The sequence below is a fragment of the Lagenorhynchus albirostris genome, chromosome 3 (assembly GCF_949774975.1).
Source record: "Lagenorhynchus albirostris chromosome 3, mLagAlb1.1, whole genome shotgun sequence".
In the NCBI taxonomy this organism is placed as follows: domain Eukaryota; kingdom Metazoa; phylum Chordata; class Mammalia; order Artiodactyla; family Delphinidae; genus Lagenorhynchus; species Lagenorhynchus albirostris.
In genome coordinates this window covers 8,520,285-8,579,997 of record NC_083097.1, presented here as the reverse complement: position 1 = coordinate 8,579,997, position 59,713 = coordinate 8,520,285, and the positions used below count along the sequence as shown (strand labels likewise).

At 44.9% G+C, this 59,713-nt stretch overlaps 2 protein-coding genes across 3 annotated transcripts; one reads left to right on the top strand and one right to left on the bottom strand.

Annotated features, from left to right (window-relative positions):
• Window positions 1-2,148: 2,148 nt before the first annotated feature.
• On the bottom strand, window positions 2,149-19,057 carry CCT5 (chaperonin containing TCP1 subunit 5). 2 transcript variants are annotated; one of them, XM_060146863.1, is made up of 12 exons: window positions 18,899-19,057; window positions 16,113-16,173; window positions 15,466-15,630; window positions 14,149-14,347; window positions 12,192-12,384; window positions 11,959-12,108; window positions 9,386-9,505; window positions 8,549-8,734; window positions 7,674-7,811; window positions 7,085-7,265; window positions 5,661-5,815; window positions 2,149-2,453 (listed from the first exon to the last, which is right to left on the bottom strand). In XM_060146863.1, exons 1-11 carry the CDS (start codon window positions 19,001-19,003, stop codon window positions 5,688-5,690), a joined length of 1,626 nt encoding a protein of 541 aa, XP_060002846.1. In that variant the 5' UTR covers window positions 19,004-19,057; the 3' UTR covers window positions 2,149-2,453; window positions 5,661-5,687. The 2 variants fall into 2 exon arrangements, with proteins under 2 accessions (XP_060002846.1, XP_060002845.1); XM_060146862.1 differs by lacking the exon at window positions 2,149-2,453 and having other exon boundaries at window positions 5,617-5,815.
• A 235-nt stretch (window positions 19,058-19,292) lies between these two features.
• ATPSCKMT (ATP synthase c subunit lysine N-methyltransferase) lies at window positions 19,293-36,193 on the top strand. Its single transcript, XM_060145983.1, has 5 exons — window positions 19,293-19,445; window positions 25,309-25,598; window positions 27,140-27,277; window positions 28,752-28,802; window positions 35,829-36,193. Exons 1-5 carry the CDS (start codon window positions 19,433-19,435, stop codon window positions 35,997-35,999), a joined length of 663 nt encoding a protein of 220 aa, XP_060001966.1. The 5' UTR covers window positions 19,293-19,432; the 3' UTR covers window positions 36,000-36,193.
• The last annotated feature ends 23,520 nt before the right edge of the window (window positions 36,194-59,713 follow it).

The window sequence follows — 59,713 nt, the reverse complement described above, 5'->3', positions numbered from 1 at the left end:
CCATCATCCCCCTCGTGACGGCCCAGCGGTCGTCCTCCTCAGTCCCGGCCCAGAGGATCTCTCTACCTGGCCAAGTGCTCACGACTAGAGCACGTAGCCATCCTTCCCGCTGGCCTGCAGGCTCTGCAGGTGCTGAAGGGCTACCTTGTTCTCCACCGGGCCGGCCCTGCAGGAGGCTCTCACAAGTTGGGATTGCGGGGAGGGGGCCGGCTTGGGTCCTGGGTGGAGGGTGGGCTTTCAGCCTAATGTGCATGGCTGACTGGGGGCCGTTTCTTGTCAGGGATGGGGCTCCGGGAGGGAAATCGGGGAAATTTCTCGTCCGGAAGCCGGGGAGCAAGGAGGTCCCGGCAGCCTCAGGGAGCCGCCCCTCATCTTCCGTGGTCGCTGGGCCTGCAGAGGCCTCGGGAAGGGGTCTCCCGGGCTGGGCCAGAGGCCGGGCAGCTGTGGGTGGAGTGGAGAGGAGGTGAGGGCGTGGGGAACCAGGCTGGCTGTAGAGAAAATGAGAGGCGTGAGGGAAGAGCCCAGGACTCAGGACCCAGAGGGGCTTGACTTGTTCTGCTTTTTAAGGGGAGCCACTTGGTGGAAGGTGCGAGGGGGCTGAAGGTGCAGTGGAGAGGTTCTGTCAGGCACGGGGACCTCAGCTCAGGGTGAACCCGTCCAAGAGCCCTGACTCACCTCTGCTCCATGCCCACGGCTGCTGGAGGGGGCTCCCATCACTGTCCCTCCAGGGGCCAGGCTGGAGTGGCCGCCTGGAATAACGCGCCTGGCTGTGCTGAGAGGAGAGCACCCTGGAGGGCCCTGCATGGCTCGTCAACGCTCTGGCCTGGAAGTGATGCTTCTCTCCCCTCACTGGCCTGAGCTGCTCACGCGGCCCCGCTGGTCACAGAATCTGGAAGCGCGATCCCGTCGGGTGCCCAGAAAGGACCACGTGTTGGCGAGGCTCACTCGTGACTACCCGAGATGGGGAACTGAGGGAGCAAGCTTGAAGAGATGGAGTCTAGGGTAACACCCCCCCACACACACACACACGACAGGAGTGTATGAGTTTCATACTGCTGCTGTGACAGATGATCACAAACGTTGTGGCTTAAAGACAAATGTATTATTCCGTCAGCTCAGCTGTTTTTTCTGCTCTGGGTCTCACAAGGCCAAAGTCCAGCTGCTGGCTCCTTAGGCTCCCTTCAGGAGGTCTGGGAAGGATCCACTTCCAAATACAGCTGACCCTTGAACAACAGGCCTGGACTGCGTGCGTCCACTTGCAGGTGGGTATTTTCCAACAGTAAACACTGCAGAGCTACACGATGCGCGGCTGGTTGAATCCTTGGATGTGGGACTGAGTGTATGGAGGGCCACAGGGCCGGCTGTAAGTCACTCAGGGGTCTTCACCTGCACAGGTGGGCGGCGCCCCTAACCCGTGTTGTTCAAGGACCAAGTGTGCACCCCAGTTTTTGCCACAGCCGTCCCTTGCAGTTCGGGACCGAGGCCCCGTTTCCTTCTTCGGCCCCTTCAGGCCTGTCTTCAGGGCCTGCACACGGTCCCTGCATCTCAGGGCCAGCAGGGGGGCATCCAGTCCTTCGCGCCTGCACCTCCCTTCTGTGACCACGAAGGGCTCCTGTGATATCACGGGGCTCACCTGCATCACCTCCCTCTCTTAAGGTCAGCTGACTAGTACTTCATGCCGTCTGCAAAGTCCCTTCACGGCAGCACCTACATCAGCGTGATTGGATGACTGCGTAACCAGACTGAACCCTGGTTTGGAATCCTGCCTGCCACCGGGAGGGGGGTGGAGGGGCTGGCCAATGACCATGGGTGCGAGCACAGAGGCCGGAAGTTCACACTATCAGCTTCAACCGCCCTCGAAACGGGTCAGGATCATACAATAAGTCTTGGTAAGTGCAGATTTTCAGCGCTGTATAAACGAGTTTATTTCAACGAGTGAATGGTGCAAACTACGCAGCGTCTCTTGGCAATGACCGGCATTATCATGAGGATTTCAGGAGCTAATGCAGTAATTCTCAAACGTTTTGATCTCAAGATCCCTGTATGCGCTTAAAAACTTATTGAGGACCCTCCCCCCTCCTCCCAAGAGCTTATGTTTTTGTCAGTTACACCCGTTGGCATTTAGTGTTAGAAAATAAAACTAAAAAATTAAGGCAAATATTTATTTTAAAATAATGAACACATGTTAATATACACTTTTTGTAGTTTCCAAAACAAAAGAAGAAGAGTGGCGTTATTTTCCACTTCTGCAAATCTCCTCGATGTCCCTCTTAGCAGAGGACAGTGGGTTCTCACATCTGCTTCTAACAACACATTCAATTCAGTGCAGTGTAGAGTCTGGCCACATCGATATGTTCAGTTGTTGGAAAACAGTGCATATTCTGTTTTAGTCTCTTCCAAAACAGAACTAGTGGTAGTTTCAATCAACTTTTCATTCTGTTACGTTGGTCCACCTACACAAGAACGAGACCGTAATATACTGATGATTGGAAAACACTAGCTTACTGAGCCATGCACAAATACCATCAGTCGTTGCTGGCGGGGGTGGGGGGAGAAAGAGGGAGACTCCAGAGACCCTCCCGGAGCCACTGAGGACACGGTGAGCAGGTGGCTGCCGCCTACAAGCACTCTCACCAGACACCGGACCCGTTGGCACCTTGATCTTGGACCGCCAGCCTCCAGAACTGTGTTGTCTAAGCCACCCGGACTACGGTACTTTTGTTGTAGGTGTTCCACTGAAGTGACAGGGTCACAATTCATTTCTGAGCAGCCGTCTGTCACGCAGACGTGTGAGTAACCGGCTGTCAGTCACATTTAAATAAAGACGGTGTCCACAGGGAGGGGCCAGTCCAGCTGAGGCGGCTGCCATGCCCGTTACGTGAGGTGCTTCACACACTTGCTGTGTCGAGCGAGCACCGAGACGCCGTTGTACTCAGGGGCCGAAGTCTAATGACTCAGTGGCTGGCGCTGCTTCGAGGTCACCCTTCAGTGACAGCAGCTTTCTAAGCGGGTGGTGGTGAGGAATACAGCTTCTAGCACCACCACCCGATCCCTACTCACGAGTTTTACCCGTCACTGCTTCTGCACCATCAGTGCAACTGTCAACACGGTGAAAACGGCAAATCAGCTCTTAGAAACTACTGTTGACCTCACAGCCCCTTGAAAACCGCTGTTATCACCTACGTAAGACGTTACAACAGCATTCAGGACCCAGCATGTTCCAGGTGCCCTTGCTGCTGCCACTGCGTTCCCCCAACGCTCCCCAAGGAGCCACCTGTCTTTGGTGCCCTCCTTCCTGGCACTTCAGATGACCCGCGTCTGCCCGGCTACCCCCAAGAAGCACCTGAAATGCAGAAACACTTCTCCACGCCTAGTAGTACTTCAATTATTTGTTGCTTCGTTACTCCCATTCCCCCCCCCGCCCCCTTTAGTGGAGCTGTTTCACGACGAACAAAGAAAGGAAGGATTAAAGACATTAGGTCACATACAACCCACTAGCCTCTCAGCCCCTGCAGAAGCGTTTGTATTTCTGAGTGGTTGTTTATAATTAAAGACCAGGCCACCTAACAAACATTGAATAGGGAATTCCCTGGTGGCCCAGTGCTAGAGTTGGCGCCTTCACTGCTGGGGCCCGGGCTCGATCCCCGGTCGGGAACTAAGATCCCGTAAGCTGCACGGTGCAGCCAAAAAACAAAACAAACTAAAGGACAAACAAACGAACAAAAACACTGAATAAAGCCGCAAGTGCAGGAACTGGGAATCAACAGGACAATGCTGGGCCCTGCGTGGGAATCTGGCTTCAGGGTCAAGTGCCTTCACTGCTCTTGATACACACAGGATGAGGTGTGTGCTCTTGATACACACGGGGTCGGCTACAATACAAGGGATATAAACTCGACCAGCCATTTGAACTGGAAGATAGAAGGTAACATGGTGCCCTGAAGGGGTGCTTTTACCGGAAAAAATCAAAAGCTTGTGAAACAACATGTGTACGAGTTTGTTCATAGCCACATAGTTTCTCTCAACCAAAACCAGCAGAAGCATCTGTGAGGTCCACTCTTTGGAGGAGCGGTTTCGTAGCTCTTTTCATTCAACCACAAACCCCTTCTTGTGAGACTGGTCCAAAGCAAGTTGCTGTATGTTCTTTATAGGCTAGAATCCACCCTTGTAAATCAACTCACCTGAACTACTAGGTCAAGACATTTATCTAAGTGGGTCTAAGTCTGACATGATCCCAAACTTGACGCATTCTGATGCTGCACCCAGAAAGCAACAGTGTAAGTGATGATAGTGCCACTTCACAATCCATTTCATGATGAAATGTGTACCAGGTTGTATATTCATTAGGATGAATGATATTGGCGCTTACTACTACGCTGCCTAGCGAAACCACCAATGCATTAACGTAGAGAAAACACAACGACCCAATAGATAGGACTGGTCAGCACCCAGGTCCCCAGGAGAAGGAACCCTGGATCGTTTCCTAATTCTATGAAACCTGACTGGTCCAAATCCTCTCCCCCTGGTGGCACAAGAGTGAACTTTATCATCACGATTCTCTAAGAAACATCCTTTTAGAGAACCAAACACAAGCCAATGGGGAGAGGGGAACTCTCGAGTTAGACTGCCAGGGTTTGACTAAGCTCTACCATGTACTGGCCAGAAGAGGCTGGCAGATGATCAAAACTCACCTGTAGGATGGGAATAACAAGAAAACTGTCTCCTTTACAAGGTGGTGAGAACAGGTAAAGTTCTCAGAACACACCTTGGCCTTTGGTAAGGGCTATGTCACTGTTAGCCAGTATTATTTTAATAAGCAGAATTAATTCAATACTAATCTACTCATACATGGTCATTGCAAGGTATTTCCTCCCACTTAACCCATTTTTCTACATTTCACTCTAACCTCCACTTGTTCTGTTCCTCTGATAAGAAAACGCCAACAGGGTTCTGAATCGCCCTTCTAAGCACCTGCAGGTGGTGCAGGAGTCTGTGCCCACGCTGGCCTTCTCTGTACACATGCTGGCCTGCGCTTAGGGTGGAGCCAGGGCAGGATAACGCCAAGGGGACTACGTGAAGGTTACGCTGTTAACGCGGTCTCAGTGGCACAGTAATAACGCCCTAGCTCACGTCGGTGTAACCTAAAAGCACGTTAAGACATCCCACAATCGTTTCGTGGATACTCACCTCTGACGGGTCTCTACAGTCAAACATCCACCCATTTACACAGATGCAGCATTTAAATAAATAGGACCAAGCCCGTAATTCCTCAGTGTTAAAATAAATCTTGAGAACAAACGGAACATTTAAAGCCGTTAAATATAGGTCCTACGGCTTATTAAAAAAACAAGAAAAAAAAAAGAATAAAAAAATCAACTTAAACCCCTTCAGTTAAGGCATTTGATGAATGTTACAGTGAATGTTTCTTAACTTGAAGAGCAGAATATAAAGACTGTTTAAAGAGTTCCCTTTAATAGCAAATACAAAAAACCTGTGAGATCACATCTCTACAATTCCAGGTCTCTGAACAAGTCAAACTATAGCTACCAACCAGCTACTGTTGCTATAGCACCTACAGTGTCTAATGAAGGACATGGTAATAAATAACTGCAGATGCATCACGAGACACCCATTTATTTAATCACGGTAGCGGATCTTACTTCTACATTTTATTCTAAATTCTTTTTTTATTCTTCAGATTCTCCAGGCTTACGGATGTCATCAATCTTCAAAATCATTCTAACCACTTGTGTTGCAAGAGAGATCTGCTGCTTTTTGCCAATCAACGTCTCTATGACGTGTTGTTGCTTCATATCTGAAAAACACATATAAATTACTATAAAACAGCATACATATTTATTACTAATACCTTGCTCCAATTTATGGAATTAGAGTAAAACTTAAGAAACACAAATTTGGAAGCCACTAGTCCCGGTTATATTTTCAGAAGAATATACTTCCACTGCTTCCCAGGACATTCTGGAATGTGAACCTGGTTTCCAGAGAGCTGTGGGGACAGGGCCTCCTCAACCACAGGCTGCGTTTCTCAGTGACCTGCCGAAGGGGGAATCGCTCAGCAACACCTCATCCCACAGCACACCCAATGCCGTCACTTACTGATAGTAAGCCCGATGTGACCGTGCCTGAAACGAAAAGTGACTCCAACGAAGACCTGGGCATTCAAGTTAAAGGAACTGAAATATGTGTCTGACAAGGAGTTGCTGCTGTTACTCAACTCCTTGGGCTGTTAACCTAAAACCCAGAATATACCTACAGTTCTAAGTAAAAACAGAAGAAAACAAAACACAACACAACACCAAGGGCTTCCCTGGTGGCGCAGTGGTTGAGAGTCCGCCTGCCGATTCAGGGGATGCGGGTTCGTGCCCCGGTCCAGGAAGATCCCACATGCCGCGGAGCGGCTGGGCCCGTGAGCCATGGCTGCTGAGCCTGCGCGTCCGGAGCCTGTGCTCCGCAACGGGAGAGGCCACAACAGTGAGAGGCCCGCGTACCACAAAACAAACAAACAAAACCAAAACACCAACTGCTGGAGACTCTGTGGTGAGGACTAACTGCAGAACCCCAGAGACGGCCCCATCAGGAATCATTGGGAATCACCAGGACCACCGTTCCAACACGCTAAAGCTGCGCTACGTTTTCAGCAGATGAACTATGCGAGTGCTACAGAAGTTACAGTACCTCCCATTTATAAAACACCCTGGAATTTACGGGACACGACCATAGAATCAGCTGTAAACCGAAAGTCAATTTCAGAGCTGTCTTATAGGTCATACAGAACCCACACCGACAGACATTTGTGTAAAAAAGGTAAGATGGAAATTATTTTCTAAAATGGAAGTCACCTTTGGAATAAATACCGCACTGCAGCTTTTTGTTATTAAAATTAGTAGTAGGTTGCTAAGACCAGCAGTCTAACAATTCCCAAGGTAATTAAATCAAATGTTCTGAAATTCAGGACCTGAATACCTGAAGTGTGTTTAAGTATTTAAAAAGACAGGATAACACGCAGCACGTAATGTTTCAAGTTAAGTCGAACCGCAGCCCCAGAGCGGTGATGGTGCCTCACCGTTTGTTCCCCTGTGCATACAGTCAATCCCGAGGGCAGGGTTCATCTCCTTCACTTGTTTGGCTCGGACTTCGGTCATAGTCTGGATGGGATTCATGCCACTGTTTTCGGCAAGGGCCATGGGGATGACCTCCAGAGCGTCGGCGAAGGCTCTCATGGCGTACTGCTCCAAGGTCGGGCACTGGAAGGGCACACGGTTACGGTCAGCATACTTGGCCAATGCCCCCCGCCAGCAGCTATTTGGAAACATAATTAAATCGCGCACCTTGAAAAACTAACTCATAAAGAATTCTAAGGACAGACCGTCCTATGAAAATGTCACTACAGGATAAGGATGGAGAAGGTACATGTGTGAGAAGTCGGAACAGTCAGCCCTTCCTGCTGTGCCTGCAGGTACGACGTCTAATTCTGAATTTCAAGTAACATTAAGAGTGCAGAGATTTGCTGTTGAGGCTGCAAGGTCTGAAAAAGGCTGAGACACGCTGGTTTGTGGTAACCCGCACTCGAGTACACGGCACGAGAATCGACGCAGATCGGACGCCTGGGGTCTAGCATCCCCGCTGCACAGTTTGTGACGGGTCTCACTCACCTTGTCGGCCTCCTGGCTGACGGCCAGAGCACAGGCTATTTCAGCAGCGCCTCCGCCGTACACCACGCGGTTGTCACGGATGAGGTTCCGGATGACACACAGAGCATCGTGAAGGGATCGTTTGGCTTCCTCGATGATCTGGGGAAAACAATTTTGCCTAAGTTAACGTGATCACAATCTAATCACTTTAGAGCCGAATACCGTGCACCTGGGGTTTAATCTAAGTGCTTGCTGGGTACTGGAAATATTCCTACCTTGTCCCCAGTAATATCCTTGGTTAAAAAGACTGGTGCCAGAAAGTTCTTTGCCAGATGGTTTCTATCTATTCTACTTTTCCTCCCTATAATGTAGTTAAAAAACCCCAAAATACAGGGCAGCCAGGGACTCATTCCAGGACCTATGCCCAAGTGAAGGGGGTCAAACAAAAACGACAAAGAAACACGCTTACAATGAGTCTTACTCATCTCGATGCACTAAAAACCCATTCCTGGTGAATGAAGAGCATGCCTATGGTTACCACTCAGGTTCCCCATTTATACCTATGAGACAGGAAAGGAAAGTGGGCCTTGTAGACCCAACAGTGGAACACGGTCTTCAGTATCTTACGTTGTGATATGTCCTTTTTTTCCCCGGCTGCACCGCACGGCTTGCAGGATCTTAGTTCCCTGACCAGGGACTGAACCCAGGCCCTGGCAGTGAATGTGCTGAGTCCTAACCACTGGACCGCCAGGGAATTCCTGACGTGTCCTTGCTTCTCTAAGGAAGATGCTGTCATCTTTCTTAAGGTAACTGTGTCTCAGTTAAGTACATTATGGGAAAAGCCAAATCACGTTCCAAGTTCTGAAAAAATGTAGGACAAACAACTGTGTTCTCACCATCTTATTTCCTCCTCTGATGAAAATGGTGACGGCTCTGGAGTTCTTGCACTGCTCGATGACCAGCATCTTGTCTTTAGTGGTCCCGAATGAAATTTCCTTCACAAGACCCGCAAAGCCCAGCTTCTCGGCCGTGAGCTCTGAGAACCTCGGGACGATGCGGCCGCCCGTGGCAATGGCGATCAGCTGACCGGCAGGCCGGGGGAAAGGAAGACCAGGCTGGTGAGCGGGGACCCTCAGAATCGCACCACGGAGGAGCCACACTTGACCCACGAGCGCCGTGTTCAGTAGAACCTCTGCCCCAGCCTGGCCCAGGTTTCAAAGTCTGCCCCGAAAGCCTGGCTCACTGAGCAAGGTTCCGAAGAGCTGGGTGTCCTGGTCAGGCTGCGGCGGCCCAGCGCCATGACCCCGTGCGCAGCCCTCAGCTCCCCACCCGTCCCCGCCACGAGCAGCCACGAGGCCACATGTGCCAGGCTACGGACCACGTCCGCCGGGCTACGGACCACGTCCGCCGGGCTATGGACCACGTCCGCAATGGCTCTCAGTACTGATGGGGCTGACAGTGAGGTGGGCAGCCTGTGCTCCTGCCTCAGAGTGCCTACGAGACAGCCAGGGAGAGAGGGGAAAGCGTCTCCAAGTGCCGTGAAACATCAGAAACACATATAAAAATGGTGACAAAGACTCTAGCGTTCTCCTCTCCCCAGCGCACCCTCCTCTTATCTGTGGAGCCCTGGCAGTGTGCTGACTGCAGGCGAGCGAGGTCACTGCAGCCTCACGTACAGAAACGCACCGTAAGCTCAACCCATGTTCACAGTCTCTTCGCAGGGTGCCTCCTACCTCGATTTCAGGGCCTCCGACCCAACGAACCGCAGGCAGGTTATTCTGAAGAAGTAAATGATTTGCTTCGTCGTCAAAGCCCCACTGGCAAATGGCTAGGTTAGCGCCAGTTTCTTTAATCTGGGGAAAGAAATGCCGCAATCATGTTAATAAAAAGTAAGTACTCCTTGAGCTCTTCTGTTTGAAAAACAGTGAGAAACATAGCTAGGTGTGTAGGTGGGTGCATTAAAATAATGCACAGAAAAGAGAAGAAAAGAAATACCCAAATGTCTACCTTCTGTCATCTCTAAACTCTAAATATTGAACACGTATCAACGGGAATCACCTCATTTTTAAACAAAGCTTTAAACGTTAGCAATTCACGTGAATGCCACCGTTACAAGTGAAGCAACACGAGGCACGTCAACAAGGCCAAAACCCTGCCCCCCGGAAACCAAGGTCACAGCTCTGTGTTGCCACGAACACCTATGAAGCAGTTTATTCGTGTGTGTGTTTAACAAAATTTGAATCTTGCGATACAATTTTCTGTAGCTTGCTTTTCGCACTTGAGTAGGCTATCCTCCGTGGAACAAGATACAGGCTAATTTACAGGCCGACAGAGGTGACCCCGATTCTAGCACTACCTTCCCCCGCCCCCAATGCCACAAACAGCTAAGTGGCTCGTCCCGGGACGGTGGCAGTGATCGGTACTGTCAATCCCTCCCTGGGCGGTAAGGACTATGCCGTGTCCCACAGCTGCCATTTCACTCCTGTCTCCACCCACCCACCTGGTTCTCCCCCTCCTCCCCCCTTCCCCGACCCTCTGGAAGCTTCCAGTGGCCCTCTGGAATTGAGCCCATCGCCAAACTCCTTCTTGGCAATGTTCCCTTTCCATTCTGGCTGTAAACGAACGCTGGCGTCCCCTGAAAAACCAACATGCCACGCCTCCTCCTCAAATGGCTGTTTTCCCTCCCACCTGCTCCAAACAGGAGGGGCCCTTGCCTCTCCCGGCCACCCACAGCGTCCCTCTTTGGGTCACACTCTCATTCCTGACAGTGTTGGCATCCAGCCCCATCACCACTCCTGTTAGCATTCCTGGCAACCTGCACACCTATCGACACGGTCCACCTGACCCCCTTGGCATCTTGGTTCCTGTCCGCTTTTCCTGCAGGGCACCTTGGCCAGCACTCCCATGGCTACCCTAGATGGAGCCCAGGTAACAAGCTTTCATTTACAACCCTCTGCCAGCATACCCAACCCCTCAGCCTGCGGTTCCCAGCCTCAGGGCCTTTGTACATGCTGCCCACGCCCACCTCGCCGCAGCCTGGAACGCTCCTCACCCAGCCATGCGGCTCTCACTTCTCTGAGGTCTCTGCCCACCGGCCACGCCCCCAGAGGCCCTCTGACCAGCGTCTGTAACAGTCCCCCGACCCGCCTTCCCCCTATTCTGCACCCTAAGAGCAAGTGCTCTGCTTTGTTTACTGCATATATCCAGTGCCCACGACAGCGTCTGGTATATACTAAGCAGAGAGATGTACCATGAAAGCATAAATGAACGCAACTATTCCCCCCTCCCCTCAAAAACACTGGAACAGGTTCTAGTTTGTTTGCTATGATAATGTTTCAATAGAGACCCATGTTCATGCATCCCTGAGTGCTGGTGTTTAAGACTCCCAAGGACAGAGTCCCCAAAAGAGGAAACCGTTTCGTCGGAGAGCAGGCACGTGTAAAACGTTAATAGCCAGAGAGAAAGTTAAGTATTTATAAAATAACACTCTTGACTTGTTGAAGCAATGAACTGGGATGACTATGACTGCATTCTGGTTTGATTTCGGTTACTCAGCAACTCTTTTGTCTGAAAGTTATACTTGGAAGTCTCAAACATGTGGTAAGCCACACTACAACTGTTCAAACCTGGCACACACTAGCTCAGATGTGCCCAGGAGAATAAGCACATAAAATCAAAAGTGCAGCTCCAAATACACAGGCCGAGTCGTTCATGCGCCCCAGACACATTACCATTTTAAGACTTGCCCCCTTATGCCGTCCTGTGCCATTTGATTTTTTTTCTCACTGTGAATGTTTATCCATTTGATAATTTAAAAGTAAAGGAGGGGCTTCCCTGGTGGCACAGTGGTTAAGAATCCGCCTGCTAATGCAGAGGACACGGGTTCGAGTCCTGGTCCAGGAAGATCCCACATGCCGCGGAGCCACTAAGCCCGTGTGCCACAACTACTGAGCCTGCGCTCTAGAGCCCGCGAGCCACAACTACTGAAGCCCGTGCGCGTACAGCCCGTGTTCCACAACAAAAGAAGCCACCGCAATGAGTCGCCCCCGCTCGCCGCAACTAGAGAAAAGCCCGCGCAAAGCAACGAAGACCCAACGCAGCCAAAGATAAATAAGTTTATATATACAAAAAATAAGATTTAAAGAAAAAATAAAGGAAAGAAGCCTATACCTTTAATACCTTATTTGTAGCCACACAAAGTAGCAAGATTAACACAGATCAGCACCACATGTATTCACTACCTGGAGCTAACTAACTGCATCCTTTCAAAGTTTTAAATTTCACCAAGAGCCACGGTAAGACTTACCTGCCGAATCATCTCCTCAAACTTCTCCTTCTCATATTTCTGAAGGGCTTTAAAATCTTCTACAGACGTCACATCCAGCTTATGCTTCGTCTTTGGTTTCGGCGGTTCAAACGGACATGTTAGGATGGCAATCTTAGCATCTTCCACTTGCTACAGTGAGAGACAGAAACGTTATGAACAAACCAGTGGGCTAAGGAGGGAAAAGCCTGAAGCTGCAGAAGGCGCTGACTCACTTTGGGCATCTGCGGGTGACTGAAATCCTTGTCCACGATCACGCCCTTGATCAGCTTGGTGTCCTCCAGCCTCCCGCCCACTTTGCCTTCTACTTTGATGAGCTCGAAGTCAACGTCTCTGCGCTGCATGTCGGCCACAGTGAGGACGGCGTTCACGGCAATCTCGGCCATTTGTCGGTGACAGCTGTTAACCCTGAAACACACGAAACAAACCTTTCACGTTCACTGAACAGTGACTGCAACCAGAGCACAACACGTGATGTGGTAACTCATGACACAACATACTGTGACCCACAGATACTGTACAAAAAGAATGCCACCACGACCTTCACTTTCAACCGTCTGGAGCAGGGATTCTTAACCTGGGATGCAGGGACCCCCAAAGGGAATCATAACCTGGGATGGGAAAATAATTCCATCTTTATTTTCACTAACAATAACTGAAATTTACTATTTCCTTCCATTATGAATATACGTAAGGTAAGAGACCACTGAAGTATGGCAAGAACCAAAAATTTACCAAGACTGCCACTTTTTAATACTATTAACATCCTGAAGTCCAAAACAGAATGGGAGAGCGATGAAACCACCAAGGAGAAGCCAATCTCATCCACAGGAGGTGCAGCACTTAATGAGAAAGGCCTGACCATATCAGTTACAGAGTGGGGACGTTATCTTTTCTGAAAGTTTTGAAACATCGGAAAAGACTGCTCAGTAATTTTAATTTGATTCTGGAGAAACCACAAGGGAACTCTAGTACTTGAAATACAGTGCCTGAAACCTTAGGTCACCCAGAACAGATAACCATGAAACTAAAAATACCGTGTGACCTAAGTAACTGATATACAACGTTTTGCTTTATGTTGAGGATACCTGGCCCTCGTTATCCATTTGGACATTTTCTATAGTAAAGACCTACACATACTGGGGTTTTATAAAGACTTGCAAATAAAGCAGGGTCAACTTAGAAAGCAATAATAACACACAATTTGTGCACTTCAAGAAAGGGTAATGCCTGCTTTCCAGGAGAAAAACAATGCTGTACTTGTGACAGAGGCCACCCTGGGTAGTCACCCTTGCCCCGGAGCTGTCTCAGCTCAGACCTGCAACAAGGGGACAGCTGGCATCACCGAAGACTTCTTTGCTTTAACACAGTGCTGCAGTGGATGCCTTTCCCCGAAGGCAGAAAGCAGCAGACATTTTTGTAGTACTTCCCCTGACCTCTAAGTTGAGACCATGTCTTCCTTCTTGGTACAAATTAAAAAATTTCTCAAATTGATATGGATAAGAAAAACAGCGTAATAAGGCACCTTACACTGGATTTTTATGCTACATTTTTACAAGAGCCCACGAGTCTCTACCGTTGTTCAAAGTAAGTGTGTCCTGGGGCTGACGCTGCTTTGAGTCTCTGGGGCAACGACTGTGTCTTGAGTCCCCAAGACTTGGCAGCAGGCCTGGCACAGTCAGTACTATGTAAATGTTCCAAACGTAAGTCACTTTCAGCTTAAGTCAAACTTCAAGACTGCCCCTTCATACTAAATCAAAATTCTGGATCATTAACTTGCTTGTTGAATGAATAAAAGCAGAACTTTCCCACTAAAAGGCTTCCTAGCAAAGAAATGGTAGAAAGAAGTGCTATGAAAAATTAATACATCCCACTAGTAGGACCTTTTGCTAACCCGTCCTATCCTGCCAAATTAAAGAACTCTATAGGTTCCAAATACTGTCAAGAGGCCTTAATAACCAAACCTGGAAATTCAGCGTCCAACTAAAACACAAAATGCCCGTCTACATTTGCAGTAAAGACAGAGTAAACCAAAATAACAACACAAACCGAAAGCAGCTCATTAAATCAACAGGAAACCATCAATGATAATTCTCAGTTGCCTTTCTGAACAAGCACACAAACTCTGCCCACTCTGTGAACGCGCCCGGCAACACTGTACTGTACACGCACACTTTGGAGCCCAGCGTGGTCTTCGCGGTCTGGATCAGGGGCTCGGTGTCCTTCGTGTCGACGAGGACACTATCGCTGATCCTGTCCAGGTACTCGATAGCGATGCGGGCGGCCTGCTCGTAGCCATCGGCGATCCTGATGGGGTGAATGCCACGGTCCAGCAGCTGCTCAGCCTCTTCCAACAGGGCACCAGCCAGGACTGAGAATGAGACAGCACACACCTGGCTCAGGAAATCGCTAAAACTCAAAACAAATTAGATGCTGCCGCTGGAAATATGAAGGTTCCAGAATTAAGCTGGAAGCATCTTAGAGGCCGAGGCCATCTAATCTAATTCTGCTTCAGTTCTAACCTGTATGTTCAATTCTTGGTGATATACAGAATGTAAAGAACATAAATCGCAAACGTTTTTATAAAGGGGAAAAAACTTATGTATCCTGGCCCAGGGATTTCTGTTCAGGGACATTTATGTTGGTGATAAAAGGATTACAAAATTTGTTTATTATCCTCCCCCCAACCTTGCCTTTCCCTCTCACTTCAGCATCACAAAGATGAGGAGTTTGTTTTAATGCTGCTGTATTCCAAGCACATCCAGAACAGTGCTTGGTACCCAATGAATATTTGAAATATTTGCTGAATAAATTAATTCAAATTTCAGATACAGAAAAAGTAACATTAAAGATATTCATCTTATCAATCCTCCCAAACTTTTAAAAAATTCAAACCTTCAGAAAAAATTTCATGACAGTAAAATGAACACTAGTTCACTCATTAATAACATTTTGCTGCATTTGTTTTCTCTACAGATGTGTGCCTTTTCTTTTCAACTATGTGAAAATTAGTTGCAGAAATCAGACATGTAACCCCTAAATACTTCAACACAGCTCCTAAGGAAAAGGTCATTCTCCTGCATCTCTGTAACACAACTGTCATACTCAGGAACCTTAACATCGATAAGATACTACTCTAATACATGACTCACAAATGACCCCATATGTCCCAAACGTTCTTCACAGCTAGGAAAAACAAACAAACCAGGCATCCAACCAAGTTTTACACATTACAGCTGGCTGTCATTTCTCTTTAGCTCCTTTAATCTAGAATAATTGCCTAACTCTACTCCCCACCCCTTTCTTGTTCTTTTATGACAGTGACAGTTTTGAAGAGTCTGGGCCACTTGTCTTGTATCGTGTCCATTTGGATTTGTCCGACTGCCTCCTCATGATTTAATTCAGAATAAACATTCTCAGCAGGCGTGTTAGGCCTGTAATATTAAATAACACCTCTTAAATGAGAAAGGACATTTTGCCTTTTCTTACCAACCACTCCTGTGGTTCCATCTCCAATTTCATCATCCTGTGATTTGGACAGTTCGACCATCAGCTTGGCGATCTGATGATCGACATCCATCATGCTTAAGATGGTGGCACCGTCATTAGTTACGGTCACGTCGCCATCCTTATCCACCATCATCTTATCGAGCCCTAAAAGACACCAATGTTTAAAATGGCTTTGACCTCTTGACCCAGTTCCTATCTAGGAATTTATTATAAATAAATAATTCAACATACATAAAGGAATATCTCCATGGAGACCTTTCTAGATTGGCTAATCTAAAGCAAAACACTGGAAACAATTTAAAATGGCCAAAACTAGAGAAATGGCAAAAAAATTATGCAACATCACAAAATGTAACAGTCATCACAAAATATAATGTCACAAAAGACAACAGCTATGATTTAGAAAATGCTAATGGTAATTATGTTAAGTGGATAGAACACCTAATCTAAAATTGTATGCACATTATGACTGTAACCGTGTTTAAGGTCTGGAATACACCAAAAACGTTTGGCCACATTAGGGGAGAGGATGCCTCCCTTCATTTCCTAACTTTCGGCAAAGATACCGTATTGATTATTTATGATTTATGACTTTTGTTAAAAAACAGAGAATGTTAGTCTCTTACCATTTGGTCCAAGTGATGTTTTCATTGTATTTGCTACAGCCTTTGCTGCCATTATATGAGACTAAATGAAACAGAAACAGCCAATATTCAAGTTACATATAATTTTAAGAGTTAAGAACATAGAGCTGATGGTTATAAAAATCACTTATGACATATTTTCCATTCTCTAGAAGTAGCAGCAGACAGGTCCATATCTAACGGTGACCACTTCCCAACTGCTAGTGTTAGAAGACAATTCTTATGTAAAAGAACAGAACTAAGTGCTCTGTGTTCTCTCTTTAATCCTCAACACATCTATGAGGCAGGTTCTACGGGCCCATTTTACAGCCCAGAGCATAGACAGTCTGACCTGACAGGCCTTGCAAGAGCACTGTGCAATGCTAACGTCATGTGAAGAGTCTGGCCGTCAACACACAGCACCTTGAACTGTCGCACTACGGTTTACTGCACACTCCTCTCTCAGGTGGTCCAGCCAGTACACAACCCACAAGGTGGTCAATGCTGAAAATAACAGCACCCTGAATGCATCCTTTCCTCCTTCCACACGATTACACTCATTTGTCTCGTTCCCTGTCTTCCTATTCCTGCCGTCACCAACCTAACCCTGATCCATCGCACCTTACAGATTTCCTGGTCTCTTACCTCACCACCGATCCTTTGGATTCATCTACCATCTAGCTAAGCCATCCATTTCTCTCAAACATGTTACTTTCCAGTCCCCAGCCCTTAAATGACTCCCTAGCACCTCAACTCTCACGTCTGAAAGCTCCAGCTGCTCTTCAAAGCCCTCCACAGTCTGAGACCCCGCCCCCTTCCAGTGAGGACCTGTGCCTGCGACCCAACAGGTCCTCTGGTCGCTGAAGCACCGATGCACAGAAAACCCTCCGCCTGTCAAAATCCTGACCAAGTCTCCAAGCAGTTCAAGCGCGCACGTGCCGTGAAGCCTACCCCTGTCACCCCATCTAACAGGTAACAAAACACACAAAGTTCACCAGGTTTGTGAAAATACTGGTAATCCTCAAAATACACCTTGACTGATAGGTCTGCACAATGGAATTTTTATAGGCCAATAACCACAGGGGCGTGGCATATACATTCTTAACCAGGGGTGATACTGCCCACCAGGAGATATTTGGCAATGCCCGGAGACACCTCTGGTTGCCACAGTCAGGGAGGGGACCACAGTGGGTAGAGGCGTAAACATCCTGAACAGGACAGACCCCACAACGGAGAAGGATTCAGCCCCAAATATCAACAGCGCAGAGGCTGAGAAGTGGGCTTTAGACCACCGGCTGCGGAGTCACACAGAGGTGGGCCTGAGCCGTGATCCTGTTCTTTACTAGCTCTGGGACCTCAAGCGATCCCTTAACTGCTGTGGGGTCAAGTTTCCTATTCCATAAAATAGTACCTGTCTCAGAGTGCGAGAACTACACGAGATGTGGCAGGTCCAAAATAACCTGGACCTTCTGTTATACTGGTATTTTGGGTGCATGTACTTGGCTGTTACTTTCTCTGAAGTGAAAAATGGAATTGAATGCGTAACACAGGTGGTGTGAGCATCTACCACATGCCAAGACTGGGCGGCCACTCCTTACGTTACCCCGTTTAACTCTGGTCCTCAACTCGACGGGGGTGTATTGCCCCCACTGGGTTGTGTAACTTGTCCTAAGTCAAACAAACAGCCCGGAGTAGAACTGTACTGCTTCTTAATTTAGTAAAACCCCAAAAAACTAAGCAAACAGGGACACCTCTGACCTGGTGACACGGTCCATATACAGCAACGTCATGGATTCCATCCTAAATGCTACCTCCCCAAGTTTAGTTCTACTTAAATTGTGATTCTGTTCAAATCCCCTTCAATGGCTCCCCTCCCATCCCTCAGGATAACATCTCGATTGCGGGGCATGCAAGAACTTCCACTTTTCGGAGCCACTGTAACTTAAAGTAGACTGTGCTGTTAAAACCGAAGTGCTGTCTTCTACAAGATGCCATGCGTTCTCCTGCCCCGGTCCTTGCGTTCGCTGTTTCCTCTTCCTGGAAGCTAGCTCTTTCCCATTCAAAACATAACTCCATCCCTGATCAAAAGCCAATCAATCCTCTCTCCAACGCCTGAAGGACACCCTCCAACTTTTACCTGCCACCCCTCCCAAAACTGGTGATTTTGGTCGCACACAATCTTGTATTATGGTTATTGGTGACAACTTTTCACTCCTGCAGTATTATGGTTATTGGTGACAACTTTTCACTCCTGTAGCTCGTTTGTAAATTTTTACGACCCCATGTCCTGGAATACGCCATGCATAGACGGACTCAAAAATGAAATACGCTGTAAATGACTGAGCCTTTAGGAAGCGACAAAGAAAATGAAACTCATTTCCTTTGGGGCTGTTGTAGGGACACCGCCTGAAGGCTAAGAATCAGAGTCCTAACCGGTCAGGTGACCTGAGAATACCTCCGCTGCATCCTACTGCTGAAAACGCTGCTCGGAAGGACTGCAGGCTGGAGAAACCAGCGGGGACGCGCCTTCAACGCCTGTGAATCCAAGCCACCCTACCCAACTCTGAAGGGCGCCTGCGGGCCTCTTTAACCGCCAAATGGGACTAAGGGCTTATACGCTGGCCTTTCCCGGGCCCGAGGCGTGGACCGCAGGACTGGAGACCAGAGGGGCTCCCTCGAACCTTCCCCGGGAGCACGTGGCAGAACCGCTGTGAAGCGGCGCAGGCGCAGAGCCACTGGCTTCGGCCGCGTCCTCTCATCCCACCGCCAGTGCGTCCCCGTCCCGTTACCTTGAGGGCCTCAAGTCCCATAAGACGAGACTTGCGGTCCTGATCCTTAATGATGAGGAAAGGTCGGCCATATTCATCGAAGGCGAGGGTCCCCACGGACGCCATGATGCAGCCACTCCAGTTACTCTCCCGCAACCGGCGGAAACTACCGCGGAAGCAAGAACACACTCTGCTCTCGCGGGCGGGCGCAAAAGCTCGCGCATGCGCAGTATGGGCCGCTGAGACTTATTTCTTACTAGAGACTAGTTTAACGCCGGACAGTACCTTCTGGAATCAGCGGCCTTCGGAAACTTCTATCATCCAGGAAGCTGTGGGGGGAAGTTGGAAGACACGGACGGGAACTTGAGAACCCACAAGCCAGGAGTAGATAGAAGTTCAACATTTATTAAATCTATAAAATTGACTATTTCTTGACAGTGGTTCCCAACGAGGAGCTCATTTACTTAGAGCATTATATTCTCCCTCCTTCCCACCCCGGCTCCGAGGAGATGGTAGAGTCCACTTCCTGTTTTTAAAACTACCGGGGATCTCGCGATGGAAGAAGGAGGTGAGCGCGGCCGGGCGTGATGGTGTGTTCCGGGCGCGGGCGGGGGCGCGGCGTGGGCCTCCTGGGCGTGGTGGTCAGCCAGCCGGGATGTCAGCGATGCAGCAGGTCCGTGTCGGCGCGGCGGGACTGGGAGCGCGGGGCCGCTGCTCGGGCTCGAGGTCTGGGGTTCGGTGCTCAGTGCTTGTACCTGCGGCGGTCCTGATATCTGGCCACCGGGAACTGTTCTCAGCGCTTCAGAGCGAATAACTCACTTAATCCGGAACGGTCTTCTGAGACGTGGGCACTGGAGTCACACTGTCCGGGTGGGGATCACAGCTCTGCCACTTACTAGCTGTGTCTTTGGAGAAGTGACTTGTCTGCAAAAATGGCAATAGTAACAGTAGCATCTCTGTTTACGGCTGCTTTACGGATTCAGGGAGAACAGTGCCTGGTCCCTAGCAAGCTCTGTTTGTTTGTATTATGTGTTTGTTAAAGAGATTTGTTTGTATTTGTGTTTGTTAAAGAGATCGCCGTTTTGCACGAATACTCCAGTAACTTGCCCAGAGTTACCCAACTAGTAAGAAGCAAAATGGCCTGGCCTTGCGCTGAGAGTCCCACTCTGAAGCCCTGTGTTGTGCTGCCTCTGAAAGATCTTTTCCTGGCACCCCTATCTAAGTAATACCAGGTCCTCTGAATCCCCTCTGCTGCTTTTTCTTCGGAGTGCTGATCACGACGTAATACTTTCTAGGCTTAGACTTATTTGTTATGGGTTTCCAGTCTCCCTGCACTCTAGCTGCTGTAGAATAGGGACTTACCCTGCTGTATTATTCCTAGCCTTTATCGGCTGCTCAGATGTTGAAATGAATGCGTGGGTTATAACATTTAACTGTGGCCTGAAAGTTAAGAACTGGCATTGTCACTGGATGGTTGGTGGTGGGCATTTAACCTCTCCTGTTGCTTGGCCCACTTCAGTGATGCTCCGAGGACATTTTGGCTCTGGTCTCAATTCACTTTGGCTTGGCCAAGTCAGCGTTTCCTCATTCACCGTGATGAATCCTGTAATCCATTTGGTTCATTAGATTGTCCTGAAGTATAGGAAATGTCTAATGATATCCCCTGTGCAGTTTATTTCCTGTCAAAACATGGAAAAAAAGTTTTTTTCTAATGTCAATACATTCTCTATTTCAAAAAGACACAAATGACGTTAGACCAGTACAAGAAAGGCTTCTTAAGGGACAAAATAATATACGTTAAAGGGACATAAAATATATGTTGTAGTTTTTCAGCCTGTATGTATATGCAAGTACACGGTGAACAGCCCTAAAATATTGTGACGTTCAAATATAAACCCCACTTTAAACAAACGGCAGGTCCCAATCCCCAAAAGGCCTGTCCTTTCTTCCTGGCCTTTTTCCTTTGGCTTGAACTTGGATAAGAACCCTGTACCTTTTTGTGCCTCTGTCACTGCCTCTAGCTTTGGCTGACCCAGATCTGTCACTGAAAATTGAGATTTTCAACCATTATCAGAAGTCAGTAACTAGGCAAGGCTGGAGACAACAGAAGTTCACTCTTTTGGGTCATTTACTTTCGACAACTGGCTCCCTCCAGGTGCTCAAAAATAGCCAATGGTCCCCACAGCTCTCATGTAAAGGAATGTTGCCATGTTCAAAAGAGCACATGTGACGGAAATCTTATGTCATTTGTATGACAGTATGACTGAATCTAACATGTTCCATCCAGAGGATTAGACATTTGTAGAAGCAGTCTTGATTTTAGCTTTGAATCTTTAAGGATTGGCTTTCACTGATAAAAATCAGTACATTTTTTACTGAACGGACATAGCAATATTTTGGATATATACATTGGATTTACATAGTAACTTCTTCAAAAGCTCATGCAAGTTTTTGTGACGTTGAAAGACTTTTGCAGGTCTAAAAACTTGACACAGAAGATTGAGTGATTTCATCAAGGGGTACACTGCTGCCAGTGTTGACTTTCTAAAAAACACAAATATTGTAGTGCTTTTGCACAGAAAGTTTCATCCCAGTGCATAAGAATAAAGTACATGTTTAACCTGGTGTGCAAGGGCTCCCCCGTCCTTCCTGTTTTATCTCCCACCCCGTGCTCATCAAACTGCTCCCCCGCCTTCCATGCCTTGGTTCCAAGGTGTCCATCCTTCTTTTGAGAATGTCCCTTTTCTAATACAGGCATCCTTTGCTTTTTGAAAATGAACTTTACACCACTTTGCTTTTGTGAAAAACCTACATTAGTCCCTGTTTTCCCAAACTGAAGGAGTCCAAAGAAGGTTTTTGCTTTCATGACAAAGGGGGAAAAGGGAACACAGCGTGCTGACTTAGTTTTGCAGGGAGCTGTCCCGGAGGCAGTGTGCACCCCGGCAGCGGGAGCAGCCCCGCCAGGCTCCTTCCCCAGAAACCACACTCAGCATCCGGCCGCCACAGCCCTGAACTGTGTCTGGGAGCATCCATGCTTCACCTAGATTTCTTTTGCTTTAAGCCGTTTGGCTTACGAAAGATTTCATGGAAACACTCTGCTTTTGGACAGTGGGGGAAACCTGTACCCTCATGCCCCGCTCAGATTCTGTTTCTGCCGACACCTTCCCGGTTCCATCATTGGGATCAGTCTTTCCTCCACCTCCTGTCGTATTCCCATGGCGTTTGGTACACGTTAGAGCATCTCTCACAACCTGCCTTGTAACTGTCTCCACTGGGCCCCCACCACTCACTCAGCCTAATGGGGGCCCTGAAGACCAGGAGTTCATCACATCTTTTGCTGATTAAGTTGAAGGGCCCATGTGTACACAGGTGAAACCGTTTGGGTCATCTGACTCGTGTTGGTCTAATCAACTCCCTATTGGCTTATGCTGACTAGAGAAACAGTCCATCAACAGACAAGTGGATAAACAAAATGTGGGCTATCCATACAGTGGGATATTAAATATTTGGCCATAAGAAGGAATAAAATGCTGATACATAGTACAACATGGATGAATCTTGAGAACATTATGCTAGGTGAAAAGTCACTCACAAAAACCACATACTGTATGATTTCACTCATGAAAGTCTGCTTTCTTTAGAGACAGAAGGCAGATTTGTGGCCGCTTAGGGCCAGAGGGGCAGGGGGGAGGATGGGGGGGTGATGGCGAAAAGCATAAGGGGTTCCTTCTGGAAGTAATGAAGAAGTTCTGAATTTAACTATGGTGATGGTTACACATATCTGAATCTACTAAGAACCTTTGAATTGTACACATCAGATGGGCAAATTGTATGATATATGAATTACATCTCAATAAAGCTGTTAAAAATTGTTGAGCCCCCCTGTGATAGTATTGAGAGTAATAATAATAGTAGCCAGTAGTCATCACTTTCTATCTCGGGCTGTGCTCAGGGCTTTATATGCATTGTTTATTTAACTGACCCAATAACTCTGTAAGGATAGTATTATTTTAGAATGTTACAGGCAAGGAAACAGCCTTAGCAACAACTAGTGCCGCACAACCTGTTCAGTTCTGAGACTCCAGAGTTGTGTGGCTGGAATCTTCCTAACCACTGTCCTCTACAGTTGGAATGCCTGCAGGAGGATTTTACACAAGGCAGGACAGATGTGCCTTGACTTAAAAAAAAAAAAAAATCAAATGCACTTCTATTAGCATGTGAGTTCCTCCATACAATGCTGAAAAGTATAAATGAGAATGTATTTAAAACTCTTGCTTTCTATCAAACACAATCACTTTCCTAAACTTTACTTTTACTTTACTTCCATCGCCTGCATCAGCAATAGACTTTTGTTGTTGTGTCTGAACTGGTTTTCCTCCCTGACACTAGTTGTAAAACTCACTTCAGGGCACCTCGGGCAGCAACAACAAAGCTGCAACAAAGATGCTGAGGCGGGTCAGCTCCTCCCCCCACCCCCGCAAGCAGTGACTCACAGCCGTGGGCCAGCTTCTGGTGTGTCCTGTGTTCTCATTTGGACCTCACCACAGCTGTGACAGATGACCACATCTCATGGGTATGGTAGGCGGAAATAGGTCCATGTTTGAATCCCCGGACCATGCGAGGCCGCTACCTGGGGAGCAACTTGGCAGATGTGGTTAAGTTAAGGACCTTGAAATGGGGGAATTATCCTGGCTTGTCTGGGTGGGCCAGTGTGCTCACAAGGGGAGGATCCCTTTCCTATAAAGGAAAGGGGGGCAGGGCTGTCAGAGGAGGTGTCGCGATGGAAGCAGAGGTTGAGCGATGTGGGACCGGTGGCCGAGGAATGCGGGTGGCCCATCCTACCCTAGAGCTTCCAGAAGGAACACAGCACAGCCGCCTATTTCAGACATCTGACCTCCAGAACTGTACGTTAATAAATGCGTGTTTTTATTTATTTTTTCACACACACACACTGTATTTTATTTTTACAGGAGATAAATAGACTGACACCAAGCATTGTAAATGGATGACCACGACAAAAGCAACAATGATTGCAATTACCAAACACGAAACACACTCACACTGTGTCATAATATTGACATTCAGTCCAGGAATCCTCCACTGTAGCAGCTCCTTCACTTTGCAGTGAAAATTGATTTATATATTTTTTGCCTCTGAGTCCTTGTGGGATTGTTTTTTTTAATTCAAACAGAAAGTCATAAAAATTATAATCATCCGCATCAGCTATGCGTGTTGTTTTAACCCACCAACTTTGTGGTTATTTCTTACAGCAGCAGCAGGAGACTAACCCAGTGGGCCTTTTGTATGGCTTACTAACGCCAAAACTATGAACACTGCTGCCTTCGATGGATAAGACTCTGTTGTCGCCCCTCCTCTCACTCTCCTTTTTCCTGCAGATTCCTGTGGTTTTGGTCTTAGCGCCTCAGTGAGATCGAGAGCTGGTTCAGGGCAGCGATGGTCTTGTTCCCTGTGGGGTTCAGGTGCTGGGTGCTGTTCTGAGTGCTCTTCCTGTATCCCCTTGTTTCATCCTCACAAGGATCCCATGATCCTCACCTTACAGAGGAGGAGACTGAGGTTCGGAGAGGTGAAGGGTCACAGCTCTTAGTGAGGGGTGGAGCCAGGGTCCTGACCTTGGCAGCCTCTGCAGCTGTGCCCTTCCCTCTTGTGCTGTGCTCATCATTAATCCATTTAGAAATTAATTTCAAGTCAATTTCAACTTAAAAAACTTGAGATCCTATTAGGATACTGTTCTAAAGGATAAACTCAAGAGGAGGTTATGTAAGTTACCATTTGTTTCCTCTGTAATCAGTGACTAGAGTTTGCTATATTCTGTACTTGTGATAACATTGAAATGCTTATTTTATTTTTTGTTCTTTGTGGATCTGCTTTAAAAATCTCCTTATTACCATATTTAGTAAAACCTGAGTTTTGTCTCCTCTGTACTTCAGAATTGAATTTGTACAACTGGATAATTGATGCCTGACCAATTTTGATGTAGAATACTTTCATCCTGTTTGAAATAGCGTAATAATCAGACATTTTCATGCTTATTTCTTTATGGGGCTTTGTTCTGAACCATAAAAATATGGAGTACATAGTTAATATTTGAATTAACGGATACTGATTCATAAAATACCAAATAGATTGGAACACATTGTTTTCTAAGGAAGATGCCTAGAAAAAAAATCAATATGTTGGAAAGAAAAGGTTTTAGTCTTCCATGAGTATTGAATACTTTTCTGTAAAACACTTTAGTTGCTGGACTCTAGAACTCATTGTGGAATTCTACATTTGTAATTTAAATTGTATTGAGCAAAATTATCCTTTAAAAAGCATGAGTTTATTTGTCAATAAGAATTGTAAAAAAAACCCACTACCTTGGATTTCCGATTTGGTGCTACATATATCTTTTCTGCTTGCTCTCAATCCAGGGACACCCCCAGAAACACTTAAAGAAGAAAGGCAGTCAGGATGTGTTCCATCTACAAGTCTTGAGGGCAACAGTTTGAAGAAAAGCAATTGGGGGTTCTTATTTACTGGCATTGTTGGGGGGACGCTGGTGGTCGTGTATGCTGTGGTCACACCGTTTATAACACCAGCCTTCCGAAGAATCTGTTTGCCTTTTGTACCTGCAACTGCAAAGCAGATTGAAAATGTTGTGAAAATGCTGCGATGCAGGAGAGGAGCCCTGGTAGACATCGGTAGTGGCGACGGACGTATCGTGAGTTATGCAAAGATGTTTTAAGGTTTATGTTGTTTTAGGTTTTAAGGTTTGAAATTTCTGTTTCACATTTCTTGTAAGGCTTATGCAAAGACTTGCTAAATTGACAGCCTAATTAAAGTCATTTAATTTTGTGTTTGTTTGGCTGAACTTCTAAGCCCTCCAGCGGGATTTTGGAATTTATTTTTCTCAGATTTAATTTTTCTTAAAGGTGAAAGTGCACTGTAGATCTGCCAGGTAAAAAGGAACAACTAATTTGTAATTATGAAGTTGTCCATTAAAAAACTTAGGCAGTAGAGGTGACATAACCAGAAGAAACATGTTAAGTCATGTAGTTTGTTTTACATTTTTTGCATCATAAATGCTTCTACATTTACCTGTATTTATACAAGTATCATAATTCCTGTGTGGTAATATTGAGTTAAATAAGGAAGAGCCAATGTGTTGAGCCCCACTTATCCAAAAATCAGACTTTCAGTGACTTCAGCTCATTGTGACCCCAGCTGGGAACCTATAAATAAAGACTTAAAGCCACTGACTGGCCAATGGTGTCCCTCGCTGGGCAAGGTGGCACCATCTTTAGGCCTCCCCCCGGATGATGAGCAGAAAGTGAGGATAGCAGAAGCATAGGCTCGTGTTCTGGAAACATTTAGTGTGGGAACCAGCAGGGTACAGCACCTTTCACTGCCCCTGCAGACGTGGACCCTGCAGTTTCATGGTAGTGACCTGGAATAATCAGCAAGAGTGACTTGTTTTGAAGAAATCAGGGGATTATATATTAACTAGGAGGACATTTTAAAATCCAGATATGAACGCTTTACATCTCTGGATGGTCTCTTTCTGGTTTCTAAGAAAATGGCAAAGGGGCGACACCGTAGTTACTTGGGAAATTGCCATAGATGGGACAGTTCCTTCAGGGCTGCTCCCTTGAACAGTGGTGGCAAAACAGGGTGAGCAGAGACTGCAGCCCAGCCCACCGTCCCTCTCACCTTTGGAGGCCGGGGACATTCGGCACTTGACTTTATCCTGACTCGTTCCATTTTGCTTTTACCTGTTGTCGATTTTGAGCGAACCATCTTTAAATACCAAGGAAATGTGTAATTAATTGCAGGTTCCTCACTGACCGGTTGTTCTCATTGCATGTTACAGCTAGTTCACAAAACAGTCTCCAGGCTCGCTCAGTTCGCTTGCTGCTGTTCCGTCAGTGATGGAAGGAGAAGGCAGGTTTTCAGAAACTTTTTGTCAGCCCTTCCTGGGGTGGACCAGTCCAGAATGAATTAGGCAGCTGTCCAAAGCAAGCCTGTTCTGATGCTCAAGGTGAAATCTTCGACAGAAAAATAAGAAAACTGAGTTTAAATGGACGGGCATTACGTTGTCCACAAAGCTATTGTAACTTCAGAGCCCCACCTTTAAATGGTGTCTTGAACAAACACCTTTTGATTGGATGTTTTATGATTATAGACCATAAATAGGAAGTTTTCATATCATTTGACTATGTGAGTTGATGTTTTTCTTATTTTGAACATGGCCTCTCCCCACAGGTAATAGCAGCTGCAAAGGAAGGATTCACAGCTGTGGGTTATGAATTAAACCCCTGGCTCGTCTGGTACTCCAGATACTGCGCTCGGCGGGAAGGGGTGCAGGCATCGGCCAAATTTTACATCTCAGACTTGTGGAAGGTGAGTAAGGCAGAGGATGGTGCTAGGAAACTCCACCCCCAAACTTTATAATTCATGATTAGTATGACTGAAAACTGAAGATGTATTAAAAGAAGAAATATAAGTGTATATTTCAGCATAATGAAATGTGAACAGCTTTTAAACTGATACATTTTACAAATCAACACTACTTTAGAGTAGAAACTTCAGGTTTATAACTTACAGGTCATGTGAATACTAACATTTTATTTACTCAATTTAAAAAGTTCTCATTTCTATTTATTATGCAGTGATAAGATTTTGATCTCTTTTGGAAGTCTTATGCATCGTAATATAGGCATTAACTTGTTAATGTCATTCTTGGTAAATAGTAGGTGTGTGTGTGTGTGTATGTGTGTGAGTGTGTTTATTTGTGTGTATATGTGTATGTATGTGAATGTGTGTTTGTGTGTATATGTGAGACTGTTTATGTGTGAGTGTGTATATGTGTGTTTGTGTATGTGTGTGTATGTGTGTGTATGTGTGTATGTGTGTGAGACTGTATATGTGTGAGTTTGTGTATGTCTGTGAATGTGTGTATTTATGTGTGTGTACATGTGTGTTTGTATATGTGAGTGTGTATATGTGGTTTATGTGTGTGAGTGTGTGTGTGTGTGTGTGTGTGTGTGTGTATGTGTATACATACCTAGAGAGAGACAGAGATGGTGCAGGAGAAAAGAAGGGATCCACCAACCATGCTGTCATGGTTCCTTCATGTCTTCATAAAGCACAAGATATTTCTAAGTTTACTTGTTCTCTAAAAAGTGCCCTGTAATTTTGCTTTAGGAATGCTCCATAAAATGCTTTTTCTTAAATAACAATTTCCCATTGTAATATTGTCATCAGTAGCTTATAAAAATTCACTCGAGTTTTATTCTGTATATACGTAAATAATCTCTCCATAGAGTAAATAAAACTTTTATTGGGCACTAAGAATTTTGACTGGCGAAGCACTTTTTCCCCCAGTTTTCCAACTAAAGACCATTTCATTGCATCTTTTACTTAGTATTTTAGAGAAGAGGAGGGGAGCTAGAATTCTAAGGATGGCTCAACAGGAAAAACAGGTGGTTCTGAAATCCCTTGAGCTCTTGCTAAGCTCGTTTGGTAGAGAGTGGAGTAGAAAGTGGGCCAGGGGTGCAGACGGCCTGGGCTACCTGGATGAGCACCAGTGGTCCCTGGATGAGTCACTGCCTTTCTGACAGTTGACCCCGGGTGGCCCTGCATGGAGTGGCTGTGAAGATGAGATGAGATAACTTACGGGAAACTTTTGGAAAACTGTAACAGATGAACTAACACGGGCGAAAGTGTGAATGTGGGAAGTCTTAAAAAGGACCACTCTTTGAGAAAACCCACTGTTGGGTGAAATGGGAGATTGCTACTCATTTTGAAATAAAACTTAAGCTAATGTATGGCTTTCAAAAATTAATCTGTGAATTGTTTTTTCCCTCCCCTTTAGGTCACTTTTTCACAGTACTCAAATGTTGTTGTCTTTGGCGTGCCCCAGATGGTGAGTATGTACTCTCCTGCCCCCCGTGTGTTTGGTTCTAGGTTATGAGGGGGCTTCCAGCCCGAACAGACCACCTATCTCAGGCCTGCTCCCCCATGTGCAAAATGACAGCCTCCCAAGATTCTGAGGGAACATCGGAATTTAGATCATTGGTTTAACAAAGTACTTCAGGGCCCTAGAAGATTAATCATAAAAGATCCAGTCTTGTAGTTTAAAACTTTTGCTTCAGATAAAGGTCTCAATGATCTACCTAAGTCCTAAAAATTCCAGTCTGAAAACTGCTTTATGAGCTCCTGATGTCTAATATGGGTGGATATTTTCACGTTCACTCACTTATATTCTGCTGAAATCACTTGGGAAAGTTAAGGGGATGTTCCCTTGGAGTTGATCATTCCTTGGATTTTGCAGTGAGATGATTTTCAGGGTGCATGAGCGTTGACTAGTTTCAGCTGACCTCAGTTGACTGATTTGTATTGAACTCTGACTCTGTACTTTCACAAGTGAAAATGCTGCCGCCTCAGACTGAAAATGATCCTAAATTTAGCCTTTGGAAAGGTGACCAGAATGGGATGCTTTCATTGTAATTGTTGATTTACAGACCATAGTAAGAAATCCCCTTCACTTTTCGAAGTATATAATTGTAGCCATAATAATCTTGGTAAAATTGGATGTTTGCTGAAATGCCACTGTATGACTGATATGGTTTTTAATTTAAAAAAAAAAGAAATTTACTTTTTTTGTTGTTATGCCTTCTTATTCATACCTTACTTTTTGTTTAAGATGTCTCAACGCTAGAGAGGTTTTGTCTCACTATTAGGACTTTCAGTGCGATGCCATTTTCTTTAAAAAGTCTATTTAGAAGTGCTTTTGTTAGATATTCTTGAAAGTGACAGGAGCTTATATGTTCGTAATTCTTAGCAAGCCTAAAATTAAGATGAAACCTCTGCATCTACACTTCTGTTATAGAAATGAAAAGAGGTAGAAAGGCATGATCCCTGGTTATTAAAAGAAAAGAAAAAAAACTATTTAGGATCATAGAATTGCTATGGAATTTGATGGTTATTTCCTTCTTATTGTGAAGTTTGGGCATTCTTTTGGAATAATTAGCATTTTGGGGCAAATAACTTTAATTTGAAATCTGTACTTTCTAAAAATAGAAAGTTGCTGTTTATCCCTCTCTGTCTTCAGAGGCCCCGTGGTGCCCGCAGCAGCTGTGTCCCAGTGGGGGGCAGCAGTGGCCTTTGCTGGGCTCTAGTTCCTTGTGCTTCTAACCACTTTTGCAGTCAGTTTTGGGAACTGTTCACTCAAGGGAAATAAGAGTGTGTAATTTTGATGAATACTGTTACGATTATTGTCCATTCTTCTGTACACAGAGAAATCTTCAATAAGGAACTTGCAGCATTTCACTGTTCCCAGAAAAAGGGAGCAGGTGAAATACACGAGGCACCCACTTTCCCTGGGTTAAGAGGGATTCAGCCAACTTGGAGTCTTCCATGCAGGGGGATCGATCGGGGTGCAGGGCCCAGATGGCTTCTGTGGGTCTGGGGGCCCTGGTTTCCGGGTGGAGGGCCCTGCTTTCCCCCTTGTCAAGCTTTGCCTACGTGGAGGCAGTGAGCGGAGGGGAGTGCTCCCAGGGGACTCACGGGGCCGGGTCGGCCCTCTGCGGGTCGTGTGAGCGCTGGAAAGTTCTTCAACCCGTCTGGGCCCCATCATGCCATTTTCTGTTAATAGAATGCATTTCCCTGGCCAGTTTCCTGGCAGTGGCTCGGTGGCTGGACAAAGCCAGCATGGCAGGAAAGGTTTCCAATGGCAACTGAAGCACACAGGGGCCGCGAGAAGCCGGAGGATGCTCAGGGAGCTCCAGAGGTGGGGACCCTGGGGTTACACATCCTCACTCTGCTCCTGGTACTGGGCTGGTGTTTCCTAGCAGCTCTGTGCAGTGGTAGCTCAGATGAGAGCGGCCCTGACCTTTGATCCTGGGTGTGTGTCCGGCGTAGCAGGAGTAAGTGCCAGTGGACCTGGCAGGCCAGTGCTAGGATGGCAAACAGCCGCACTTCACACAAGCTCATGCCCCAAGAGTGTCTTTTTGGAATGTGGGACAGATCGGTTGTGTCCTTGTTGAAAACCCATCTGTGACTTCTTGCTACCTGAAAGCAGTGAGGGTAAGGCCCGGCCCTCCACATGGCCCGAGCGGTCCTGCTTCCGCCAGCCCTCTGCACACCAGCTCCATCCTTCTCTTGGCCCTTAAACTGTACTGTGTGGGGTTGTGTGTGTCCTTCCCTCTGACTTCAGTGCCCCCAGCTCTGGACCTGGTTAGGGAGCGTCTGCTCAGCCCTCGCAGGTCGGATGTCTTTTCCTTCGAGGAGCCATCCCTGATCGCCCTGTGAGACAAGCCCCAACACCCCCGACTTCCAGAGCCCTTTCCTCTCTCTGAGGACACATGGCCGCACGTTTCCTTGTGCGATGGCTTTGGTGCTGTCGGCCATGGGCACCGCACGCTGTGAGCTCAGGAGCAGGGCGGACCTGTCGTCCTCGCTGCCAGACCTCCAGCTCAGCAGCACCCGGCCCAGTGATGGCCCAGGAAACGTGTGTCAAACGAACGGATGAATATCGTATAAATACACCCATTAAGTACACTCTTCCAGTGGGCTATTAAGTTTCGTAACTTCAGAGGATGACTCCTTTAATTTTAGTTATGAATCCTGTTATGACTTGATGAATGAAAATACTATCATCATGTTCTGATCAAGAAACATGATTCATGACCGAATCATTTATCATTCATTCATTCATTCAACAAGTGTTTCTTCAGGGCCCACTAAGCACCAGACCCTGTTCTGCTCGCTTGGAATACTTCAGTGGATGAAAAAGAAAAACACCCCCGCCCCAAGGTATTTATACGCTAGTGGGGAGAGCAGGTATTCAGCGAGATGTCTGTGTACTGACAGAATGTGTCGTACGATAAAAGGGGGTCAGTGCCGTGGGGCTAACTGAAGCGAGAGAGGGACGGGGCAGAGACTGTCCTGAAAAGGGGACCCGTGGAGGCGAGGGGGGAGCCGTGTGGCCGGGTGGTCGGGAAGAGCGGTCCAGGCAGAGGAACAGCCACTGCGAAGGCAGAGGCGCTGAGGGGTGTGTGCCTGCAGGTTCCAGGAGCAGCAGGGAGGTGGGCGGGAGGAGGGGAGCAGGGGAGAGAAGAGACAGGGCTTGGGCGGGAAGGACACAGGCTGCCATGGGGAGCAGATGGGGAGGAGCCAGGGGACGGGGTCTGAGCTCTGGCAGGCATCTGGGCCATCGATGGAGCAGCTGGTGAGAGGTGGTCCAATTCTGGATGCATCGTGAGGAGAGAACCAACAGGGTGAGCAGGCAGATCCAGTTGGGGGCACGAGGGAGGAAGGAGCCCAGGGCGGCCCGAGGTGTTTGGCCTGAGCTGCTGGAGTTTGCTGAGCCCGGAAAGGTGCAGGCAGAGTGCGCAGGGATGGGAGGGGAGACCAGGAATTCCACGTGGCCTGTGCAGTCTGGGACGCGTGTGGATATGTCAGGTGGGCGGCGGTGGATGCCAGGAGTCTGGGGCATGGGAGGGAGGGCTCGTGGGACATTAGTGCCAGGAGTTGAAGCCAAGGAGTGGCTGAGGTCACCTGGGGAGGGGCTGGAGCCGTGTAAGGCCTGAGCCTTGACCCCCAGCAAAGGACTCGAGGGGAGGGGGAGGGGGAGGGGAGGAGGAGGGGAGGGGAGGGGAGGAGGAGGGGAGGGGAGGAGGAGGGGAGGGGAGGGGAGGAGGAGGGGAGGGAAGGGGAGGAGGAGGGGGAGAGCAGTGTGTATGTGGGTTACTCCAGAAGCCAAGAGAAGCCCGTTCCAGGGAGGAGTGACCAAGCGGCTTGGAGCTGCAGGTGCACTTCTCTTATGTGTCTTACGCCTTTGAGCTGGTTTCAACTTATGTTTAAAGTTTTGAAGATGTAATTAGAATACTATGAGTTCGTGTCACTTTGAAACATGTAATTGTATGAATAATTTTGAATTTCATTAGGCGGACGTGGCACATCATGGCTTCTCTTTGTGTATGATATCAAGACCCAGATTTGTTGCATATTTATGTATAATTTAGTCAGTTAATTTCTTATGATTGAAATAGTGCCTTTCATTTGTATGTTTATCTTGACTTAGCGTATGACAGTCATTTGGAAATAAAAGATCTGTCAAAGAGAAAAGAAGAATGGTAATGTGAATAAATTTATAATTGTTGTTTCTGTGAACAAAATTACCATAAGAAACATCTGATATTTTGGAAAAACATACTGTCCTATTCTTTGCTTATTTAATTTTTTCCTTCAAGGAAGAAAACTTTTCCTTTTTTTTATTTTTTAAAAAAGCAATCTTTTACTAGCTGTTAAAAGAATGGAAATATTCCATCCTTAATGGAATTTATTCTTTGTTATCTTGGTATTGATTCTAATGAAGAATCAGAATTCTGGCTCACTGCAGCCATAGGTCAGGTTAGAGGAGTTTTTCCAAACCTTTCTTTAAAGATATATAGGTGAGGAATAAAATCTTCCTAGAAGCCCTATTGATTTGTTCATCTTGATTTAATTGGTTACTTTTAAAGGGAGTAGGTTTTGCTCAGATCTTGGTTTCTAAAGATCGTTTCTCACTCAGAGGAACCGGGAATGTTTGAGAAATGGCTGATTCCGGGGCTGAGGAAGGGAAGATACAAAAGCCTGGAACATTTTGTTGAGCCCAAATAGCAGGAGGTGCTCAGAATGTTTGATGGGGCACATCGACAGGAGAGAGAAGCCAGCTTGAGGGAGTTCCCAGTGGCCAAGCTGGGACAGTTTGTGTGCTGGAATAAACAAGGACGATGGTGGGTTGTAACCCATTGAACGAAGTGAGAATCCAGGAGTTCACACTTACAGTGATGGAGAGACAGAGGGGAAAGCTATTCCTCGACGTTTTGACTGTCGATCTGGGAGGAAGGATGGAATTAGCAAATTGCCACTTTCAATCCTTACAGTAAAACTTGACTCAGGCAGAATCATCAGGAATGCTGCATTGAGTGGGGCAGCTGGATGAGTAATAGGACATTTGCATCTTCTCAAGGCGTCTCCCCGCAATTGCTTACCCATTGCAAAGGAGCAGTAGTAACCAAACTGGAGACACCAGAAAGCTCCTTGACTGAGTGGTACGTCACCCTCAAAGCAGGAGGACCCCATGGACTCGGGACCGTGGAGCCCTGCAAAGTCCACAGCCCCGCTCGTGGGGCGTTGCCAAGGCCGCGCGCACCGAGTCATCATGAGCCCGTGTCAGAGGGACGCCCGGTAAATAACTGGCCTGTGTTCTTTCTTTTTTTTTTTTTTGCGGTATGCGGGCCTCTCACTGTTGTGGCCTCTCCCGTCGCGGAGCACAGGCTCCGGACGCGCAGGCTCAGCGGCCATGGCTCACGGGCCCAGCCGCTCCGCGGCATGTGGGATGTGGGATCTTCCTGGACCGGGGCACGAACCCGTGTCCCCTGCATGGGCAGGCAGACTCTCAACCGCTGCACCACCAGGGAAGCCCTGGCCTGTGTTCTTAAAGGAGGTTATTGTCGTGAGAGACTAAAGGACGCTGAGGAACCATTACAGCTCCATGCAGTGTGGGAGCCCGGCTGTGGGACAATGTGAAGGACATTACTGGGACATTTGACAAAATTGGGATGCTATTGGAATTATTATTACTGGAATACAATGTTAAATTTCCTGAATTTGATAATTGTGCTAGGTCTCTTTCTTAGAAAACACCGAAGTATCAAGGAGTAAAGGGCCATGTTGTATGCGACCTGTTCTCAAGTGGTTTAGAAAAAATGTTCAGAGAGAGGGGAAGAGAACAATAAGACAAACTTAAAAATTGGTGAACCTGGGTAAAGGAATACAGGAGTTCTTTGCTCTATTCTTGCAACTTTTCTATAAATTTGAAATTATTCCAAAATAACAAAGGAATAAAGTAGAAAAGATGTTTTTAGGAGGTGAAGGTGGTAATATAATTTTAGGACCTGAAGATAAAATTTTAAGCAGCTGTTAATTTGCTGACGTAATTACAATGTCAGTACTCTTAACAAGCAGTAAAACTCCTCCTTCACAGATAGATTAGTAATAAAATTATGCAAAAGTGATAAATAAGAGGATTTTATTTTTTATAAGTTATGTTGACTATCAAGAAATTAATTATCAGTGTATTATGGATGCATTTTTAAAAACTATGAAATAGCGGGCTTCCCTGGTGGCGCAGTGGTTGAGAGTCCGCCTGCCGATGAAGGGGACACGGGTTCGTGTCCCGGTCCAGGAAGATCCCACATGCCGCGGAGCGGCTGGGCCCATGAGCCATGGCTGCTGAGCCTGCACGTCCGGAGCCTGTGCTCCACAACGGGAGAAGCCACAACAGTGAGAGGCCCGCGTACTGCAAAAAAACCCCCCCAAAAAACAAAAAAAAACCTATGAAATATTTCATCATATTTCAAGTTGGTAGAATGTGTATATTTTTTCATGGTCTAATTATACCATTTTTTGTTGATTTTAGGTGCTGTTGATTTTAAGATGTACCATTGCTGTTGGGAAAGAAAAAAAAATGTTGCCAATTATAATTCTAAGACAATGTCAATTGTACGATGTATCCTTATTTCAGACATGTTAAAAACGTGGAAAAAGATAAATAATTGAGACAGGTAGATTGAAATGTTTAGGTAGGTAAATAATTTAAGGCTGCTTCTCACGTTAATTACTGCCACATCATGATTTTAGTCAGGAAAGTGGAACTCTGTGATACACATCTGCTATAAATGGCAAATTTTATAATTGATACTAGAATATTCTTATAACTGTTGTTCATGTGACTTCTGTATTTTAATGGATTATTTGATGATGTATTTATGCCCAGGAGTGATATTTTTACAATCAGTAATTTTGCACAGGCTTTTTTCAGGGATGCAGATACAAAAGGACATTGAGAAATCATTTCCTCCGACTATCCGCTCACTGAAATGATGGCTGTCGTTCTCCACAGATGCTGCAGTTGGAGAAGAAGCTTGAGCTTGAACTTGAGGACGAGGCTAGAGTCATTGCTTGCCGGTTCCCCTTCCCACACTGGACCCCGGCCCAGGTCACAGGGGAGGGGATAGACACCGTGTGGGCCTACGATGCCAGTTCTTTCAGGAGAAGTAAGAAAAGGCCCTGAAGATCCGTGCATTTCGAGTTGGTCATTCAAATATAAACTTTATCCAGAGAGTTTTCTGAAGTGTTGGGGGTCTTTGATTTTATAGAGACTTAAGGCTGTGTCTTCAGCAAAGAGGATATTTTTCCTTGTTATGGAATGAGAAATTATGATTGCTTTCCTTAACTTTTGGAGAAAATAAACAGAAGTTGAGAACAGCAGGTAGATTTAAAGCTCCTTTCATGGTGTGTTCAAAACAAATGTGCTTACTGCTTTTCTTGCACTCGGGTGTGTGAAAATATGGATGAGCTATGGTCATGTTGATGGGTGGGAGAGATGTCAGCAGCTCTTCACATTATAAAGAACATGCTTTAATGCCACAGATGAGAAGAAACAATTTAAAAGGAGGGAATGCATTTGTAAATGTTTGCAATTTCCTGTAACTTTATTCACACTTGAGATTTATCTCTTTTTTTTCTGTACTAGGTCAAAATTAATTTTCTGAAGGATTTAGAGAGGTATTTATATATATATATAGTTTCTAAATTTTTTTAAAAAATTTAATTAATTAAGTTATTTATTTATTTTTGGCTGTGTTGGGTCTTCGTTGCTGCACACAGGCTTTTCTCTAGTTGTGGTGAGCGGGGGCTACTCTTCGTTGTGATGCGTGGGCTTCTCATTGCGGTGGCTTTTCTTGTTGTGGAGCACGGGCTGTAGGCGTGCGGGCTTCAGTAGTTGCAGCAGGCAAGCTTCGTAGTTGCGGCTTGTGGGCTCTAGAGCACAGGCTCAGTAGTTGTGGCGCATGGACTTAGTTGCCCCACGGCATGTGGGATCTTCCCGGACCAGGGATCGAACCCGTGTCCCCTGCATTGGCAGGCGGATTCTTACCCACTGCTCCACCAGAGAAGCCCAGTATTTATATTTTATAACACTTATTAGGAATAATTTGTTCCAAAGTTAGTGGATTACTGTATTTTGTTGAATCTAAGCTGTGCATGTGTGTGTAAATGTGTGTCTATAAATACACATTTTAACATGTCTGAAATTGTGATGTACCTTCCAGTTGATGGTGTCTTATCACTGTAATTGGCAGTGCTGTACTTCATGATGTAGTTGTATGTCACCCACCATAGACAGAATCTCAGATATGATGAACTCTGGTATTCAGAGAAGACACAAGGTATAGTGGAGTAGTTGGTATGGATTTAATAGTAAAATAAACAATCCTGAGCTTTGGTATAAGCCAGACCTGGGTTCAGATCCTGCTTCCTCATTAGCCGGGACCTTGGACAAGAGGCTTTCCCTTGGTTTCCTGAGCAGCCCTGTCATTGGGATAATGATACACTGAATAGGGGGCTGGGGACCGATCTGTAAAACTCATGGCACAAAGTCCGTGGCCTGTAAGTGGCGTTTATTATTTTAGACTCTAAAGAAAAGCTTGTTCACAGAAGTTGCAGATTATTTCTGCTAGTCACTTCTTTATTTTATGAAAGCAGCCATTTATTTAATATTTCTCATTTATGAGAAGAGACTTGACTGATTTAGATAAAGACAAGTTAAGGAAAACCTCTGAATGTGAGTAGACAAACTTCACATATCTGAAAAATTAATATTGAATGGTGGTTGAATAATCCTGTGTATCATGGAAAATAAACTCCCAATTATATACCTGAAATCTAAATACCAAAGCATTTTAAGAGAGATTTGATATAAAGTGAGATGGTTTGCATCTTTAACTAAACTGATAAAAATATGATCAATTTGATAATCTTCATTTTAGTGAGAAGCCACTGTGGACTCATTCATTCATTCAGCAAATGGTTATTGAGTGTCTGCTGTATAATAAGCTTTTCCAATTCAATGGTTAATGACATGCAAGTTCCTGAATCTTATGGGATTTGTGTTCTAGAAGAGAGACAAACAAACAGGTGAGTGAGTGAATGTCACTGTGTGTGAATTCTCTGGAAGAGGTAAACGGTGGTGTAGAGAGAAACTGTGTGTCTGGGGTGAGGGGCTGGGATGTTGGGGACATGTGTCAGGTTTTTAGCTGTCACCATCCATCCGTTTCCCAATAGTCCCTGATTTCCTTACGAAGAACAAATTCTTTGTCACTGTGTGTAGTTTTGGTGTCTTCCCCTTGCTGTCACCTTCCATTCCAGCCAGACCTGTGACTTGGCCGGGTGCATCTGGAGAGGGACCTCTCATAGCTCCCTGCCAGGAGGGTGGGGTGGGCAGAGGCCGGGTTTTGTGGAACCTTGGAGGTATTCCATAATTTCCTAGACATATTCCTGCTGGACTTGTAGAGGCATCAGGCTATCTGCAGAGTCATGTATGACTTGGCTGTTTTGGGGGTTCCTCCTTTAACTTCCTGAGAATTAGATGATGCTTGGTCCTGCAACCTTAGAGAAAAACGGACCGTTTCATAGAAGTTCTGTGATTCATGGCATCTGCAGGGTCTTTAATTGATTTTTAGTTCCTAGGTTAAGGATACTGATCAAATTTGCAAACAACAGGAGGCAGGGAGTGAGAGCTGCTATATTTGATGTCAAAAATGGGATTCAAAAAATGTCTATACAGATTGAAATCAGAGGCAAGTGCTAACCTGATAAAATTTAAAGTTAAAAAAAACAGTAGAAATACAGCTTAGGGGTCATGTAGCATAACAGGAGCCTTTGTGAACAGACCTGGAGGTTCCATTAACACTCAGGTGCTCAAAGACTTGAGCACATTTCCATCTGAACGCATCTTTCTCTGGAAGCCTGGCCCCAGGATTGCAATGCTTGTGTTCCCCAGGTGTGCCAGGTGGGCACCTCATCAGACCCTCAGCCAACTCTGGCATTCAGACTTCTCGAAATGCTTAGCTCCACCAACCGCACATGAAACCAAGTTTAGAAGATGTAGGAAATGAAACTCTTCCACAGACATTGTTCACCGTTGCTGGGAGACGGCATACACCAGGACAGGTGATAGCCAGAATAAAAAAAACGTAAGATTCCTGATATTTAAACCACGCAACTGGATACTACCCCACTGCTAAAGTACTTTCCCTAATGGCCAAAATTACTAAAGACCTGCTGTGAAGAATTCAGTGTCCTCAAGTCCAGGAGTCTTCTAAGCTTGTGCTAGTATGTGTATTTCCTAGCTTAGCCCTGGCCGAGCGCATTCCAGAAAAGACCTTGAAGCCATTGCAGAACATACGACAGGAGTCTACTTAAGTCTCGACAGACAAGAAGCACATCCCTTGGCTGTGTGGTGTGGCTCGTTGCCCACTGTGGCCCTAGTGTGATCAGCCCTTTATTAAGATGTTGGAGTCGTGTGGGCCATGGTGGAGTGTTCCTCACCTGGTCTGGACAGCAAAGTTTGCTGACCCAGGCAGCAGGGGGTGCCAGTAGACCAGCCAAGGGGGTGTGCAGACTCTGCTCCCTCCTGCCCAACAGCCATCTCCCCTCTCCTTGGTGACAGGCACCAGTTATCCAGGTGTCAGGCGTTGATGAGTTCAGGGAATGTGGGCCCTGCCCGTTGTCTGATCCCATCGCCTGGGCGTCAGGATGGGCTGTGGGCAAGTAATCCAGTTTCCTCCAGTGAGGTTGGAGGGTCCATCCGCTAGCAACTTCGGGAAAGGTTTTGCGGCAGTAACACCTGAAGTTTTAGCAGCCATTTTGCAACCACTGGGGAAAAAATGAAGATGAAACCCAAGATACTGAGGCTGGAGGAGCAGAAAGAAGGAAAGACTCTGGGTCTTTCTTTGATGACGCACTGAGTGGCTGAACCGACCTGGAGCCTCTGACTTCAAGACATCTTGTGCGGTGAAGTGATAAAACCATGTTGTTCTTAAGCTGTTTTTACGTGGGTGCTGTGTTATTTGCACCCTCAGCAGCCTGACGGAGACAGGAGGGTTGAGGCTGCATTGGGGTGAGAGGTGCCTGGCAGTGTGAATGAGCCCACTCCCCCCGTCTGGAGGGCCCTGGAGGAGGCAACACCTGCTAGCGAGGTTGGAAGGTATGTCTGGAGTGTCCCAGAGAGACGGCGAGCTCCCAGGAGCAGGGAAGCCTGCTCCCAGAGTGGTGTTTGGGAACTCTTTACCAAGTCAAGGGGGCTGTGAACTTGGACGTGGCCTTCACAGTGACATCTGAGGAGAGCATCCTGTCCTTGGGGACACGGGCAGGGATGAGTAATAGCAGAGCTTCAGCTGTATCCCTACGCCCAGGGAGTCCTGTAGGGGGAGAGATGATTTCTCAGGATGGGAAAGGAATTAGAAAAAGGAAGAAATCACCTTGGACTGCCTTTCTTGACAGGTAGGGTTGCCAAGTAGAGGAGCTGTGTTATGGACTGCACGTTTGAGTCCCCCAAAATTCCTGTGTTGAAATCCTAACCCCCCCACCCCCCCACAGTGTGATGGTATCAGGAGGTGGGGCCTTTGCTTTAGGTCATGAGGGTGGGGCCCTCATCAACGGGGTTAGTGCCCTGATAAAAGAGACCCCCAGAGAGCTCCCTCACCCCTTCTACCACGTGAGGACACAGCGAGAAAAGGGCCATCTATGAACGAGGACGCAGGCCCCCACCAGACTCTGGATCAGCCAGCGCTTTGACTTTGGACTCCCCAGCCTCCAGAACTGTGAGAGGTAAATGCTTGGTGTTTAAGCCCCCCAGTTAGAGCAGCCCGGACTAAGACAAACTGGTACTTAAGAGAGCCACGCTTGGCACTGCCCAGACTTGTCCGGGCCCTAGCCAGCATTCCCTTAGCTCTGATGAGGAAAGGAACTTAAAGGGAGCTAAGCTTCAAGAGGACTCTCCCATGTGCCGGCTGTGAAGGGCAGCAAACCATCCCGCAGACCTGATGGTCAGGACTGAATAGGCTCCAGAAGTTCTAGTGGGCCGTTGGAGGGTGTGGTTGGACCATGCTCGCAAAGGAGGCCTCCCCGGAAGGGTCTCCTCTCCAGGTCCCCCCTCCAGGCTCACACGGGAGAAGCTTTTGGCAGTTTGTCCCTAAACTAACATGGGTGATGTAAAAAACTAGAATTAGAAAAGGGAGCAGAAGAAACCGCATTGATAAGCAGAGTGACTTCTAGATGGTAAAGTGTCCTGAAAAGACATCCTAAGAGGCACAGAGTGGTTGTGATGTTTATCCTGGGTGAGAGACGGTTCGGAGGAAAGAGCTTTTGAAGGGCTTCCAAGCAGCAGCAGAAAGGAAAGTGATAACACGGCTGTGTGCCTGGGTTTCCATGCACTGGAACTGTCCCATTCTCATCCTCAGGGAGGTGGCACCGTCTTTACTTATTTTTCCTTTTTTAACCAAGGCGGGGGTGGTGGTGTGTCATCATTAACTTGCTCAGTTACAACCTGACCCGGAGGCGCAGGGTCTTACTACACTTGGCTGCTTCCCTGCAATTCGACCTGTTCTGTGGCTCTGGGGTGTGAACTGGGGTCATTGGGTGGGTGCCAGAGGGACGTGACGTTCCCCCTCAGGATGAAGTACAGTCCTAATAAAGTCATTTAAAGTCAAAATGTGTTGCCTCTGGACCTGGTGAGTCCCTTGTCACTGGAGATGCTGGAGCAGAGGCTGGACAGCCACTTGGTGGGGATATTGCCGAAGGGATCCTTCCACAAGCAGGCTGAGTCCTAAGACTTGAAATGATGATGAGTTTTCCCATCTTAGCGGGGCTGCCAACCTCCGGGGGTCTGGGAGGCATCACAGCAGCCTTCAGCGGTGAAGGCGAGTCACACAACGGCAGAACTCAGCATCCCCAAACACAAGGAGGCTGTGATTTGCTAACAAGGTAGTTGAAGTACTGGGGTGCAGATGAGTGAAGAGAAACATATCAGGACTCCAGCTGAGAAATGTGTAGGACCAGAGAAGGACGTTGGAATCTATAACCCCCCCTGCCAAGGGCTCAGCTGGAGAGAGCACAGTTGTGTTCCCTGGGTCCTGATTAAACCAGGGGACTGTTTTTGAAGACTCTGGTGGAAATAGGTCACTAACGGTGCCTCATTCCCTTCTGACACTGCCTCACCCATAACCTTGTCCCCGGAGCAGCCTTCTGAGGACCAGAAGCCCGCGACCCTTCTGCAGTTTGTCGGCCCAGGTTTGGACATCTGGTGCGGCTGGCGGATAGACGCGAGCTGAGCTGCGGGATTCGGTGTTGAGAATTTTAACTGGAGAACAGAAGAATTGGGAAAATCTTAGTGGAAGTTAAAGTTATGAAGTTGAGGCCAGAGGAACTTGGTGTGAGAGACGAGAGCCAGGTTTCTCTCTGGGTCAAGGGCTCCGTGCAGGGGCCAGGCCATGGTGCTGGGGACATGGAGGGTGGGACCCCCCTGCCAGGTGCCTGCCCCCACCCGCCGGGCGGCAGGGGGACCTGTCACTGTCCCTGGAACGTTTCAGTTGCCTCTTCATCAGAGGAGTGTCCTCTTCCTTGAAGAGCTCCATTTAGGAACTAGGTTATTTTGGACGAATGAAAATACTACTCATCATAGCAGGTATTAAACAGGAGGAGCTCTTTTTCCCCAAAGACGGTGCAGATCATATACTTAAATGGAAAAAGATGGATATTTGTATAAATGTAAGAAAATCTCCATCTAAATAACACAAAGTTTTTCGCTCAGGTAGAAAACTTCAGTCGTCCAGGATCCTCTCGGGCAGGACTCCTTCTCCCTTCGGAGTGAAGTGTTGCTGTAATAAGGACGTGTTACAGTTGTATTGGAATTGGTGCACTCGTGACCCAGTGGACTGATGCAAATGGAATATGAGCAACAAAAACCATATGCCTGGGCTTCCCTGGTGGCGCAGTGGTTGGGAGTCCGCCTGCCGATGCAGGGGACGCGGGTTTGTGCCACGGTCCGGGAAGATCCCACATGCCGTGGAGTGGCTGGGCCCGTGAGCCATGGCCGCTGAGCCTGCACGTCCGGAGCCTATGCTCCGCAATGGGAGAGACCACAACAGTGAGAGGCCCTCGTACCGCAAAACAAACAAACAAAAACCATATGCCTTTTCCAGGTGAGGGAGATTAGATGTCTTAACTCTTTCTCATTTAATATTATGGTGTGAATGTTATCCGGAAGGATGGATAAAACAGTAGCTCATCGATCACTAGGTTTAATTCAAGGATTCGAGGGAGGAGTCAAGTGAGTTTTCTTCTCCGTAATATTGTAGGATGAGCAATTGGGCAGCTGTGTCAGAATAATTTCACAAAACTCCATCTGTATCCCAAACTCCGTGGATACGTTCGTTTGGCGAGGTCTTGTACGGTTGGCTATAAATATAGCTTTGCAGTATTGTCCGTGAGGAACGTGACAGCTGAAGAAGGGGCGGCGTGTCACAAGACATTAGGCGAATGCCCATACCGCATAGCTGGTAGTCAGCAAAATCCTAAGGCAAGTTCACGAAGTTGTTGCTGTTCCAGTGATCTTCCCTTTACCTCCCCCTGCACTGACCTTGTCCCAGGCTCTTACCCTTTACCCCTTTACCTTTTTGGGTTTTGCACATTTTTTCACACTTTAACATTTAAAAAAATTTTTTATTGAAGTATAGTTGATTTACAATGTTGTTTTAGTTTCAGGTGTACAGCAAAGTGATTCAGTTCTACATATATGTAATTTTCAGATTCCTTTCCTTTATAGGTTATTATAAAATATTGAGTATAGTTCCATGGGCTATACAGTAGGTCCTTCTTGTTTATTTTATATACAGTAGTGTGTATCTGTTAATCCCAAACTCCTAATTTATCCCTCCTCCCATCTCGTAGCCCCTTTTTCACATCTCTGCTATTAAGCCTTACATTTTCAAAGGCATTTGCATTTCGTTAAGGAGTGTGTTAATATGAATTTGAGTAAGACCGAAAGAGATGAATTTGTAATGGAGAAGTGTCAGATTCCTTGCTTCCACCTGCCCTTACCCCAGTCTATACTACTCAACTGGTACATCCGTGACAGCTCGGAAAGGCAAGCTGTGGTTGCCGGAAGTTTCTCTTGACTTGAAAATGTTAATTATGAATGGAAATTCGTAGTCCAGAAACTATGATAGTGCTCGTGTAATGACTGTCTACCATGTGATCAGCCTTTTACATACTTTATTTTTAATTCTTATGTTAGCTCTGCAGTGTAGACATGGTATTTCTTAGTGGGGTAAATGGAGGCATTTAGAGAGATTTGTTTGCTAAGGCCCAGGCACTACTAGGCAAGTAGTGGAGCTGGTATTCAAACCCAGGCCCTCTGATATTAAAACTGCGATTTCCCCCATTTCACTGCCTGGGCAGGACGCAGGGGACATTCTGTTGCTCGGGAATCAATCCCGTCTACCCAGTTAGTTTACGTATCAGCAACACTTGAGAAACTCTGAAGCCTGGGTTCTATCACACGGTAGCGGGCACAGGGTGGTCCTCGAGTAATAATAATACCTTCTAAGCAGAACTGAATTCCCATCTACCTGCCTGATAGGTCTACCCCACCTACAGATGGGTTAGTGCAGACAGACCACCTATGCTGGGAAATAAACGACTGGTGAAAAGTACCCATCTGTATTAGTTTGCTCAGGTTGCCGTGACAAAATGTCACAAAATGGGTGGTTTCAACAACAGAAGTTTATGTGTCACAGTCTGGAGGCTGGACATCTAAGATCAAGGTGCCAGTAGGGTTGGTCTCCTTGGCTTGCAGATGGCCGCCTTCTCACTGCATCCTCACGTGGCCTTTCCCCTGCGCACGTGCATCCCTGGTGTGTCTTTCTCTTCCTGTAAGGGCACCAGTCCTGCCAGATTAGGGCCCCACCCTAGTAGCCTCATGTTAACTTAATCACCTCTTTAAAGGCCCTGTCTTTGAGGTCCTGGAAGTTAGGGCTTCAACACATGAATTTTGGGAGGACACAAATCAGTCCATAAGAACATCTGACCAAGTTAATTATGGCATCAGTTTCGTAAGTAAATAATTGGACCTAGCCTAAATGTGCATCGTTTGGAGACTAGTTAGTACCTTCTGGTCTGCGTGTCTGGAGCAGCTGTGAAAAAAACTACAGCAGAGTGACACATACCAATGCATGTGTGATTTCCGGAGAGAGGTTCCTGTGCCGTGACACGTGTTCTTCAACAATGCACATTAAACGTCACCTGCCTTAAGGAAAAGTTGGGTTAATGGGAGACTATTCAAAATGGGTGCAACCTTGAAATCAGAGCATTAACAGAAAGAATCACTGGTACCTGGGGAGATTACCTGGACTGTCCAGATGGACAGCTCAGTGGCACTGGAGACTGCCCCAGGGGATAATAATTTATTCAAATAGCGTGGGAATGCTGGTTTGGGGGAACAGCACAGCAACGATGAGTCTCCTAGGGCTTCCACTTGCTGCAAGCCCAGGACTGTGCAAGCCCTTGGGCGATGCAGACCCTCCTTTTACAATTTCTTAAAGTACTACAGAAAGGGCCCTAGGTTGAGAGCTACTTCCCTTCCAGCCGAAGCTTCCAATTCTGTTCTCATCATTCAAAGCTAAGCTCCCCTTGCAGGAAAATCACACATGAACCAATATGACTTACAGGTTTTTCTCTACTCTCTGCACCAGTGGTCTGCGAGTTAATTGGTGTTATAACAATAGGTGTTGTTGCAGCGTGGGATGTTGTCAGGTATAACGAACAAGGGGCAGAACAGTGATGTTTGCATCTGTTTATGTCATCACGGAGCATTCACATGCTCACACATATGTTCTGTTTCTAACACACACACACACACACACACACATCCTGCCCAAAGTCATCTATGAATATAGGAGAAACTGGTAATAGCTTTTGCGTCTCAGGAGGGTGGGTGGTGTTTGGGACTTGAGGTAAGAGGAAGATGTCTTTCATTACATATTTTAAAAATTATTTTTTGCATTTTTACCATACATATGACTTTTCAGTGAAAAGTTAATTTTTACAAGTTCAGATAGAAGGTTAGGTCCAATTCACATATGAGATGCCACTTTTTAAAGCACATCTGAGGAACTTCCCTGGTGGCATAGTGGTTAAGAATCTGCCTGCCAATGCAGGGGATGCGGGTTCGAGCCCTGGTCCGGGAAGACCCCACATGCCGCGGAGCAACTAAGCCTGTGTGCCACAACTACTGAGCCTGCGCTCTAGAGCCTATGAGCCACAACTACTGAGCCCACGTGCTGCAACCACTGAAGCCTGTGCGCAGCAATGAAGACTCAATGCAGCCAAAAAAAAATAATATGACAAAGGATTAATCTCCAAAATTTACAAGCAGCTCATGCAGCTCAATATTAAAAAAACAAACAACCCAATCCAAAAATGGGCAGAAGACTTAAATAGGCATTTCTCCAAAGAAGATATACAGATTGCCAACAGACACATGAAAGAATGCTCAACATCATTAATCGTTAGAGAAATGCAAATCAAAACTACAATGAGATATCATCTCACACCAGTCAGAATGGCCATCATCAAAAAATCTACAAACAGTAAATGCTGGAGAGGGTGTGGAGAAAAGGGAACCCTCTTGCACTGTTGGTGGGAATGTAAATTGATACAGCCACTATGGAGAACAGTATGGAGGTTCCTTGAAAAACTAAAAATAGAACTACTATACGACCCAGCAATCCCACTACTGGGCATATACCCTGAGAAAACCATAATTCCAAAAGAGTCATGTACCACAATGTTCATTGTAGCTCTATTTACAATAGCCAGGACATGGAAGCAACCTAAGTGTCCATCAACAGATGAATGGATAAAGAAGATGTGGCACATATATACAATGGAATATTACTCAGCCATAAAAAGGAACGAAACTGAGTTATTTGTAGTGAGGTGGATGAACCTAGAGACTGTCATACAGAGTGAATTAAGTCAGAAAGAGAAAAACAAATACCATATGCTAACACATATATATGGCATCTAAGAAAAAAAAATGGTCATGAAGTACCTAGGGGTAAGACGGGAATAAAGACACAGACCTACTAGAGAAAGGACTTGAGGATATGGGGAAGGGGAAGGGGAAGCTGTGACAAAGTGAGAGAGTGGCATGGACATATATACACTACTAAACGTAAAACAGATAGCTAGTGGGAAGCAGCCGCGTAGCACAGGGAGATCAGCTAGGTGGTTTATGACCACCTAGAGGGGTGGGATTGGGAGGGAGGGAGACGCAAGAGGGAAGAGATATGGGAACATATGTATATGTATAACTGGTTCACTTTGTTATAAAGCAGAAACTAACACACCATTGTAAAGCAATTATACTCCAATAAAGATGTTAAAAAAATAATAAAAAATAAAGCACATCGGAGAGAGACCTGCTCAGCAATGCTGTGGGGCTGAAAGCTGGGCTGTTGTGACCATGTATGTTGGTAAATGAGTGGAAAATTGGAGAGCTGGGTATTTCAGGGCACATCCACCGGCAGTCAGAACTGCGCTTTTGTGAAGATGGAGAGCTGAATTTCAGTGGTTTGTGTTGGTTACTTGTTGTTTGTGATTTCTTTTTCATCGTGCTGGTTACATATTGTTTGTGATTTCTTTTTCATCTTTTTTTTTTTGGCCTTGCCGTGCAGCATGCAGGATCTTAGTTCCCCGACCAGGGATTGAACCTGTGCCCCCTGCTTTGGGAATGTGGAGTCTTAACCACTGGACCACCAGGGAAGTCCTTTCTTTTCATCTTCGGGTCCTTCCCTCTTTCTCCCCTGATATGTGTCTTTATCATCAAATGGAACAGAGAAACACGTGATTTGTATGATTTAGGTCAGCAGTCCCCAAAGTTAGAGACTGGAAGATGGGAGGTGGGTGGAGCGAGGTGGTGGATTCAGTGGGTGAGGAGGGAAGTGGACAGCCCTGAGCAGAGATTCCCTTCCCTGGGCCAGACCTTCCCCTCCGCCGCCCTCCTTCCCAGCCGCTGTAGGTCACGTCCAGCCCCCCGCCCCCCCCACCTTCGCCCTTGGTGTCCTTTACCTCCTCCTTCTCCGGGAGATTGCCACTAACGTTTGGAACGGGTCACGCCCAACACTAAATTTTGACAGCAAGTTAAAAGCCAAAATGCATTCTCTTTTGCTTTTTGTACTGCCTAAAAAAGGACATCCTGCGTAGATTAGCAAGTGACATGCACGGACAGTGCTGAATGGAACCTTTAGGTTATTGATTCTAAATAACCGTAACTCCTGTCTGAAATGTTTCCTTTGTGTCTAGGGAGCCCTGAGTGAATGCTTCCCGGGACTGGCAGTTCACTCCCAGCCCTTCAGGCAGCCCGTTTACCTTGGGCACCCCTGTTGGAAATGCCTTCTGTAAACGTGACTGAAACCAGGCTCCCTGGCACTTCCCACCCACTGGTCTAATTTTACCCCCTGAGGATCACCCTGAAGGAATCTAATTCTTCTTCCATGGGCTAGAATTTCAAAGATTTGAGGGACCGTCTCCTGTCCCCAGTGAATCTTCTATTCTCCAAGTTCTTCATATAAACTAACCTCCCTAGGCTGGTAACTCTCCTCTTAACAGAAGCTAGAGTTTGTATGATGATCTTTCTAAAGTGTGACTCCTGGACCCAGACATGGCCCCAGATGTGGCCCAACCAGCACAGAGGAGAACGGATGACCGCCTTCCTCATCTTCAAATTAGACGACACATGACACTCTCAACTCACATGGAATTTTTAGTTATGCTTCTAAGTCGTCATCTGTCCCATATAATAATCTTATATAAACCACATTCATGGAGTGTTTTTTTTTTTTTTTGACCCAAGTGGGTTTTAGTTTTTTGAAGCAAATAAAGAACCTTAAATATAGTCCTTTTGAAATTTTATTGTGTTTGACTTGCCCGACTGCCAGGGGTTTGAGGGGACGGCTGGATCCTAATTTCATCATCCAGTCATCTGGTTGCCCCTGTGCCGCCCACAGCTGTAACCACCATGCCATCAGTCTTCTCATCCACGTTGTGTGAAGGAAGCAGCCACAGAATGAGGCAGAACCCTGAGACCTCCCCACCTGTAACCTGTACTTTTGCTCTTCTGGCTGCACTCCTGGGAGGCTGTTGTTCACTGAGCTTATACTCTACTCAGTGATGCTCTCTTACAGCTCGTGTCCCTCTTTCTTGACTACAAGGATGTGTAGATGAGCGTGTAGCCAGAATGTCACCTCCACGTGGAATTCATCACTGTGTCCCAGCTCGGAAGACAGTGCCTGGATGTCTTAGGCGGTTGGTCCATAGTATTTGTTGAATAAATGGGCGAATGAAGGGTGTCAGGGGAGAGTTGTTCACATGTCTTACTAAAGTCCAGCTACACTGTTTTCCTTTATCCCACACCCAGTGATGTTGGCTTCCTAGTTAAAAAAGAAAACCCGCTACCCTGCCATGATTCATTCCTAGCCATCCATACTGTCTTCTGTAGTCCCTACATATTTTTTTTGACTCATTTTTTTTTATTATTTGCTTTCTCACATTTTTCTTAAAAAACAAAACAAAACAGGTTTATTGAAGTTTAATTGATACACAAAAAACCCCCCAACAAAATCCTGGATGTATTTAATGTATACAGTTTGATGAGTGGACATATGCACACACCTGTGAAACCATCACCACAGTCAAGGTATAAACATATCCATCCCCTCCAAGAGTTTCCTCCTACTCTTTTGTGTTTTGTAGTTGTTCTTGTCTTGGTGGTAAGAACACTTACCATGAGGTCTGCCCTCCTAACAAATTGTGAAGTGTACAATATTGAATTCTTCACTGTAGGCACTGTATTGAGCAGTAGACTTCTATAATATATATATATATATATATTAATTATTTATTTTTGGCTGAGTTGGGTCTTTGCTGCTGCACACGGGCTTTCTCTAGTTGTGGCGAGTGGGGGCTACTCTTCATTGTGGTGCACGGGCTTCTCAGCGCGGTGGCTTCTCTTGCTGTGGAGCATGGGCTCTAGGCACGTGGACTTCAGTAGTTGTGGCACGCGGACTCAGTAGTTGTGGCATGCGGGCTCAGTAGTTGTGGCGCACAGGCTTAGTGGCTCCGCGGCATGTGGGATCTTCCCGGACCAGGGCTCGAACCCATGTCCCCTGCATTGGCAGGTGGATTCCTACCCACTGCGCCAGCAGGGAAGGCCTAGACTTCTAGAATTTATTCATCCCGTATAACTGAGACTTTATACCCACTGAACACAGCTCCTCTTTATCCCTCTACCAAGCCCTTGGCAACCCTCATTCTACTCTCTGCTTCTGTGAGTTTGACTATTTTAGATCCCTTGTGGAAGTGGACTCATGCAGTATTTGTCCTTCTGTGGAGGCTTACTTCACTCAGCACGGTGTCATCTGGGTTAGTCCGTGTTGTCACATACAGCAGGAGTCTGCTTCCTTTTTGCTGCTGTGAATAAACCTTCTCAGCCTGACTCTTTCCTGAGGTCCAGGTCTTGTCAGTCTGTAGTTTCCAGAATTGACCTTCCTCCCCTTTTCAGGACTAGTGTTTGCACAGTGCTAAGAGATCTCCTTACTTCTCCTGTGGTACATGATTTCTCCAACCTCCCCAGTAATAATCTTATTTCTGGACAATATTTTATTCTAACATGGATTCATTAAGAGCAGTTAACTGACCCAGCTGTCTCTCTGTAGATTAAAAAAGCCCTAGTTGGAATACATTTTGCTATCCATTCTGTTTTTTAAAACTTTCTTTCCCTTTGGATGACTATGAAATTCTCGCAGTGCTGGTTTCTTCCTGAGTAAATGAGTCTAAATTTGAAATTTCTTTCTTTTTCTTTTTTCTGGCCACACTGCTCAGCACATGGGATCTTAATTCCCTGACTAAGGATTGAAACTGTGCCCCTGGCAGTGGAAGCATGGAGTCTAACTACTGGACTGCCAGGGAAGTCCCTAAACTTGCAATTTCTAATGAAGAAGTTTTTCTTAGCATAATCACTAATTGAGATAACATTTCTCTCTACTGACAATTTTTCATTTATAGTATCTCAATTCAAAATCTAAGTATTTTGGGTGGTGGGTTCCAAAATAGAACAATGGGTTTCACACTCACCATGTGTTTCTGCTTGTATTTACAATTTACAAATCACTTTCCACTGTCCATCAGTTCAGCTCAACTGACTTTTCTCCTCCTCTCTCAGACACTCACCTTCATCTTATCTTCCATTCTGTCTCTCTTGCATTTTGGGACCTGGCATGTGCTGTGTCCTCTTTCTGTTCTTGAGGAGGTGTTAGGTGTTTTCCTTCCACATTTTAGTTTTTACAAATACAGTTTTTGATCACAAAAATTCACACCCTTATGAAGCCTCTTGTCGTTTTCTGTTCACGTTTAACTAGGCATCATCTTGTCTTTTTTTTGTTTTTATTTTATTTCGTAGCCTATCTGCTGATGCAGCATCACTTTTGTTTCCAGTAAATGAAAGGAAAACATTTCCACCCACTTAGTAGTTAGGCAAAGGGAAGAAAAGAAGCTTGAGTGCTCAGCAGTTCTCTGAGGTAAGTACATGATGGATTGACATTTCATTCTGTTTCACTGTTTGGTTCACCGATTGGTGTTTTGTATCTTCTGTAGTTTGGTGATTATTTGTTAAGGTTTTTACTTGATGCTTTTTAAGACATGGATTTGATCCTATATAAAAAGAGTTTCCATTAAAACAGAAGGTTCTGATTTTTTTTTCAGGCATAAAGAATTACTTTGCTACAGAATGCAATGGATTATGTTTAGCGTGATAGGAACAAACAAATATTTCAAATTATCCATATGACTGTTGGTCAGATCCTGCAAACTGCTAGCAAATGTGAAAATAATCCAGACTGATTATGATGAATTTTGTCCCAGAATCAAAGGAACTGTTGCTGGAATTAAAACAAGAACGAGGATCTTACTGCTCCATTTGTCTGTGGAGGGAAATGATGAAGGACAGGGATTTGCTATTCACAGTTTTTCTCCCACAGAGGGAGAAAGCTTCAAAGTTTCAAAGTGGGTTTGATATGGTTTTTTTTCTTTCAGTTGTCAATCCTTTGTTCAGAAAAACCAATATTCTGGCCTAAGGAAATATCAATGGAAATGTCTTCCAAGTGTTGGCCAATAATGGTACCATATAAAAATACCATTTAGAATGTTTTAACCTAATGTTTTAAGGTGTTAATGGTAAAATATGAAAGCTATATGCTTTTAAAAATTGAGGTATCATTTACATACAGAAAGACAAACACGTACCGTCGCCTAACTACTACACAGTCGAGATATAGAATAATCCCGTTACCCACAAAATTCCCTTGTGCCTTTTGTGGTCAGACCCTCTCCCCACCCTCACTCCCTGACAGCCACTCATCTGTCTCCTCTCCCTCTATTTTCCAGAATATTGTATGGATGGAATCATAGAGAACGTAAACCTTTGAGTCTGGCTGCTTTCACTTAGCAAAATGCATTTGAGATTGTTTCGTGTTTATTAATCTTTACAGCTGAGTAGGGGTCCACTGTATGGATATACCCGACTTTATCATTCACCAGTAGAAAAAATTTGGATTTTTTTCCTGCAATTCTTGATGATTATGAATAAAGTCGCTACAAACATTTGAATAGTGTTTATTTTATTTTATTTTTTTTTGTGGTACGCGGGCCTCTCACTGTTGTGGCCTCTCCTGTTGCGGAGCACAGGCTCCGGACACGCAGGCTCAGCGGCCATGGCACACGGGCCCAGCCGCTCCGCAGCATGTGGAATCTTCCCGGACCAGGGCACGAACCCGTGTCCCCTGCATCGGCAGGCAGACTCTCAACCACTGCGCCACCAGGGAAGCCCTTTATTTTATTTTTCATTTTTACTTTTTTGTGAACACGAGTGTTTGTTGAAGTTGGGTAAATCCCTAGAAATAGAATTGCTGGGTGTTCGTTATGTTATAAGAAATCGCCAGGCTGTGGCTGTATTATCCGCATTCCCACCAGCAGTGCAGGGGAGTTCTGCTTGCTCGGCGTCTTCATCAGCACTTGGTTTTCTGAGTTTTCTCCTCTCGTTCCAATAGGTTTGTTCTGGTTTCTTATTAGGGCATCATTTTGTATTTTCCTAATGATGTAATGGGGAGCATCTTTTCATAATCTTATTTGCTACCCATAGCAAATCAGTTCTTTAATGAGGTGTCTGTTCAGATCTTTCGCCTGTTTTTAAAATTGGGTTGTTTGTTTACTTATTATTAAGTTTTGATAGTTCTTTATAAATTTAGGGTCGAAACATATATCAGACATGTGTTTTATCAGACATATGTTTTGCCAACATTTTCTCCCAGTCTGTGGCTTCTCTTTTTCCTTCGTTTAGCAGTGTATTTTGCAAAGCCGAAGTTTTAAAAAAATTTTTATTTTATTCAAGTATAGTTGACTTACAATGTGTTAATTTCTGCTGTACAGCAAAGTGATTCAGTTGTACATATATATACATTCGTTTTCATATTCTTTTCCATTATGGTTTATCACAGGATATTGAATATGTTCCCTATGCTCTGCAGCAGGACCTTGTTGTTTGTCCATTCAATAAATAATAGTTTGCATCTGCTGATCCCAAACTCCCAATCCATCCCTCCCTCCACTGCCCTTGGCAACCACAAGGCTGTTCTTTATGTCGCAAAGCAGAAGTTTTTAATTTTGATGAAGTCCAACTTAATCAATCTTTTATGAGTTGTACTTTCATATCATATCTAAGAAATTTTGCCAAGTCACAAAGTTTTTCTCCTATGTTTACTTTTGTAGTTTAGGTTTATAGTTACAGTTTTAGGTTTTACATTAAGGTCTATGATCCATTTTGGGTAAAATGTTGTGGAATAAGGTATGGATTAAGGTTTATTTCTTTGCATGTGGCCATCCAATTATTCTAGCAACATTTGCTGAAAAAAACTGTTCTTTCTTTTTTGAATTGTCATTGCATTTGTGTTGAAAATCAGTTGACAAAATATATGAGTCTACTTCTGGACTGTGTGTTTTGTTCTACTGATCTATGTGTCTATCTCTCTTCAGTTCCTTACCGTCTTAAGTATTACAGCTTCATGGTAAATCTCAGCTTTGTTCTTTGTAAAAAGTGTTTTGGCTTATTGCAGTTCCTTTGCCTCTCCATGAAAATTTTAGAATAAGCTTGCCAATTTCTACAAAAATGCCTACTGGGATTTTGAAGGAATTTGCATTAAATCTATAAATTAATTTGGGAGAATTGACATCTTAACAATATTGAGTCTTCCAATCCATGAACACAGTATATCTCATGTTTATTTAAGTATTTAAATTTTTTTCGCCAGCATTTGGTAGTTTTTAGCATACAGATCTTGAACATATTTATTGGATTTGTACCTCAGTAGTTCATGTTTTGGGGTTCTATTGTAAATAGTAGTTTAAAAAACTCAATTTCCAATTTTTTATTTCTGGTACCTAAAAGTACAACTGTTTTTTATATGTTGATCAGGACCCAGTCATTAGTCCTTGTAGCTCCTTTGTAGGTTCTTTGGGATTTTTTTTTTAAACATCTTAATTGGAGTATAATTGCTTTACAATGGTGTGTTAGTTTCTGCTGTATAACAAAGTGAATCAGCTATACTTATACATATACCCCCATGTCCCCTCCCTCTTGCGTCTCCCTCCCTTCCTCCCTATCCCACCCCTCTAGGTGGTCACAAAGCACTGAGCTGATCTTCCTGTGCTATGTGGCTGCTTCCCACTAGCTATCTGTTTTACATTTGGTAGTATGTATAAGTCCATGCCACTCTCTCACTTTGTCCCAGCTTACCCTTCCCCCTCCCCGTGTCCTCAATGGGATTTTTAATGTACAGAATCTTATTGATGGCTTTTCATTTCTCACTTTCTCTTATTAAAAAATGAAATAGGGATATTAATCTCTGATTTCTCCCTCCTTTTTCATGGATTAGTGAGAGAATTCTGAAAAGCAAGCTTCTCGTAAGAAAGGTGTAATAAACATTATAATTGTAATGTATTTTAGTTAAGAAACCTATTAAGATAGCAATTGATACATGTGATAATTACAATTCAAATCCAGTATGATCAGTGCCCTCTAAAATCTATTGTATATCCACAGTAACAGTGCTGGAATGATGTTAAACATAATGGAAATTTTATCCTCCAGTGTTTTAAACCTTCAGGAGCTTCTCTAGTTTTTTACATTGCCATTTTCTAAAGGATAATGGATTGAGCTTTAGAGCTGTAGGTCAATTTATATCATCTGAGGTTATGAGATAATTGTCATATTTTTATAATTATCTTTTAAGAGTGATCCTTGTTTTAATGAATATCAGATTATAGTTAGTTTCCTTGGACTGGTTGCCATTTCTTTTCCAAAATTAAAAACACGTATACACACACTGTATTTCAAAAGGAACAATGGTGAAATTTTTGATGAGTCAATGAATAGTCAGTGCAAAGTGAAAAAACTAGAGAATAAACTTCAATAGTTGCAAATACCTGCCTTAACTATGGCTGTACTTTATTAAACTTCATTGATCAATTTTTTTGTAAAATGGTAAGCATGTTGAGGAAAGGGAGAAAGTGGAGCATAATCAATGAATAGACGTGATTTGCCTCCTACTGAAAAATAATCATTGCAGAATATTTTATGATAATTATCCTAATAAAAGAAAGAAGGAGTGATTTTTTTTTTGCCATTTTATTAGCCATTATCCTATACAAATGTAGCTTTGATGACACATTTTTACATCTACACTTTATGATATATAAAAGTAATGACAGGGCTTCCCTGGTGGCGCAGTGGTTGAGAGTCCGCCTGCCGATGCAGGGGACACAGGTTCGTGCCCCAGTCCAGGAAGATCCCACATGCCGCAGAGCGGCTGGGCTCGTGAGCCGTGGCCGCTGGGCCTGCACGTCCGGAGCCTGTGCTCCACAACGGGAGAGACCACAACAGTGAGAGGCCCTCGTACTGCAAAAAAAAAAAAAAAAAAAAAAAAAAAAAAGCAATGATAAAATTCTATTTAAGGAAAATAGATGCCACTTAAAGAAAATTATTATGATTTTTAGTGTTTTCATTTTCATCTTAATTGTAATAACTTTTAATATAATTTTTGGGACATAATCAGATTTTCAAATATCAGTATTTTGTCTGATGCTTTTTTTTTTTTTTAAAACAGGAACTAGTACTTTATTGTTAGGGCACTGATTGTTTTAAGTGTACAGTTCAGTGTTTTTTAGTATATTCACAAATTGTGCAATCATTGCCACCATTTAACGTCAGAGCATTTTCTACACCCCAGAAATAAACCCTGTACCAACAGGCAGTAACCCCCATCCTCTACTTCCCCAGCCCTTGGAAACCATTAATTTGTTTTCTGTTTCTATGAATTTGTCTACTCTGGAAATTTCACCTAAATGGAATCATACTATATATGTGGCCTCTTGCGCCTGCCTTCTTTCACTTAGCATTATGTTTTCAGTGTTCATCCATGTTGTAGCGTGTAACAGTACTTCATTACTTTTTATGGCTGAATAATATTCCACTGTATGGATAGGCCAGATTTTATTATCCATTCATCAGTTGATGGACATCTGGATTGTTTCCACTTTTTGGCTCTAATGCATAATGCTGTTATGAACATTTCTATATGAGTTTTTGTGAGAACATTCGTTTTCAATTCTCTTGCTGGGTCTTATGGTAATTCTATATTTAACTCTTTGAGGAACTGCCAAATTACATTCCAAAGTGGCTGTACCACTTTACATTCTCACCAATGACATATGAGGGTTCCAGTTTCTCTGTGTCCTCACCAACACTTGTTATTGTCCATCTTTTTTATTATAGCCATCCTAATGAGTATGAAGTGGTATCTCATTGTGGCTTTGATTTGCATTTCTCTAATGATGAATGATGTTGAGTATCTTTTCATGTGCATATTGGCCACATATATGTTCTTTGGAGAAATGTCCATTCAAATCGTTTGCCCATTTAATAAATTAAATTATTTATCTTTTTTATTGGTGAGTTGTAAGAGTTCTTTAATTACTCTGGACACTAGACTTTTACCAGATGTATGATTTTTAAGTATTTTCTCCCATTCTATGGGTTGTCTTTTCACTTTCTTGATAGTGTCCTTTGAAGCACAAATATTTTTAGTTTTGATGAAGTCTAATTTATCTTTCATTGTCTTGTGCATTTGGTGTTATCTAAGAAATAATTGCCTAACTCATGGTCATGAATATTTACATTTATGTTTTAGCTTTTACATTTAATAGTTTTAGCTCTTACGTTTGAGTCTTTGATTCATTTGGAGTTAATTTTTGTATATGGTGAGAGGTAGAGTTACAGCTTCATTCCTTTGTATGTGGATATCCAGTTGTCCCAGTCTCTGTTGAAAAGACTTATTCTTTCTCTGTTGAATTGTCATGCACCTTTGTCAAAACTCAATTGACCATACATAAGTGGTTTAATTTCTGGACTCTCAAGTCTATTTCATTGACCTGTAAGTCTTTTTTTTTCGGTACACGGGCCTCCCACTGTTGTGGCTTCTCCCGTTGCGGAGCATAGGCTCCGAACGCGCAGGCTCAGCGGCCATGGCTCACGGGCCCAGCCGCGCCGTGGCATGTGGGATCTTCCCGGATCGGGGCACGAACCCATGTCCCCAGCATCGGCAGGCGGACTCTCAACCACTGCGCCACCAGGGAAGCCCTGTAAGTCTATTCTTATGCCAGTACTGCATAGTCTTGATTGCTGTAGCTTTGTAGTAAGTTTTGAAATGGTGAAGTGAGTCTTCCAACTTTCTTCTTTTTCAAGACTGTCTTGGCAATTCAGGGTCCTTTGCATTTCCACATGAATTTTAGGATCAGCTTGTCAATTTCTGTTAAAAAGTCAGCTGGGATTTTGATAGATGTCTCATTGAATATGAATACCAATTTATGGAATATTACCATCTTAACAATATTAAGTTATCTTGCATGAAATTGGGATGGCATTCTATTTCTTTAGATCTTTAATTTCTTTCAACAATGTTTTATAGTTTTCCATGTTCAAATCTTGCACTACTTTTGTTAAGAGTATTCCTAAATATTTTATTCTTTTCTATGCTATTGTAAATGGAACTGTTTTCTTTTTTTAAATATTTTATTTTATTTTTTTAACATCTTTATTGGAGTATAATTGCTTTATAATGGTGTGTTAGTTTCTGCTTTGTAACAAACAAAGTGAATCAACTATACATATACATATATCCCCATGTCTCCTCCCTCTTGCCTCTCCCTCCCACCCTCCCTATCCCACCCCTCTGGGTGGTCACAAAGCACCGAGCTGATCTCCCTGTGCTAATCGGCTGCTTCCCACTAGCTATCTATTTTACATTTGGTAGTGTATATATGTCCATGCCACTCTCTCACTTTGTCCCAGCTTACCCTTCTCCCTCCCCGTATCCTCAAGTCCATTCTCTACATCTGCGTCTTTATTCCTGTCTTGGCCCTAGGTTCTTCAGAACCATTTTTTTTTTAAGATTCCATATATATGTGTTAGCATATGGTATTTGTTTTTCTCTTTCTGACTTACTTCACTCTGTATGGCAGTCTCCAGGTCCATCCACCTCACTACAACTAACTCAATTTTGTTTCTTTTTATGGCTGAGTAATATTCCACTGTATATATGTGCCACATTTTCTTTATCCATTCATCTGTCGATGGACACTTAGGTTGCTTCCATGTCCTGGCTATTGTAAATAGAGCTGCTATGAACACTGTGGTACATGACTCTTTTGGAATTATGGTTTTCTCAGGGTATATGCCCAGTAGTGGGATTGCTGGGTCATATGGTAGTTCTATTTTTAGTTTTTCAGGGAACCTCCATACTGTTCTCCATAGTTACTTTGCCCAACTCTCAATATCATTATTGGGCATTTAATTATTTATTCCTTTTTGAAAACTTGGTTGCCGATTTCCACTTGATAGCCTCATTGTTTCCAAGATCTAAGATAAAATTTAAAATTTAAAATTTCTGTTCTTTTCAAGTCTGTTATATCTGACATTTTGTTCTTTAAGTAATTAATTATGATTTAACAAGGGTGATTTGACCTCAGGACATTAACTAACAGACATTTGTTTTTAAGAGATTTGCTACCACTATTAATCAAGGAAGATGAACATGAAAATAAGATCCTAAGTAAACTTGCTAATTGCTAATTTGATCATTTCTTGTAGTTCACCTTATCATTGTCTCTCCTTTAAACAAAGCCAGCTACAAAGAAAATAGGTGAATAAAAACATGTCCTTTCCTATACTTAAAAAAATCAACTGATGTCTAAAAAGTTTAAGTTTAGTTACCCCCAGTTCAGAGAATTCCAAAGCATTCCTCAGTCTGAAGGATATTCTTAGAGGTAGAAAAAAAGGAAATTGTGCTACAGCAAAGCAAATGAAAGTCTCAAAGTGAAAAATCTGTAGTGAGATGAATCGTCAATCACTCTTCAAGGTCTAATTCTTCCTATTGAATTTTCTTATTTTGGCTCAGTGACACATTCAGTGAAGGGTCATGATTTTATATAATTAATTCCATGACTATAAGTACTGAAAAAAGAGAGGTTATTAAAACTCGGGAGACTTCTGAGTTCTAGTAAAACCATTAAGAAGGAACTAATGTGATAATAAAATGAAAAGCAATTCAAAACTTATCAGCCTATTAAAGAATATTACCAAATAAAAATCTTTGAAAATGAAACAAAGGGAAAAAAACCCTCACCAGCTCAGATTAACAATCTGTTATGATGGGTTTGGCCCTCATTAAATCAGCCATGATATCTTAAAGAGGGTATTTAATTACTAAGTGATTTGTA

Excerpts from the sequence above, each read along its gene's own strand:
- ATPSCKMT (XM_060145983.1), top strand. Across the intron at positions 27,278-28,751 it reads ACATCTCAGACTTGTGGAAG|GTCACTTTTTCACAGTACTC; the intron begins GTGAGTAAGGCA and ends CCTCCCCTTTAG. Across the intron at positions 28,803-35,828 it reads TCTTTGGCGTGCCCCAGATG|ATGCTGCAGTTGGAGAAGAA; the intron begins GTGAGTATGTAC and ends CGTTCTCCACAG.
- CCT5 (XM_060146863.1), bottom strand. The coding sequence starts at position 19,003 with ATGGCGTCCGTGGGGACCCTCGCCTTCGATGAATATGGCCGACCTTTC. Across the intron at positions 14,348-15,465 it reads TGGAACCACAGGAGTGGTTG|TCCTGGCTGGTGCCCTGTTG; the intron begins GTAAGAAAAGGC and ends TCTCATTCTCAG. Across the intron at positions 5,816-7,084 it reads TATGCACAGGGGAACAAACG|ATATGAAGCAACAACACGTC; the intron begins GTGAGGCACCAT and ends TGTGTTTTTCAG.